Raw genomic sequence first — 69,284 nt, 5'->3', positions numbered from 1 at the left:
CAGAACTCAAAGTCAGCTCATCCCGGTTTCAAACTGTGCACATTCTCCAGCTCCACCTCCCACGTGTGTGCATTCTTGAAGGAATCTCTGTCTGAGGGAGAATTGCTTTGCTGCGTGGCATGTTTAATCCAAGGCAGTGGCACACACAGATGGGCCAGGCTGCAGCTGGAGCAGCCTTCTCCTGACCAAGGGCATCGAGCCTCATGTCTGCCCCGTTCGAGCCTGGTCAGGATCTGAGAGAACAGAAAATAACACACGATTGTCACCAGCAATTTTCCAGTCTTTGTCAAAGGACAGCTCACAGTGAGGAAGGCTGACTAGCTCTGCTCCCATTCCCAGTGGAGAACAAACTCAGGTAGCCAGGATGGTCATGGGGGGAAGAAGAAAGGAGATCCCTCACAATTCTTGTCTTCCCTATCACGTGTACAGAAATGCACATCCAGCTGTTCCCACTGGCGATATTCCCACTTAGAAGTGTTAGCTGGCAACAGCACTGGGGCCGTGCTAAAGAAATGATGGATTATTAAATTATACTGAAAGGATTACAGAGCTTTCTCCTCCTTACAGCCAGGAATGAATTAATGCCTGTAAGTTCTGGTAGCCAGGGATGATAAAGGTACAGAACCACAGATCTTCAGTAATGTTGCTGTACACAGAGGTTGCTATCTGAACTTGTGATACCCCAGCTGGTGTGTCCATACAGTTACAGAGAAGGGGCAAACAGAGTAAATTCTGTTCTGTGAAAGATGACCAGAACCTGAGGACAGTTTTCCAGATGAGCTGTGTTACAGACAGGCTTGAAAGACAGAGTTCTAGAAACACCAGGAAGGTGAGAAAACCTACTCCAGGGACTCAGTCCTGTGAGCTTCCACTGAAAACTGATTTTTCTCACTCTGGAAATTAACTCTGGGATGCTACTTCTGCATCTTAAGTGTCCAGTGAATGAGGTCCTGAGGTTTTGATTCAGCCCTTGTTCATGTCTGATTCAGTCAGATTCCCACTGAATTCTGTGAGAAAAGTGAGAGATAATCTGTCATAAAAATTCCTGTGGTGTGCATGCACCACAGATAGAGATCTGTTCTGTCTGAGCCGAGCTGCACAAGTCCTGCAACTTCTGAGACACTGGGACAGTGCAAAGGGATTTCAGGGAATATTGACCATTGGCTTACATTACTTTTATTCCTCACACACCAGGGCTTGAGACTCAGATGAAAGACAGGTAGAATCTGGCTTTGGAGGGGTCAGAAAGAGAGCTGAGTCTTACTTTCTGGTTGGTGCAGCAAATGTCTGTGGAAGAGAGGGATGACAATTCTGCCACCTGGCCTTGAGGCCCTCCTGCAGGTACCCATAAGGGCTGTGGGAGCGAATGCAGGGAGCTGGATGATGCTGTCCAGCCAGAGCATTTATGTCTGAATTGATTTCCTCATGGAAATTTGCCTGAGTTGGTTTTTGTCCAAGACCGTCCTTCTGGGAAAACTCCCTCCAGTGTCTGATCACGCTGACCTAACCTTCTGCAGCCTTCATCCTGCAGCCCCTCCTGTTGTGACAGCAGTGGGAAAGGCCTTTGAGACATCGTTTTCTCCTTAAGTGTCACTTTCCTGCTCTTTATCACTTCCCCTTTCTGAGGGCAGTGTAATATTGAGTTGCACCGGGCCATGCCCTCAGCGAGGAGGAGTTAAATGAGCCTGGAATGAGGGGTGTGCAGCTCCTCTCCCCCACATTCTGCCTCTGCTCTTTATTTCTGCCCGCAGGATTTATGCTCAGCAGCTTTACTGAGTCTCCTGTGCTGGGGTCAGCTCCAGCTGCTCCCATCTGCACGGGGGGATACAATTCTGTGCTGGGCTACTTCTCCTGAAACAGCAAAGTTTAGTGTAAATAAATTCCCACATGAGAAACACACAAGAGAGAAGGGCTTGGAGCAGACATGTAGGGAGGTTTTAAGTGTTCCCAAAAATTCCTGAAAGCTCTCAGGGACTGTCTTTTTGCAGCAAACACTGCTGGAAACTGGGAAATACTTGACAAGAACAACTCCACAGACCCGCTGGAAGTGCCCGCGAACCACTGATGCTTTACAAAGAATTCAGAGAACTTCACTGCCTGGTGGTTACTGCAAATGAGGAGGGATTACCTATTATCAGAGTTTGGGTGAACTTTAATCACTTAGCACAGAATGCACAGTTTAAAAGAGAATTTCTGGGAGATGCTTTCGATCTATACATTAACCTTGATCCAATTAGGGCATTTCATATATTTGACATTTAAGTTAGACTTAATTTAATAACACAGAGTATCATTTGAGATCAAAGATGCAGAGTCTTTGAATCTTTTATCATCCTTTTAAATCTCTTCAAGCCCATGTCTGTGCTTTAGCATTCTTTTAGGACTAGGTTGAAGCACATACAGAAATTTCCAGTGTTTTATTAGAAATGATTGCTTGTTTCTGTAATGTAATGTAAAGAAGGTAACACAGTGGCCTAAAAGTAGGTGAGAGACTGTAATATTCCCTATTAAAAATAATAAACACACTGAGTCATGAAGCTCGTCACGTGGAGATTAGACAAGGAAAATGCTGACTGAATTCCAGTGGCAGGTACTCCAGCCCCCCAGAGGGCAGAGGTATTTTAAAAAGAGGGGTTTATCTTTCTTATGAAGGTCTTTGTCTGTGTTACTGCTTCTGCTGAGTCCTTCCCATGCAGTATAAAACTATGATGTGAGCAAACAAAAAGCACACAGGAAATGTAGATTTTAAAGAAGTCTCTTCAACCCTCCAGGCTTATTTCAGTTCTTAATCATATGTGATTTTGCCACCAAACCCCCTCTGCTCCGGGTTCCCAAGAGCAGGGAAGAGCTTCTGGCAGTTGTGCCTAGGGAGACACCAGAGGGCTCAGAGGCATCTCTGGGACCCCTGGGTTTGGATGTCCATCCATCCCTGGGCACTCAGACCTGCCAGGAGAAGCTGCTGCCCCTGCTCAGAGCCCTTGGCCATGGGGAGGGAAGAGAGATCCTTCAGGACATTGTTCTCCCGAAACAAAGGGGAGTGCATTTAAAACAAACACTGGTTTATATGGCTAAACTCCCCCAACTGCCTCCAGACCTTGCACAATACAGGCATCTCTGACTTGCCTGAGAGGATTTTAAAAGAATTGACTGCACAAAATGGTTTTGTTTTGTTCTTGCTGTGGGGGATCAGCAGGAATGCCACACTGGAACAAAAGGAAACACTCCTCCAGCCAAACTTTGCCCTCCCAGCCCTGCAAACCCACTCAGGCCGATTCACAGGCAGAAGCAGAACTGAGATAAAATGGTTTAACTCCAGAGATCCCTGAAGTATTGATCTGTGGGGAGGGTTGGGGAGACAGAAAGTGGTTCACGGATGAAAGCACAGGTCTGTGCTCCACCTCAGGTGCTGCAGCTCAAAGTACACCTGAGTGAGCAGGTTCCCTGCAGTGTCACCCCATCCCACAGCCAGCCTGGCTCCCAAAACAAGGCAAGGGAAAACATCATGAGACCCATTACTAACAGAACCTGCAGCCCAAGGAAATGGGTCACAACAGGTGTGTCATAGTGTCACCCCTGATGCACAGGGGATGGGAGGTCACTCAACCCTTCCTCGATTCCCAGGGCTGAGCTGGAACTTCAGTCAATGATCTCCTTATCTGTGGAGGCAGAAAACAGGCTGAGTGTCACATTTTTACTGATAAAGGAACTGAAAGGGAAGGTATAGGCACTGCATCATCCAGTTACTCATCCTTCCTATAAGAACATAAAAAAAAAGACTTTGATTAGGCCCTTCAGCATCTGTGTGTAGCCTTTAATCTTCCCGTTCCATTCTCAGGGATTTTCCCTTTACAGAGTTTTGTATAATGAGGCTCCGAGGAATTAGATCGTTTGTTCACCCTATACCAATCTTGAATAAGTCTGATTTTTGTTGTTTTGAATGTTCAGCTACAGAAGACTTGGGGTAACATTCAGGTACTGCCTGAATGTCATCGGGGAAGACACCAAGTGTGCAGGATTGTGCAAACCCCAGTGGCGGTGGCAAAACACCTCCGGGTGACCCAGAGGAGAACAGCTGGAGGCAGGTTCAGAAAGGGGAGTACAAGTTCTTTCCTTTGCCACTCAATCACATGTTTGGAGATCACAGAAGTATCCCACAGGGTGAAGGAAGTGCACCCTTTAAGGCAGCTGCAGTAAAGCAGCAGCAGCAGCCCAGCGGAATTCCAGCTCTGTGCGTTGTGCTGTGTGTCTGTGTCTGTGAGTGACCCACTCCTGCCCGGTGTCACTGTCCCCTGCACGGTCCCCTGTGGGCTGAGCTGCTCCAGCCTTCTGGGCTACGAGAGGGAAGGCAGAAATCTGTCCCCAAAGGGTCAGCTACAGAAAGCCAGAAGAATTAGGAAGGTGTCACTGTGGATGTTTGGCAGTAAGTGGCTGATTACGTTTGGCCAGTGTGGTGTCCCCTGGCACCGGGCCCTGCCCTGAGGATACCCCCGGCCCACTGCCGGACTAACCTGACCGGGAGCCACATGAGGGAGGTCAAACGCGCGGCTTTTCCCGGCCTGGAGCCCGTTCCGGGTCACAGACACAAGGCTGTCCCTGGCCCGACTCCCGCCTGCGGGCTGTGCCGGGATGTCCCGCGGTCCCTGCCCGTCTGCCGGGGCTCTGCGGCTGCGACTGCGCTGAAATGCGGGGCTGCAGCTCCCTCTGCTGCGGGAAGCGTTCCCCCATGGCAGCAGTACATTTCTTCCTTTTTATTTCAAGCTCACATCAATGCGCTTGTAAGGAATGTGTAGGTTTCTGCTTTGGTGTTGTCATACCTTTTTTTTTTTTTTCCTGTTTGCTTGTGTTTTTCTGCTCTCAGTCATTGCATGAACTTAATTGTTAGAGAAAGCATATTCAGTACATGAAATTTCAAATTTACATGTACAGATGAAAATGATTTTATGAGAAACACCTGTGTGCTTCCAGGCCCTTTCTCTGGGTCCTGTTGGGGACACTGGTGGCATATCTGGAAACAATGGGTGCCTAAACCCCACAGGAGCTGGCCGTCCTTGGTGCAGTTTCTTTAGCTCAAAGCAGGTTTTTCCCACTGTGTGTATTTATTAGAAGTCCTTTAAAGCACCATTAGTCCTTGCTGTGATTGCTGCTCCCCTTCTGTGGCATTCCAGCTGCTGATTCACTGCTAAAGAGCAAGAAAACGTGCAGGGAAACCATGATCAAACACCAGCTGCGGAAAATCCACAGAGGAAATACTTGAACTGAGCAGACACCAAGAAAGAAGGTATTCCACTTTACACCGTGTCAAAATGTCATTCTTATTTCATTATATAAAGTTGAACATGAGAAGTGTGTGGTAAAATGACTGAAACCACTTGCCATTAGCCGTGCTGCTAACTGCACTAATTCCAGAGGAAGCACTTAAGTAGTTCCATGGAGTTTAATAGGCTGGTAATCAACAGTGATTGCAGCTCAGCCTGGAAAGGAGCGCACCTGATTTGTTACTGTAGTGAGATCTGTACAGCAACAAGAGGAAACATCCCCGTGCCCTGCCAGTCTGGGCAGTGTGTGGTAGTGGGTTAGTCACTGACTGAGCTGGGAGTGCGGCCTGGGGCTCTGCTGCCACCACTGCCTCCCTTTCTCCATCTCCAGCCATCCGCTGTGCTGCTTCTCACTGCTGAGAGGAGGGTCTGTGCTTTCCCAACAACAGCTTCCACAGTTCAGGTGACAGTCCCTGGTAGCCATGGCCCTGGATCTGTGTGTGTGGGAGGGGCTGATCACAGCAGCTCTTTTAGCTCAACTCCTACTTGTCATCCTTCAGTCATTCCTGCCCTGGGAATGATTTTGGGGTGAAGCTCCTTCATGGAACATCCATATTTTACCCCTTCATCATGAAAATGGTTGTGAACTCCATCGTATCCAGTGGAGGTGTGTGCCAAACTTAGCTGGCATTTCTCCACCCCTTTGAAGGGGTGACTGAAGGCAGACCTTGGCTCTTGTAGTGCAGGCATGTGAGCAAGAGCTGTGGTTTTTGTGACTCATATATATTTATTTTTCCTTGTACATGCAGTTATCTCGCATATTTCTGGTGCCAGGCTTTCTGCTCAAAGCAGCTGAGCAAGAACAGAGACATACAGAGTGGATAAGTTGTATCACCAGTATAAATTTACAGGTAATTAAGGGAGATGAAAAAAAAACCCCAACAAACCAGAAATGCAAGTTGGAAAAGGGGTCCCTATTCTGTGCCAGGAGTCCTGGCAATGCATAAAGACAAGGACAGATGTTGCAATAACCTGATGCTCAGGAGCCACCAAAGTGGGACAGGAATCCAAACAAAGGGGGAAATGGTTTGTGGTGGTTTCTGTCATACCGGATCCACTTTCCTGAATGTCCCTTCTCCTGTGTCCCTTCTCCCCCTGCTGGAAGAGAGCGCTCCACAGTGCCGGAGCCTGGGAACAGCTCATGCACTAAGGGACCTCCGCAGGAGCTCAGGCTGCCGTTTCATAAGGGAAAATCCTTCTCTATTCCCAATTACAACTTGCTTTGTCCTTTTGTCCTTAATTTTTGGGTGGTTGATTTATTATTTCCTAAGTAAATTCAGTTAAGTAGTAAGGATTTCCCTATTTTAGAGAATCTCATGGCCTCTTCGAAATTCTGTTATAATTAGTTCAAGACTATCTCCAACTGTTTTCCTGAGAGGAAATCTTTCCTTGGCTGCAGGAATGTTGGCTCCACTTTCCTGGAATCTTTTAGCAGTGTGATATCTCCTGACAGGATGCAGGTTTTGGAGTGATTGCTCCAGGCTTTAGCAGAGCAAGATACAGGTCTGGGATTTCTGGCATTGCTGCATGTCCTGGGAGCTTTGTCAGAGATTGGGTTCCTTGATTCCAATGAACTTTGGCTCCAGAAGTTGTTTTGATGTTCTCACTCTGCTTTTAGGGACATTATCCTATGTTTGAGGAGGTAAAAATAGAACAAAGGCTGCTCAGGATTGTCAAGGACTAAAGTCAATACATCAGGACTGAACGAGGCAGAAGTGCAGCACAGTCCTGTCTCCCCAGCCCTCACTGATCCCAGCTTCTGGCAGAGGTCACTGTATGTGATGGAGATTAATGTTTTCTTTAATTGTTCTGTTTTAACCTTTACTGAGAAGTGCAGGGCTGTCCTGAGCATGGGACACCAGCCTCACTGTCTGAACTCAGGGAAGTTTTACACGGGTGATAACGAGGAGCCATGAACTGGCCATCCCTGAACAGTCATAAAACCAACAAATGAGGTGCATATGAGCAGAATGGAAGTTCAGGTTCTTCAGTGTTGTCATGTGGGACACTGTAAAGCTTTGATTTTCTGCCTTTGATCATACCAGAACCTCCTCTCACACACTGCAAATTCTTCTGTAATTCTGTCTGAACAATCCCACTTGAAATCCCAACAAGCACAGATGTTCAGGCAGATTTCAGAGCAAGAATGAATAATGAAAGTTCATTATGTTCTACAATGTCCCATTTAGAGCAGTCAGCTTGTTCTGAGCGCTAGTTTGAGCTGTAGTGGGCTCTGGGGCTTTCTGAACGGCTTATGGGACAGAAGACAACCACGGGTGTGACTGACAGGGGAAGGTTTCCTGCTTGGGAAGGTGCTCTCTGCATTCAGCAGGAGGGTGTGACTGCCAGAGGTGACAGGAGGTCTTTAAAACTTCTCCTGCAGTGGCCTGAGGTGGCAATGCTGATTTCTGATGGCGGGCTCCTGTCGCAGGGGATTCCGTGCGGAAGCTGCCGTCAGTGTCTGTCCCCTGCTGGCAGTGCCCTCGTTGCCAACGGCAGCCCCGCCGCTGCCTGGCCTCGCCCTGAGTGCATCTTACCTGGAAACAGAGCAGAAAAAACCATCCTTTCTGGGAAAATGAGTGTGGAGGAAGTCAAGAAGAAGTGAAAATCTCCCCCTCTATTGTTCCTACCCCAATCCAAGCCCTCCTTGGGGCGTTATGGTGATGTAGGGAGAGACTCCCTTGCCTGCTCCCGTCCAGCAGGTGAGCAGCGAGGAAAGAAGGAAATGTCCATGGAAATGACTTCACTGTGTCCTATCCATGATGCAAGGGCAGTCATTTCATTCTCGAGCTTGGAGAAGGCAGTTTACGAAGGCACGGTGGGTTTTCTCCTGGGAACACAGTAAATGAGTGCAGGATCTTTCTGGCAGTTTTTCTTTGCTCACTGTGGAAAACTGAATTCTCCTGACGTGGGTTTATCTGGGCAGGGAGGTGCAGGGGAGCAGACTGAGGGCGGTGGGGAGCAGGGCAGTGCAGCAGCTCCTCAGTGTGTGCAGGTCCTGGGAGTGCAGCTCTGGGGGACGGTGAATTCCCCACCAGCCAGCCCTGGACGTCACGCTGACGCAGCTGTGGCCATTGACCACCCGGGAGGGAGCAGAGCTCTGCCAGCAGCAAAGTGTTCTGTCAGCCCTGAGCAGGAACACACGGGGCTGTTCATTTGCACTGCAGATGTTCCTTCTGTTGTTTCACCTGCAACTTGTTTTGCAACTTGCAGTTGTGTTGGGACAACGTGTGCCGTTTTCTGTGCCTTTGGGAAGCCACTGACTCCAGTTTTTCTGGATTGTGATATGATTTCCACAAGAATTTGGCTTAGTCGTTTTGTTTCCTTTTTCTACCTCAATGTCTTTTCTCTTAAATATCTTCTAAACATTTCTAGAGACCAATATTTATTGTCTGCTCGTGGCTGCAGTGCTGCACTCGCATTAAGTGCCCCAGGTGCCCCACAGGGAGTTGCTGCTCTGATCGTGATTTGCTGTTTGATTGAAATCTTTTCAGTGGAACATAAGTGGGCATTTAAGGTTCCTACTACATCTGTAAGTGGCCTTGGCAATGCTCAGTGCTAAATCCATCCTGTGCTTAAGCAGTTCACAGTTACCATTGTCATGGTGACCTTTGCTGTCATCCTCGTTCAAATCTGGCAGGAGACAAAGGGTGGAACAGTTCTGAGAAGCAGAGGAGAATAAAAAAAGCTCATTAATATTTCACTGAAGAGTGGTGAACGAAATCACAGCTACTCCCATGAATTCTCCTATCAGCAGGCAAAATGGAGTGGAGAGATCCTGGCACTGGCAGACGTTTTTCTGGTGGGAAGAATTCAGCAACACCTTCTGTCGGAAGAGATTTGGGGGGATTTAAGAGACGTGTTCTCATTGAACAAGGAGCTGTGCCAAACCTGACCATCCCCAGTTCTCCCAGTGCCTGTTGCTGAAGGTTAGAGACAGCCAGTGAGTGATACCAGAACATTGCCTTAAGATCTTTGTTCTGTTTTAGTTGAAATTGAGGACTGAAGGGAGGCTGGGCATTGTCAAAGAAATAGGAACTTTACTGTCTCAAAATAGGATAGCAGCTAGGACACTCTTAGGGGCTCAAAGACCAGTGATATCTTCACTGTGAAAAGGTTTCTGGCAGGTCTTTCAGAGGCAGTGATATATGAGACATTAAAATAATAACGGAATCTGATTCAGGAGCCAGCTCAATTTCAGAACGCTGTGCCACTGGATGTTGTCAGGCCCTGGTGGAGTGCCGGCACAGGAGTGAATAATACAAAATCTGCTATAAAAGCACTGGTAAAATGGCCAGGAAAACAAAATTACTGCACCTTTTCCTATGAAATAAATCTCCTTTCTGTCCCCTAAGGCTTGTTTCCTGCCATTTGTGAGAAAGAAAGACCCATTTTGCCATCTAATGCAGCTTACTCCAAACGAGTTTCAATTTTCTCTAGACAATGAATTTTTTTGCAGATCCTAACAACTTGAGGAGTTCCACCAGTAAAGGCTTTTGATGGGATACTGAAAATGGGGTTATCTAACTTAGGCTCAGGGTCTAACAGTAACCTACTTTTCCAATGCATGTGGCAGCATCTGGGCATGTAATCCTGGGCAAAAAGTGTTCCAGGTGATTGAAAATAATGCCAACACCCCAGCCCAAAAATAAAGCCATCATTTTGGCCTTGGACTTAACAGTTTATCTCTGAGGTTAATAACTGTAAACTAAAGAAAGTTGCATATTTGCATTCATTTTTGCACACATAGCAGTGAAGTTAAATTTAGTTTGTTAAAAAAACCCCACAAAAAATTCCATGTAAGCATACAAATCAGGCTGTTTTGTGAAGCTCAGTAAACATAAAGGAAGCAGCATTTTAATCGAAATGAGGAATTGCATCCTAATCACCTCTCAGCACATGCATATTTCATAAGTACATGTTCTGCAAAGCTAAGGCTGTGTAAGGGGCTGCTGATCCTCAGTTCTCATCTCCTCAGCTCTCCCAGCACAGACCAGTTTCTGTCCCTGCAGAAACCAGGATAATGGGAACCACACCTGCTAATGTATGTGGGAAATGTTGGATAAAATAAAATAGAGCAGCACCATGCCGTGGTGAGGAACACAGCCCACTCTGCTCCCAGGACAGCTGCTGCTCCCTGCCTCTGCAACCTGCAGGGCAGAAGCACTCGGGTCCCTCTTTGTCCCCAGATAAAGCTCACATGAGGGCCTGGGGCTCCCTTGGAGGAGCTGGGTGTGCCCAGGGGTCCCCAGTGATGGCTGTTTTACCAACAGTGACACTGATGGAGCCTCCACGTCCCTGTGAGGAGAGTCCAGTTTGTCATCAGCCCCAGGGAACGAGAGAAACACGTGAATTGAAAAGGTTCAGTGTTTGAAAATACTTGGGCTTCTTCTCAAGCATTAATTATCTCTTTTATCTTTCTCTGAAACCTTCATCTCTGAGGCATCGAGCCATGGTTTCCATCTAGGCTGATGGAGAAGATGTTTATGGCAAGGCTTTCCATCGTCCCTGTATCCTGCTGACACACTCTGACCAGCCTGTGCTGGCACTAAGCCTGGCTTCTGCAGTCTCTGTCACAGTCTGACTCTCAGAACCGCAGATCAGAGAGGCTGGAACTGTCCCTGCAGCTGAAAGGCTGCTTGCTAAGTGTGATTTTATGGTGTTTGGGAGGTTTCCCCTCACAATCTCATTAAAATATTAATGAGTTCTTTCTCTTGACTGGAATCATTAATAAATGCTTGATGTCAGTGGCATAGCTCTGCACCTCCTTTCTGGATGGATCTTTCAATATTCCACATTCCCAGTCTGAACCCTCCTAGCCAGGGTAGAGCCCCAGGGCAGAGCTTTGCCTTGTCAGGTGTTCATCCCCTGAGCATCCCTCCCTCGGGGATGTGGGGCTCTGTGCCCTGCAGAATGCAGAGTCTGACCCTGCCAGGGCTCTTCCCAAGGCACAGATTCCCAGGAATTACAGCTGGAGGCAGCCCTGGAGCCCTGGGCTGAAGGTTCCCCATCAAATGCAGGGTGTAGGTGAGAGCAGTGCTAACCAGCCCTGCTCTTACACAAGTTCCTGGTTCTCTAGAGGCAGAATTTGGTTCCAGAGCTTTCAACCTGCCATTAACACTCGATTTGATCGCAGCTCCTGGGGCTGAATTTCCCAGTCTGCTCCCTCTGCCTTCCTTGGAGCTGAGTGGGAGAGAAGGTGATGGGGAAGTAAAGATGGAGCAATGAAGGGCTGAGACGACCCACAGCTGAGCTCTTGGGAATACACAGTGGGCAAGGAAATGTACAGTTTTACACATGATTCTTGCAGCCATTACTTTTATCATTATTGAAGAAAGTTCCATGCACACAGCTGATTTTCTGCTACTTCCAGATGAGGTCACAGCTGGGTCACTCCAAGCATCTGCCATCTTCTTTTTCTATCCCCTCCCTTCAGAAAGGGATAACAGTTTCCTCAGCAGTCTGGTTTCCACGTTTTACCCTCCCTGTGCAGTTTTCCCCAGTGGTGTGGTGTCATTGTTTTCTTCTCCAACATGCCACAGACGTTCCAAAGCAGGAGTGGTTCCTGAGCAGTGTCCATGGCTGGGTTTGCTCAGTGTGGGTGTGACCTCACTGACACACTGGGTCACAGGTGTCCTACTGCTGCTACAGCGACACAGCAAACCCAAAATCAAACCCAAATTCTAGCCCTGCTCCTTTAGAAAATTCGGGACATGGGGGGCAGTGATAACTGGAGGAAACCTTCACTATATTGCAGTTATGATAAAAGCTGCCACAGAGAGTGCAGTTCAGATCACAGATACACTGTGTGAGAAGACAAACTGAATGTCACCTGCCTTGAATGGGCAAGGCAATAAAAAGTGCCTTTCCTCCCAAGAACACTGACGGACATTTCCCTCCAAACACAAACAGGAGGCACGGGACGGGCTGCTCTGCCCGCCGTGTCAGAAAGCTGCCGAGAGGCAGGGGAAGAAAGGAATCAGGGGCAGGGAAATGCGTGAGGAGGAAGATCCTGAGGGAACTTGCAGGAAGTCCGTGTTGCTCTCTGCCGTCGGGGCAGGGTGCCTGTGATGGCTGAGGGTACAGCAGAGCAGTTTTGCAGCCCCAGAGGAAGCTCGGGTTGGGGTGGTGCGAGGAATGGAAGTTTCCAGACCCCTGGCTGAGCTGAGCGGGCAGAGGGCAGATGCCAGCGGGCTGCCTGACACAGCTCCGTGCTGTTCCCGAGGGTGGCCCTGAGCGTGTCCCGAGCATCCGTGTGCCCATGGGACTGGCAGTGCCGGGGGGCAGAGCCCGTCCTGCACTCCCCGAGCCCCTGGGACTGGCAGTGCCGGGGGGCAGAGCCCGTCCTGCACCCCCCGAGCCCCTGGGACTGGCAGTGCCGGGGGGCAGAGCCCGTCCTGCACCCCCCGAGCCCCTGGGACTGGCAGTGCCGGGGGGCAGAGCCCGTCCTGCACCCCCCGAGCCCCTGGGACTGGCAGTGCCGGGGGGCAGAGCCCGTCCTGCACCCCCCGAGCCCCTGGGACTGGCAGTGCCGGGGGGCAGAGCCCGTCCTGCACCCCCCGAGCCCCTGGGACTGGCAGTGCCGGGGGGCAGAGCCCGTCCTGCACCCCCTGAGCCCGGAAGGGATGCGGGCACTGCAGCCCGTGTGCGAGCCCCGGAGCAGCTCGGGGCTCGGGGAGTGACATCCTCGGCTGACATCAGCTCGCCGTGTTTGCATTGGATTCCGGGGCCGGCTCGGAGGTGTGGCTTGGCGGGACCCTGCCCGGGCTGCCCATCCAGCCGGGGCTGGCGGCATCCTGCCTCCATCGGTGTCGGCTCTGCCGTCCTGCCGGCACCGGCTCCTCCCTGCCGCAGCCCCGGCAGCCTGTCCTGCCGTGTGTGTGCCCGAGCCACCGCTCGCCTCCAGCCGCGCTCCTGAGCGGGGCAGTGCCCGCCATCCCCAGGGGAACGGCATGGGGACACCTCGGCAGCCCCATTCCGCCGTCTGCCAGCACGGGAACCCTTCTGAAGAATTCCATTTTTTCAGCACCTTTGCTGCTTCATTGTTGCCTGGCTTTTTGAGAGCATGAGTTCTGGTCATTAGGGGTGCTGCCACCTGAATATTTCTTCATCAGATGCCACAAAGGAGAGTCTAGGAAAACAAAGAAACTTGGGATGTGGAGCTGACAGTTCTGGTTTCAGCTGATGAAAACTTGCAGAATCAGTGAGAAGGCAAAGAAAAAAATGCCCAGGACAATGTCGGTAACTCCTGGCAATTTGTCACTCAATGAGACGAGCTTCACTGAGAATCACAGCCTCATGGACAAACACAGTGAGCAGAGAACTTGGAATATCTTTTTGTTCTGCTTGACTTCTGCCATTGCACTCGCAGCCCTTCTGGGCAGCATTTATTCACTAGTTTCCCTGCTGAAACTGCAGAACAAAACCACGGTTTCGATGATTGTGACCTCTTTGGCAGCAGATGATCTGATCAGCATCGTGCCAGTGATTATTTTCATGCTCATGCAGTGGTCAAGCGAAGTCCTCCCCCAGCCTCTGTGCACCACCTCAGCGTTTATGTATTTATTCCAGGGCATTTCTAGCAACCTGAAAGGGTCTCTTATAGTTTCTTACAACTTCTACACCCTCAGGACGTCCGGGACCCTGAGCTGCAGCTCCTCCAAGCGCCGTGTGAGCGTGCTGTGGGCCATCCCCACCATCTGGACTGTCAGCCTGCTGCTGTGCATTTTGCCTCTCTGTGGCTGGGGCAGGTACATGCCCACGTCCTGGGGCTGCTTCGCCGACTGTGGCAGCTCCTACATCCTGTTTGTGGTGGTCGTGTACTCGCTGTGCCTCTCCCTCCTGGCGGTGCTGGCCGTTCCCCTCTCGCTGCGCCTGCTGTGCTCAGGTGAGCCGCGGCTGCTGCACACCGAGCACCCGCAGGGCTCTGCAGCCTTCACCTCCCCCGGGACGCCGTGGGGCTGCGGGGCTGCTGCCCCTCCGCTGGCCCTGCTGGACCCTGGGGACAAAACCCTGAAGCCTCTCCAAAGCTCGGAGGCGGTTTTTGGGAAGGGCGTGGCTGAGAGCAGCGCACACGGCAGGAGCTTCACGGTGGGCTTTGCCCAGAAACGATTCTCGCTGATCCTGGCACTGACCAAAGTCCTTCTCTGGCTCCCAATGATGGTAAATTCTCGGCTGGCTTCACTTTCCAATGCTCACTTACATTTCAGTGGGATGTCACCTGTGGGCCATGGATTGAAACAGATGAACTGTGGCCATTGCAGTTGTTCCTCGTAGTGTAGTTGTGCCAGCAGAAGTCCTCTCCAGCAGGTCCGTGTCACCGCATGCGTTTAACTGGTGCCCAGCGGCTTTGGCAGAGCCTGGGTGATCTCTCTGACGCTCTCTCATCACACATTCATGTCACACGAATACCTGGGGCAGTGAGGTCCCCCTTTGGCACCACCAGCTGTGGGACAGGGTTTGCTCAGCGTTCTGGGGCTGGGGACTGAGCTAAGGGCCCCTCTGTCCTGTCCTCTGAGACACATCCTTTGGGTTAAAAAATAGGAGTTTGGTAGAAAAATGCAGTTTGGTGGTGCCTTTGTAAACACGGTAGTGCTGGGGCGGGAGGGAGTGCTGTTGTGTGCATGTGTGTGTGTTTGGGAACAGGAACCTGAGAAAGGGATCCGTGGGGAACAGGGAATGACTGGGGCACTTACCCCTGCCCTCGGGTGTGTGAGGCTGGGGCTCCTCGGTTCCACATGGGACTGGCTGGCACTGGGAGCTGTTCAGTGGTGCTCACCATCTATATTTAGCTTCAGTAGGGACTTTTCTGAGAAATGCAGCATGAGAGGAGAGCAGTCAGCATGTTTCCTCTGCTGTCTGTTGGAGCCACAACTGTTGCCCTCAGCAAACACTAATGACAATCTGCGTCTTACAGTGGTGGCATATTCATAGCGAGATGTTCTCTTTGTTCCTGGAAGCATCTCATGTGCCCAGAGTGATTTAAATTTCAAAATGCTCTGCCTTTCAGACACAGGTGGCTGTCCAGTACATCACTGGGCTGCAGAGCCTTTCATTTGAGACCCTGAGCTTCCTGCTGACCGTGCTGGCTGCCACAGTCACGCCGGTGTTTGTCCTGTCACAGCACTGGCTCCACCTGCCCTGCGGCTGCATCATCAATTGCAGGAGGAGCTCCTATGCAGTGTCTTCACAAGATGCCACAGGTAAGGGTGGAAGGGTTGCCTTGGTGCAGCAGAGGTTGCCAGACCTTCCCTGTTCACCTTCTTGGCACCTTCCAGAGCCCTGTTTTATCTTGGGCATTATGTAAAAACAGCTAGAGGAACAGAGTGGGTCAGGTGGAAGGGACTCACGGGGATCATCTGGTCTCGGCTGCAAATGTTAAGGGCTAAACATTTCTGAGATGTGGGAGTTGTTTCCCATTCTCAGGAGTGAAAATCCTCTGCCTTCAGTGGATGAATTCCTGCCATTCCCTCCTTGTTCAGGGAGAAAGAACTACAGGATCTTAGAGAAAAGCCATCCTCAGTGCATGGCTTTCGCTTGCTTTAAACACATTATCCAGGTGCAGAATGGCCTGTGCTGCCCCTGCTGCCCTTTCAGCCACTTTCCCACAGAGAACAACTGCACTTCATCTAGAAGGCAGTTCCTTCTCAGAAGTCTTTCTTCTCAACAATTCATTTCTTTCATGGAGGGAAAATTGCCTATTTCCAGCAGGAGCTGGATAATTTATTCCGTGTTTTAGCACATCATTTGCATTGTGTTTGTAATCTCATTTTTCTTTTTGGTCTCAACCCCTAACACGGTTTCTTTCCTCCCTGCCCAGCCAAGCGCAGCGGGTTTGAGTTCAACCTGTCCTTCCAGCGAGGCTATGGAATGTACAGGATCTCCAGGGAGAGCCCTCCCCACCCCAGCAGTGATGGCAAATCCACATCCTACCACAGCCTGGTGAGTTCTGACTGCGAGGAGCCTGCCAGGGGCACTGACCCCGGGATGGTGCCCATGGCCCTGGGACACGGCTCCTGGGGCACCCCTGGGGACACTGGGCCCCCAAACCCCGCTGCTGCTGGGCCAGGGGCCTGCCAGGGCCACCAGAGCACAAAGTGTGACCCAGCAGCGTTCCCTGAGGGACCAGAGTGGAGGCTGTTCCACGAGGAGAGCCACACGCCAGAGCTCGCGGACTGGGAGTGGAGCCGGAGTAAATCCGAGAGGAACCCTCGGCAGGTAAAGGAGGAATTTATTCTTTTCTGATAATTCCTTTTAAAATAGGAATGATTTATGAAATAGGGATGATTTTTAGTGACATTGAGACTTCTATTAGTCCTGTCTTTTAGTAAAACTCACACACGGCATTGTATAAAGTTCAGTAACCACAGACTGGTTACTGTGTGCAGGGGCTGACCCTGCAATAATTTCTCACTTGTCTTCTTAATCATGGGGTCTTCTTATTTAGTGTGCACCTGCATGACTTGTATATGGTAAGAAGTAAGTATGAATTATGTTACTTTATCTGAATGAATAGGAAGTTTCTCTCCAAAAGATGACATTTTCCAGGGAATTCCACTGTGGAATTCAGTGGCCCTTGGGCATTCCAGTAGGTGGGAGTGGGGTAAGAGTCCTCATGAAGTCAGTGAGACAGGAGCTCAGGAAGGCTCCAGGGTGGAAGGGATCTCTGGAAGTCACCTAATCCAACCCCTGCTCCAAGCAGGGTGACTTCAGAGCCAGGTCAGCTCATGCTCAGCCTTTGCACACACACACAGGAGATGGAAAACATGTGTTTTGTATTAAAATACGGGAATCTCTCTCCAGCTGATAAACACAAGTTTATCATCTGAGTCACAGCAGCAATTTGGCTGATATTTCAAATCTGACTGATCATCCCTTTCATAAAAAACCCAATGCTCACTCTGTTGCAGTGTGCAGAGATGAATTCCTGCATTTAGGGGCAAGAGGAAGTGATGACTCAGCCTGGTTTTGATCTGCCAGTTTTTGCCAGGGCCTCATGTGCCATGTACAGCTGGCTTAATAAAATCACTGTATCAGGCTCATAACTGTGCCTCTCATTGCAGGAGTTTCCAGATGATGTTTTAAAAAACAAATTCCTTCCCCCATGTCCCCTGGTGCCAGCTGACTGCAGCCCCAGGACTGCAGCAGGTACGAGCAGCTCTTTGTGAGCAGCTGGCAGAGGCTGACTGGGGGTGTTTTATGTGCCCTGGGGCCTGCCATGGCACTTTTGGACATACTCTTCCCTTCCTGCATTACAAAGAATCACAACTCATCCACTTCTGACACCTTCCCAGGTATAACCCAGTGCCAGGCACCAAAGCTCCCGTGGGGTGAAAGTTCCAGGCTTTGGGGCCCCAGCTCTGCCTGGTTCTGACATTCAGCAGGAGCTGCCAGAGCCCCACAGCTGACATTTGCTTTGCAACTGGCAAAGGGCAGAGTGTGAAACCCCTGCAAGCTTTGTTAAAGTCACTTTAGTGCATTGCTCAGGTTTATGTTGGATGAAAGATCAGTTTGGGCCACACATTAATAAGCTGAAAACCGCCTCCTGCATTCATCCTGCCTGAAGTCCCAAAGTCCAGGAAAAGCCTCTCTGTTCTCATCACTCTGCATTTCCCACGTGTGTGAAAGAAGGAGACTCCCCGTGGCATTGACTGGCCACAACCTTCTGCAGGAAATACTGGGGTTCTTCTGAGAGCCCACAGATACAGGGGCTCTTACTGGAGTGCTGCTGATTTTCTCTCCAGGAGGAGAAGCTGGAAGAACTGGCAGTAGGAGGGAGAGCAGCCATCCCCGTGGATGTGGGATCAGAGTTTGATTGAGCTGTTTGAAGAGCAGGACAGGACTCAGGATGCCTTTGGTTTCCTCTGGAAGCTGTGGGCTTGGAGAGTGGCACTTCCTTGGGGTGGCAGTAAGGACTGTGGAGCTGCTTGTCTCTTCATTGTCTGTTCTGTGAGTAGAGCTGCTCCATCAAAGTGTTTTCTCTGGAATAAGAGCGGCATGAGAGAATGAGGCACCAGGGTTTATTGAATACATGAAAGGATGGCTGTAACGGAGAGGGAGAGAGAAAATTGTACTTGTCATTGCTAACTCCTGCTCGGCTGCATTTTTGAAAAATACCTTTAACATCTCATCAAATACCCATGTATCTCCCTTCCTAAAGAGATTGAGTGTAAATATGTCATGTCTGATTTTGTCTATGCTTCAGTGCCCTCAGGCAACAGAAATCTCCAAGGCTGGCAGTTGGTTCCAGGCTTGCTGATTATTTTTCTCTGCCTCATCTATGGGTTGCCTCAAGGAAGCTCTTTGAAGAGGCTCTGCACAGGCCCTGTTTATGTGCCCTGCAAGGAAAGAGAGGGGGAGGCTGTGCAAGTGACCTCACTGAGGCAGGACTGTTTTAACATGAGAAATACTCAGCATCTCACTCGCTGCAGGAAAGTTGTGAACATTCCCTTAAGCACCAGGCCCAGCACAGAAGCTGAGTTAGGGATGGCCTTGAAGGTTCTCATTGCCTCCCACTGTGGGAATCTGCACTGCCTGCAGCCTTGCTGATGTGCTGAGCTGTTCCCATCGGGGCTCTCTCTGCTCGGTGGCTGGAGCTTGTTCCTGATTTCCAGAGAGGTTCCTGTGGCTGGAAAATCGATGTAACATTTCATCTTCATCTCCTCACTTTGCTCCCACAGGCATGTGCGCTGTGTGATGCTTGCTGGCTCCCTGCTGCAGTTCTGCTGCCCTTGGCTCTTTCTGGAACTGCAGAGGAATAGCGAGGGTAGAAACATTTGCCCAGGAGCTCCGTCCAGCTCCTACAGCACTTCCCTCCAAGGTGTCCTCACCTTGGATGCTCTGTTGCACCTCCTGGTACTGACTGATACAAATCCAGGTCTGTCTGCACTGGCAGGCCAAAGGCAAGTGCTGGGCTCAGGCCATCTGAGGTGAGCTTGTCTCTTCCTGCCATCCCCCCTTGGCTCTGCATTTACTGCAGTCAGCCTCAGAAAAGGCAAATCATGGCAGTAATTAATTTCACTGCAGCTAATCTGCATATCTAGGGAAGTAGAAGACTAAGCCTCTATTTTAAAACAAACAGAAAACTCACTGTCTCTGGAAAGCAAAAGCTGGGATCCTTGCTGGAAATACTCTAAAAATAGCCCTTTTCATCTCAAGCTGTGTTTGACCAAAGTAATTAGCAATGCAAACTCCTCAGGGCTGTTTTAGATTGCTGGTTTTCTGTTTGGGAAGGCAGCATGGCCCAGGGGGAGCAACACGGACATGGCACAGCCTGTGTGTGCTCTTGGGGCTGCCCCTGTGCAGAGACTGTCTCAGCAGGAGGAGCAGATTCCAGTCCCTCTGGGATTCACTGGGACACTGCTGGCCTGTCCCAGGGCCTGTGGAACCAGCAATTGTGGGGGACAGTCTACGGAGTGCCTTGTGCTTGAGGCTGTCACCAGCCACTGTAGAACCAGCTGGGATGGAGTCCCAGTGTCCCACTCAGCCCCCAGACACTGCTCTGACCATTTCCAAATGGAAATCTGTCTGTCAGAGCCTGTTCAGCTGCTGTGGGGCTCAGATACATCCCAGCCTGTTCCCTATGGACAACATCCTCCTGGTGAATCCAGCCCAGACCCTGCTCAGGCACAGGGAACGGGACAGGGAACCCGGTCCTGACCCACGGGGATGGTGGGGAAGGTTCTGCCTCATGGCAACCACAGCTCCTCCCGTCTTCTGTGAACTCTGGAAGGGAGATGTATAATTAAACAATGAGGGGATCTTCTTGATCGATTCTGCAGGGGTTTCTCTGCTCAGAATGCATCAGCATTCCGGAAGGAATAAGGACATTTGCGATTTATTTCACCGGGATTTTTTTGTCTTTGCTGGTCCATGGAGCTCTGTGGTGAAATCCCTGTCCCAGATGCCGACAGGCAGAACATCCTCCAGGCATTGTGGGCAGGGGCTGCATGGGGGGTGCCCTGAGGTGGGGAATGCTCTCCACAAGGAGTGGAACTTGGTGAGGGAAGGGTGGGAGCTGAAGGCAAAGAGCTGAACTGCAGGGAACCGTGGGAGTGGGAGGCAAAATACTCCACAGGATGTACCAGTAGGGTCTGGTTTGCTGGTGGATTCCTATTTATTGCCACGGATGTGTCATGAGAAGCAAAAATGGGCATTTAACAATGGTGTCAAGGACATGATAAAGGTAATTTTCTGTTCTCATTAATAATAATTTATACTGAAAGTAATTCCAGTAACAATCAGTGTGACCTGGCTATACCTAAACCCAGGATAAATGCATTTATCCCTCCCTTTGGCCTCATAACCACGAGTTTAGTCCCAGCACTTGTATCCACAGTGCTCCCCAGAGCACAGCATTGTGATTTGCAGGGACAAATGGATTCTGTGCTTTAGAAACAGGTAGAAGTGTCTGGAATTGAACATTTCCACTGGAACTGTTCCAGTGGGAAATGACAGCATTCAGTGTCTGCCTGGTTAGTGACTGGGCAGTGACACAGGAGACTTGATGGATCTTTTTCACTTTGACAGTAAATACTGATTTCTCAAGAGAAAATTGAGAAGACTTTCAGGAAGAGGCACTAAGTGACTGGGAACTGTCTCATCCTCCAGACCTGGAGCGTTCATTCCAGCAAGTGGAGGTTGCTCATTCTCCCTCCAGGTGTCTCATGTCCAGTCTGACAAATCAATGAGTTTGATTAAACAGGACATAACCTTGCTCTGAAGGAATCAGCTTCTATTTAAACTCCGTTTTTCATATTCTATAGATTCCATAGTGAGTCACAGTCACTTGGGACCTCATACACTAAGGTGCATAATAACACAAAACCCCTCTTGGTACCCTTTCAAGTCATAACTAGCGAGTGTCTAAAATTGTGCAAGGAGCAGGCAGTATGAGGAGCTAACAGAGCACACCTGGCGGCTCGGTGATGGGGCTTCGGGCAGTGCCGAGCACTAACACGCTGTGCTTGTCCCCTGCAGCGAGCAGCCCTGGCCGTGCCCCTGTGCGCCTTCCAGGGCACCGTGTCCCTGCAGGCTCCCTCCGGGAAAACGCTCTCCTTGTCCACCTACGAGGTTAGCTCCGAGGGGCACAAAACAACCCCCACGGCCAAGAAAATCGAGGTGTACCGCTCCAAAAGCGTGGGGCACGAGCCCAGCCCGGGGGAGCCTCGGGACGCGTTTGCTGACACGAGCGTTAAGATTCACTTGGAGGTGCTGGAGATCTGCGCCAACGAGGAGGCGCTGGACACCGTGTCCATCGTCAGCAACATCAGCCAGTCCTCCGCGCAGGCACGGTCGCCCTCCCTGCGCTACTCCCGCAAGGAGAACAGGTTTGTGTGCTGTGAGCTGGGGGAAAGCGCCTCCTACTCCCTGCTCATCCCCTCGCACAGCCCCGGCAGCGACTTCAGCATCTCCATCCCCGACACCGTGGAGGCTCATCGGCAGAACAGCCAAAAGCAGCCCTCGGCCAGGGCTGGGTACCAGGAGGAGATCCAGCTGCTGAACAAAGCCTACAGAGAGCGGGAGGAGCAGGGCAGCGGCAGCTAAAGGGGTTTAATCTACACGCCTCGGCAGCTCCGACAGACAGTGCTCCCCGAGCAAAAACAGAATCAGCCGGTTGTTTCCTGTCATACCAATTTTATTTGGGTGCACTGTTTGAATCAATTCAAACTGTTAATGCTGTATCAAGGGGATAACAAATACTCAAGTGCTTTACAGCTTTCCATAGTGGATTTTAAGTTATTTATTTATATACCTATTTATTTGAGGAACACGTGTGTCTAAAGGGAATCAAATAAAGTCTCGAACTCCAGCTTTGGTGTTTGTTGGTACTGCGTGGAGTGCCTGCAGGAGCCTGTGGAAATGAGGGAGCAGCTCCACAGGTGGGAAGTTGCAGCAGTTTTGATTCACTTGCAGTCCTTGTCAACATCTAAATCGACATAATACTAGAAATACTTTTCTAACATCTGGACATCACTTCAAGCTTATTGTCTGCTCTTTGTCTCACGAATTAAACATCTCTTGTTGATTAGGCCTGAAAGTATACGCTGATCAAACATAGAGAAAACGATACAAATTCCCCATTCTGCAACACACCGGCCGGTCGGGGACTCGAACCCAGGTCCCCCGGGCCGGGTCAGTGTGACGACTCGAACCGGGACCGTCCGGGCGGGTCAGGGCGAGGACTCGAACCCGGGACCCTTCAGGCCGGGTCAGTGTGAGGACTCGAGCCCCCGGGCCGGGTCTGGGTGAGGACTCGAACCCGCGGTCTCCGGGCCGGGTTTGGCGGGGCCGGGACTCGAACCCGGGCCGCGCCGGGCGCGCTGCGGGCGGAAGTGCGGCGGCGGATGAGGCGGGCGCTGCCGGCGGATGAGGCGGGCCCGGGCCGGGCCGACTGAGCCGCGCCGGGCCGGGCTCTCCCGGCCGCTCCGCGCCGGCACCCGCGGCCATGAGCTACGAGCAGCGCCGAGACTGGGGCCGCGGCCGCGGGCGAGGCCGTGGCGGCGATGGCGGCTCCGCCTCCGCCCCCTCCTCGTCGGCTGGCGGGCCCGGCGGGCGGGGACGGCACCCCAGCCACCTGAAGGGCCGCGAGATCGGGCTGTGGTACGCCCGCAAGCAGGGCCAGAAGAACCGGGACGCCGACCGGCAGCAGGTGAGGGGCGCGGGGACGTGTTCTGGGGACGGGGGCTGCGCACCTTGGGGTTCTCCTGCCGAGGGGCTCGGGGCGCGGGGAGCGCCGTGCCGGTGTTGCTGAGGGGGTAGCTGTGTGTGGACAGCGGCCCCGCGCTGACCGAGCTGTGCTTTCGGCCCTAGAGAGCTGTGGTGCGCATGGACGAGCGCAGGGAAGAGCAAATCGTGCAGCTGCTCAATTCTGTCCAGACTAAAAACGACAAAGAGCAAGAAGCCATGTCCTGGTGGTCCGGCGATGAGGAAGGGTAAAGAGCTATAATTACCAGGTTTTTTTTTAATTTATTTTGAATTGCACAAACTTTCCATGAGCTGGCAAGAAGGCGTGTGAGAAGTTATTTACCTTTGTTGAATGTATTGGCTCCACAGTTATCCTCCAGTTTCCCCACATGTATTGTCACACTGAAACGGTTGTAGCCATTGCTGTAAAACTCTTTCATTATTGCTGAGTTTGGCACGTTAAATTTCTGCTTAAACTCATAACACTTATAACTCATCTCAAAGCCTACTACAGTAGATATATGGGATTTTTCAGCTCCCTTGGCCTCTGGAATGACTCTTCCAGAGGCAGCTTGTGGCTTCTGTTTTCAGTTATTGTGCAGCCTTGGAACATTTGCGCAGTGTCTGAAGCAGGGTCGGTTCTGGAGTCGTTAAGGATTTTTGGGAGTAACTGGAGTAGACCAGTGTGCTGAAATGGGGGATTGGGGCTCCAGTTTGCTGAGGGATCCAGTTACGGGACAGTGGATCAAGCAGTAATCCTCTGATGATGTTTTGGTGCTCTGTAGCTTCGTTTGGTACAAAAGGACGTGTTAATTGTTAGATCCTGATGTCAGGGCTTTGGTGGTTGGTAGTTTGAGGCTTTATGAGGTTTAACGACTTTGGCTGCAGTGACAGACCCAGATTTGCTGTGGCTGCCCCTGGATCCCTGGCAGTGCCCGAGGCCAGGCTGGACATTGGGGCTTGGGGCACTTGGGACAGTGGGAGGTGTCCCTGCACATGGCAGGGGACTTTAAGGTCCTTCCAACCCAGACCATTCCATAGTTCTCTATTCCCATGGACTGTTGGTTCATTAACCGCTGGATCTAATTACCTGCACTGCATGTGGCCAGCACAGCCAGGGGAATCTGAATTTCTTGTTGTGTGATTCCAGCCCTGCTCCAGAGCAGCCTGCCAAGGTGAAACCAGCGGCTGAAAAACCTCCTGTAAGGCAGAGATCAACCTGGGAAAAAACATCCCTGGATCTGGATGTGGAATATCTCTGTGAAAAAACCGAGCAGGATGCTAATTTAGATGAGCAACTTAAAGAGGAGTTAATGAAGAAGAGGTCTGATCCCAGATATATTGAAATGCAGGTACGTTGCCCTCTGTGAAGTTGAAAACCTTTCACTGGATTTTTTTGAATTAAGCTAACCTGAAAATGTAATATCTTCCAATTTACTGGAAAGTTGTCATGATGTTTCTTTTGCTAAAAAATTACCTTTAGAATTCATTAAATTCCTACCTATTGGTAGAGCAGTGATTAAAAATGGGAAATTACAAATTTCAGAAACAGTTGGAATCTGAAATTTGAAGCTGACACGTTGTTTCATTGGGTGGGTTTCTCATCCTTTTTCATGGATTGTGTCCCTGCAGTATTGTCTGAAACTGAAAGCACAACACTGGGATGGCCTCTGGAAAACAGAGGTTTTGTTTTGAACAGCCCCATGTAGAAAATTGTCTTACCCTGAACCAGGCCCTGCTCTTGCACTGTCTATGCCTGCCTTACCATGTACTCAGTTGTTGGGCTGACATAATTTTTCTAAAGTGAGCAAAACTGAAACCACACGTGGAATTAAAGTTATTTCACAAGGGCCTGTGTTTATACAAGTGTTGCTGAGCAGTTTGGCATTATTCTGCAGTTTAGCCCAGGTTACAGGTTAAATCTGTCCCATTGCTTCAGTGCTGAAATGGTCTTTAAAGAGAAACATTTTTTTTCTTTTTCCCCAGAGATTCCGAGAGAAGCTCCCCTCATACGGGATGAGGGAGGTGAGTGTGTGATTTCTTTCCAGACAGTTCCTGGGGCTCACTGATTGTTACACAGGGCTCAGTACAGTGTTCTCATGGGAATATAACTGGGAATACCATGGGAGTACATGGCTGCTGCATACATTTAATAATAGGGCTTTTTTTTCTGCCACTTCTAGGAACTTCCTGGTTACTCAGATTGTTATGCTTTCTTCTGTGTATAAAACTGTACCCTTTGTTGAACAATTAGGCAGATTAGAATTGAATATAATGCTACTTAAGCCTTTTTAGCTTTAACCATTTTTAATGGCTGCACTGCTGGTGCTCAGTGCCATTAGTTTCCCAGTCACAGGATAAGGTCAGTGACAGTATTGGCTGTTATTAATGGATGTTTATTCTGAGGCTGATATCCCTTGTGTGCAGTAGAAATGGAGAATTCTGATATGTTTGCTTTTGCAGGCTCAGTGGGTGATTAGTGAGGCTCCATCCTACAGTTCTTTATTTGCCATCATGTCCTTTCTGTTAGCATTTGTTCCTAAAAATAGTCATATTCCCTTTACAGTCCTTGGGGTGGGGAGGAGGAGGCTGGGAAACTGTTCCCGTTGGTACAAGAAATGTTAAAATGTTGTGCTGAAAACCTTTAGTTTGTGCAGGCTTGTAGTCCAACAGGGAAGACTCTTGTGTTCAGTCCAAAGATCTACAGGAGCCAAGCAGGAAGCAGAAAGGTTAAAAGTGTATTTCAGGCTTTCGTTTTAGTTCTTTTGTGTTGTTTTCATACGTGATCTAAAGTATTTAAAGCTAGTGTTGAGGTTGGGTATACTTTAAACCCTACACATGGGAAGTGCAAATGTGCAGAAATGACTTCTGTGAGGTTTAAAACTAAACTTCTTTTGTAGCATTACAAGAAGCAGTTGAGCGTTTCTTCAGCTGCTGACGCTCTGCTCAGAGTTCATCCCACAGGAGCAGAGAAGTCTCCAAACCCTCCGCAATCCGTTAGCAGCGACAACACGGTGAATTGTTTTGTCTTTGTCCGGGCCAGGAGCTGGTGAAGCTGATCAACAGCAACCGTGTGACGGTGATCAGCGGGGAGACGGGCTGCGGGAAGACCACGCAGGTGACACAGTTCATCCTGGACGACCACATCGAGCGCGGCCGCGGCTCCGCCTGCCGCATCGTGTGCACGCAGCCGCGCCGCATCAGCGCCATCTCCGTGAGTGCCCCCCCTTCCCCCTCCCCTCCCCAGGTTTGGCCATCAATGGAGTACTGACACTGCAGCCTCCTTCTTCCCTGACTTTGTTCATGGGTTGTATCTGTGATTTTAGTAGATTTGGCCAAGTGCAGATGCCACTTAAGATAAAAACTGAAGTTGTGTCAGGCCCTGTAGAGGTGGGTTAACGAGCAGGAAAGGATCTGGTGCTCAGTAGTTACTGTCCCTGATAGTTCAGTGTCAGATGGGCAAAGCTCACCCTGCTGGAAGGGGAGCGTGCTGCTGATGCCCCAGTGGGTGTGCTCCTCTAAAGTCCTGTCCCTGGGGTGCTGCTCTCAGGGGAGGAGAAAAGGTGCATTTCGGGGCATTTCTTTGTTGTTTCCAAACCGTCTCAGTTCCAGGTGTTCCTACTGATCTCAGTCACAGATCAGGCTTGTTTTCTTCCTCCTGCAGGTGGCTGAGAGAGTGGCTGCTGAGAGGGCCGAAGGCTGTGGCAATGGCAGGAGCACAGGCTACCAGATCCGCCTGCAGAGGTGAGCAGCTCCCTGCAAGGGCCTCGTGTTAGCCCAAGGAGACAAGCTGAAAAGTAGTTCTGAAAAGAAAGAACTGCTTTCCTGCTGATATTTTCTCTGAAGGAATTGCTGCGAGGAAGGCGTGAGGTTTTTGAATTTTAGGAAGAGGTTTCAGGGCAGCTACTGTGTTTTATGTCCCATGTGACAGTGACTAGCCCAAGTTAGGCTTTGTCTAGTAGGTCCTGTTTTCACCTCTTGTAACAGGTTCTGCTGTGGGCAGAAATAGAACTGATGTCCCTAATCAATGAATTTCAAAGAAAAGTGAAAATACTAAAGGGGAGAATGCTCCAAACCATATTTCTGTGGAAAGCTGTGTATCTGCTACACGTATTTATGAACTAATTCCCTGGGGCCATGTAATAGGTGCAGTGACAGGAGCTTGCAGAGCAAAAGCTTTCACAATTGTAGTCAGCTCTAGTTTAAAAATCTGAAGTGGTACCAGCACATAATGGAGCCCTATTGTTGCAGCAGAACTGCTGGTGAGAGAGGAGAGCTCAGCCCTCCCAGCATTTTAACTGGAGTTCACAGAGTCTCTCTGCTGTTTCTCTTTGCTCACAGTGCTGTGCATGTGGGTGCCCTCTGTGCTGAGCCTGCAGAGCTGCAGGAAGTGGGATCAGCGCCTCAGTGTGCAGCGGATGGCACAGGGTGCCTGGGAACCCGGAGGGTCTCCCTGGTCCCTTCCCCACCCACAGACCTGCTGCTACAGTGGCCTCATTCCTTGTTCCTGCCCTTGTGCTGTGAGTGAGGGAGGCAGAGTGAGGCACATCTGCATCGTGCCTGCAATGGCACCTGCAGCTGGGGTTCAAGGCTTTAAAGTCTTTTGTTAAGAACAGAACTGAGGAGTTCTTATTGTGTCTCTTTCAGTCGGTTGCCGAGGAAACAAGGCTCAATCTTGTACTGTACCACGGGAATTGTCCTGCAGTGGCTCCAGTCAGATAAGTAAGAGCTCCTGTTCAGTGAGACACTGACTGCAGTTATGGAATGAGTCCTGAGCTGTTCCAAACAGTCATGGCTCTGCTTTTTATTTTTTCTAAAAACAAAAGTTTAACTTCTTCCCCTTGTATTTTAGGCACTTGTCCAGCATCAGTCATGTAGTTCTTGATGAAATCCATGAAAGAAATCTTCAGTCAGATGTTTTAATGAGCATTATTAAAGATCTTCTGAATGTTCGGCTGGATCTGAAAGTCATACTGATGAGTGCTACTTTAAATGCAGAGAAGTTTTCTGAGTACTTTGGTAGGTGAAATGCTTCTTAGAAATGTTCCTCTTGAGTGATTTAGGCTTCTACAGTATAGTGCAGTTCTCCAATTATAGAACTGATTTGTATCAAAAGAAGAAATCACTTCAGTTTTCCAAATACCTGCCAGCTGCTGGAGATGCAGTTTCTCTCAATTTTATCTCATTGCAACCTGACATTGCTTCTGGTTTTGCTTTTCAGACATGTTACAGAAACAGAATCCACAGAGTGTTTTCCTAGTAAATATTTACCATGTTTTAGCATTCTTGCTGTGAGTGGGCAAGCAGATTGAACTTTGAGTTGTTCAATCTCTCAGCTTTTTGCAGTGGCTGGAACCAGTTGAACATCCTGGTGTGCAGAGTTCTGCCTGTTGCTGCCTGTGCTTTTGTTATTCAGCAGCCTTATTTGGGGGGGAATTTGACATCTTCCCTGACAGCTGGAAATGTCCTGTAGACATGGCAGCCAGATTGCAGAAATAGTGAGGAATGTTTATTGCTTCTGTTCTTTCAGTGCAGTATTTCCTGAGTAGTTTTAACACAGAGTTCTGCCTCCCTCCACAGACCATTGCCCAATGATTCACATCCCTGGCTTCACTTTCCCAGTGGTGGAGTATCTGCTCGAAGATGTCATTGAGAAGTTGAGGCAAGTGTTTTTTCTGAACATCATTTCAGAGAGTACTTGGGGGGGGGGTTTACCTTAGTGTATGTGTGCTCAAAGATTAACTTGGCATACAGAAGAATTGCCTGTGTTTTTCAACAGAAAACCTTCTAAGGGGGCCTTGTACAGTAATTACAGATGGCACACAGCTGCCTGGCAATGTTGGCGTGAGGGGGAGAACAGTTTCTCTGATGCTGTGGTGAATTTTCAGGTCTCTAAATCAAGCTAGTCTTTCTTGCTGTTCCCTTCTTTCCCCCCTATGTGTTCACATGCTTACTAAGGTTGGTCCCTGCTTGTGTAAGATTTCTATCAGAAGAGAAACTGCAGATTCTTGCACATGGTCTAGCTAAAGCACATGCCATTGTCCATGGTTTGGAAAACTGTGCAGCTGCTGTGATTTCTCTCAGTTTCAGATGGAACTGTGTTTGCTCCTCCCGTGTAAAGGTACTCCCCGGAGAAGATGGACCGTCGGCTGCACTGGAGGAAGGGCTTCATGCAGGGCCACGTCAGCAGGCCAGAGAAGGAGGAGAAGGAGGAGATCTACAGGCAGCAGTGGCCAGCCTACCTGAGGCAGCTGCAGGGCAGGTTGGGCACAAGTTTCTCTTTGGCTTTCTGTTTTCAGGCAGCTCTGAAGTGAGAACCATAAATTAGTGCTGTATTGTGTTGCTGGGCTTCAGTAACAGTGGGATAGTGGCTGATGGAATTGCCTGTACAGCTGGCTGGCAACCAGTGAAGTGCGTTAGACACAGCAGGATTGGCTCCCTTTGCCTCTGAATTGTGCAAGTTAAATTTCAGTTCATTACCTAAATACAAATCGTCGGTCCCTGGCTCATTGATGAGAAGGAGAGGGTTCATGTAGGTGCTTCAAACACAGTTCAGTCATGATATGGTAATTCTTAAATTGTTCTGGACTGACAGTAATCACACTGAACTAAATGCAGGGAGTACTGTGGAGGTGCAGGAATTGCTCAAAGAACTGAGCTCATGGGAGGTGGGTTCATGGCTGGGTGCAGCAGCAGCAGCAGCCCTGGCTGTGCACATTCCAAAGGAGCAGTGTCTGTGCTCTCCTGCTGCAGGTATTCAGCCAGTACAATCGATGCCCTGGAGGTGATGGATGATGACAAGGTGGACCTGGACCTTGTGGCAGCGCTGATCAGACACATCGTGCTGGAGGAGGAGGTACAGTGGGGCTGAGCTGGGGGCAGTGCCAGAGCTGGGGGTGACTCTGGCTGGTCACACAGAAAGAAATTTTGGTTTGGTCTTCTAAGTAATTGAACAGCTTTGAATTATTGCATTCAGATAAATACATGCAAGTGGGTCTTTAATAGAAAAATCCCTCTTGGTAGACTGTTCCAGACTGGGTCAGTGAGGTTTCAGGTCTCACATGTGTCAGTGTGCAAGGAGCTGGCTCTCGGTGCAGTGTGTGATGTGTTCTCACCTCTTTTCCCTGTAGGATGGTGCAATTCTGGTGTTCCTGCCAGGCTGGGATAACATCAGCACTTTGCATGAGATCTTGACGTCTCAAGTGATGTTTAAGTCAGGTAAAACCCCAACTCTGTGGGAGCTGTGGCAGTGGCACTGGGGGCAGGCTCCTTTTGCATGGGCTTGCTGCAATTCATGTTTTCCCTTGTCTCCTCTCCAAAGTGTTCAGCACTTCTGGTGTGTCCGTGGTATCTTTCCTCTGCTGACAACAACTCATTTTTCTGTGTGGGAGTGACAATCTGAAAACAACCTGACCTGCCTCTTGTTCCTCTTGTCCTTTCCTGTAGCTGGGAGAGCTCCCATCCAAAACTAAACTCCATTCTGTGTGCGTTTCATCCTTGAGCAGCTTCCCCTGCTTTGCTGATAGCTCCCCTAAATCCTGTGGATTTGAGAAGCTTTCTTACAGACTCTCAAGTACTCTGTGCCTGTCTGACGCACTTTCACCTGTCCTTTTGCATCTCTCATATTTCCATCTCAACTGTCTTAGCTGGGCTCTTGTCTGTTCAGATGGTGACTTGCAGTGTGGTTGTGGACATTCCATCGATGCAGAATTGCAGTTTATTGAAAGATAGAGTGTCAGTTTGTGTATTAACCTTGACCAGTTATTAAATAACTTCAGAATTTAAAAAGGAAGTCTAAATTACTTTACGTAACTTCATATATTTTCTTGAACTCATCATGTTATAGCATCACAAAAAAGGCCTTTATACCTTTTTACTTTGGAATTTGCTGTTATGATACACGTACCTGTGATCTCAGAGCAAGAGGCAGTAGCCTGACTTGCAGCCTATTTTCTCTGTTCTGCATAGTTGATTTAATAGATTTTCCTGTAAAATTGGAAGTTTCTGTGCTTACACCATATCTTTTACTGATTTTTAACTTTCAGATAGGTTTATTATCATACCTTTGCATTCACTGATGCCTACTGTTAACCAGACTCAGGTATGCTTCTCTTTTATTGCAATATTTCACAACTACAAAGAAAAAAACAATAATGAAGCAGGTGTTTGTTTTTGGCAAAGACATAAATGGACCCTGGATAATTACAGGTGTTCAAGAAGACCCCACCAGGAGTGAGGAAAATCGTGATTGCAACCAACATTGCAGAGACCAGGTAAGTGCCTGCCTGTCCAAGCCAGGAAAGGTGAGGTTAACAAAAGGACTGGAGTGATAATTTAAAGTATAAACCTCTGTGGTGTTCCTGAAAATACGTTCCTGTGTTTGTGCCATTCATTTAAAACACTTTGTCTTTAGAAATATTTATAGACTAAACAGAGTTTTCCTGTAATTGTTTTAAACAATTCAACCAACTACATTGTTTTGAACAACTAAACTACAGAAATACTGAACAATTGCTAGAATGACTTGTACAGCATAATCTGAGCTGCCTGTCCTCTCTTCAGAGCCCAAGTGGGGACTCCTGCCAGACCACAGAGAACAAATCAGCTGTTCCTTGAGCTGTTCAGTAACATAGTTCTTAATGAAATTCCAAAGATAGACTTTTTTAATTGCTGAGTCTGCTTGGGAGGGAATAAAGAGAGGCCAGAGCCAATCCTAGGTCACACTTGCAAAGATGAAAAGTTGCTTTTTTTTCCCTGTTTTGTTTTTTCCCCACAGCATCACGATCGATGATGTGGTGTTTGTTATAGACGGGGGGAAGATCAAGGAGACCCACTTTGACACCCAGAACAACATCAGCACCATGGCAGCAGAGTGGGTCAGCAAAGCCAATGCCAAGCAGAGGAAGGGCCGAGCAGGGAGGTAGGAGCAGGTTTGGGGGTGTTGAGTTTGCCGCAGTGCTGAAGGGTCTTTATTATTTGCGTGTGCTGGCGCTGCTGGCTGCTGTTCCTGGGCAAGGAATGATTTCCTTGTCTTCCTAAAAAACTGAATTGACTTGTGCTGTGTTTAGCTTGAGTTTCTTTCCTATAGAAGGATGCCCTGCATTTTATTTTAATTTTATTTTTGTCACTACCCTTACACCTAATTGATGAGGCTGACACAGTAAAGTGGAAGTGGCATAAATATTAATTTCTGTGTTCTCTGTGCCTCTTTCCTGCTGATGGGTCTGTGTTTCAGAAGACTGAAGTGGCTTTTACAGTTGGGTACACTTCAGTTCTGATTCCTTGAGGAATTTTGGGAAGCTCTTTGTAAGCAAACAGAACCATAATGTCCCAGTTTCAGAGGGGGAAAAAACCCACAAGAAGCGACCAAAGCTAAAAGAATTGTTTCTTTAAATCATTGCAGAGTTCAGCCAGGCCACTGTTACCATCTGTACAATGGGCTGCGTGCCAGCCTCCTGGATGATTATCAGTTACCAGAGATCCTCAGGACACCCTTGGAAGAGCTCTGCTTACAAATCAAGGTGAATGGAGGAATCCTCAAATATATTTGTTACCTGCTTTTCCATTGGGATAAATGGTTGAGAGAATAAATTAATGCAGCTGTGAGCCTAGGGTTGTTAAACCAAAATTCTGTCACACCAGAAATGCAGTAATTTAGCCAAAAATTGCAGCAGCTTTTGTAAATGCACACTTGTGTCTGGGTACATCAAACCCAGGGGAAACAGAATTGTCTGGTATCAGTAAAAGGTGAAGTCCACTAACTAAAATTTGGGCTGTGCTGTCCCCCAAATATCACATGCCATTGAATCAGAGAAGCTTCAGTGAGAATGCCAGTGAGTCAATTTATATGATTTTCAGTACAAAGTAGTTTTAGAACTGGTGTGAATTTCCCTTTTTGGCAGTTTGCATTGAATTCCTTATGCAGGCAGAAGGAATGCCACGTGTATGTGAGCTGAATGAAGAATAGATCCTTCTGCTACTAATTTCACCACTAATACATTTTTTTTTGTCCTTAGTTCTTAACTAAAGACATTCTAACTCGAGCTGTGAATTACTCCCACTGTTTCAAAGATTGTGATTACTGCTACCCAAGTTAAGGCAATGTCTTTCTCCAGTTGCTGTAGGCTTTTGTTGTGATTTTTCTTTCAGATCCTGAAGCTGGGTGGAATTGCCTCTTTTCTGAGCAAACTGATGGACCCCCCGTCTCGTGATGCAGTGATGTTGGCCATAAATCACCTCATGGAGCTGGTAAAGTGTCGCTTCCCGTGCAGGGTTGGTGTGTTCAGGGCTGTGGCAGTGTGCGTGTCACCAGGCAGGTCTGACTGCACGGCCCTGGGCACTGCGGCCCCTGGGCCTTTGTGCAGAGGGGCACTTCACACAGTGCATGGGGCTTCTGGGCTCTGCACAGTCATTCTGAGGGACTTGGATGGCTCCAAACAGACACCTGGCCTGCATTTAGGTTCCCTGCAGGTTGATGAACTCCCTCTGCACCCCCTGCTGCCTGCCAGCCTGGCTGTTCCGGGTGGGTCAGAGGAGTCAGAGACAAATGAGGTGTGTGGGAGAAGCACCCTGTGTGTCACTGCTCCCTTGGGTGCAAGGAGACATCGGGGGCACCTTTGTTCTGCTGACTCCTTGCTCTGGTGATATATTTGTACCAAAGGGTTGTAGCCATGAACAGAAGCGCCTGGTTTGGATATTAATGGGTGATATTCAGTGCCAGTGGCTTTCCAAGGAAATCCTCCCCATCTGACATGACGTGTGTGTTCTCTCCTTGGTGCCCTTGTGGGGGCAGAACGCTCTGGACAGGCAGGAGGAGCTGACTCCCCTGGGTGTCCACCTGGCACGGCTGCCCGTGGAGCCACACATCGGGAAGATGATCCTCTTTGGAGCCTTGTTCTGCTGCCTGGACCCCGTGCTGACCATTGCAGCCAGCCTCAGCTTCAAGGACCCTTTTGTCATCCCTCTGGTACAGTCTCACAGCTGGCAGTTACGTGTGGGGGTTTGAGAATCTCAGGAGGATGCTGGGACTTAGTGAGGTGTTACAGTCTAAGAGCACTTCCATTAATGTCATGGTAGTTACATTTTTATTAGTGAGATTGCCTTTGCATGCTATGAATTATCATTTTTTCCTGTGGAATATTGGAAATAACTGTAATTTCCATGGGTTACATACAAAGCACTGCTGTACAGATGTCCCTGAACTTGGAAAAGAGAACTGTCATGTCAGCCTGGGTTTTAAATGGGTTCTCATTTTTAGGGCAAGGAGAAAATCGCAGATGCAAGAAGAAAGGAGCTCTCAAAGAACTCGAAAAGCGACCATCTGACTGTGGTGAATGCTTTCACTGTAAGCATGTTTTCCTGTGGCCTTTTTCTTCTAGAATTTTATTTTGAGGAATACAGATGATCCTAAGGAAAAAGCTGATTAGTTTATGCTCTGTAGGCTTCTACAGAAACATAAAACCAGACTGATTTTCACCCTTCTAGTGTTGCACAATCTTGTCTCCAGGCTCAGTAACCTGATTTCTGGTGGACAAGTCTGAAAAAGACAAAAGAACCACAGTATTATAATTACCTTACTGAAGTTGTTAATTCTTGTCCTTCTGGCCTCGACAAGAGGCTGCAGCCAACTTCAGAAGTGTTGGACATTGTTGGGGCAAGGAGAGGAGGAAATAAACGGCCTGGAAAACGCAGTTACTGCCCAGAACTGCTCTGGCAGACACAGCCCGGTGTCAGGGCCTGCCAGGGAAAAAGGAAGGCTGTGATGCAGCATATTGAGAAGTTGTGTTTTTCTGCACTGTGCTGTGTGCACAAACACAGAGAGATCAAAGGATTTACTTTCTCCCTGGTAGGGAACATGTGACTGTTGTTTGTTGACCTCCAGTTTTCGCTGTCCTGACGTTTGTAGTGTGTGTTCACTTACAAACACCTTGGAACTCTGGTTTTCATTTCTAGGGCTGGGAAGAGGCTCGGAGCTGTGGTTTCAGGAATGAGAAGGACTATTGCTGGGAATATTTCCTGTCCTCAAATACCATGCAGGTAACAGCATCCTGCCAGGCTCCAGCAGGATCCTGTGTGTGGGGAAGAGGAGGAGCCTTTGGCACAGCAGCATTCTGGGGCAATTCTCATTGTTTCCTAGATGCTGCATAGCATGAAAGGGCAGTTTGCTGAGCACCTCCTTGCAGCTGGATTTGTGAATAGCAGAAACCCCAAGGATCCCAAATCTAACACCAACTCAGGTAACCGTGGAGGAAAAGGCAGAATTTCTCCTAGCTGAAATGTCAGCTTGCAGAACTGCCTCACTCACTGTGCTGTCTCCTGCAGGTAATGAGAAGCTGCTCAAAGCAGTCATCTGTGCTGGCCTCTATCCCAAAGTGGCAAAGATCCGGCCCAGCTTCAGCAAAAAGAGAAAAATGTGAGGGTTTGGTTTAATGGTGTTTGTTTTCAAGGTGTTTTCTACATGGCGGAATTTGGCAAGGTGAAGCAGTGGCTTGAGTGCATGAATGAATCTCACTTGAGAGTTTGAGCCATGGTTGTGCCTTACTTCCTCTGAGCAGGGTGGGATTGTTGATTTTTTTAACATCTGGATTCCTGCTAACGCCTGAAATAATTTGTGTGACCTTAGCACGCCGTGGGTAATGTTACAACATCTCAGTAGCACTGCTCCAAAGGGGCTCTACAGCAGCAATTCAAACACTCTCACTTCTGGTTATTTGGGAAAGAGAGACCCCAGGGATCCTGGTCTGTTGATTTATCACTTCTTGTATTATCAGACTCTTGTTGTTGTTTTTCCTTTGAAGGGTGAAAGTTTGCACCAAGACAGATGGATCAGTTAATATCCATCCCAAATCAGTGAACGTGGAGGAAACAGAGTTCCATTATAACTGGCTCGTGTACCATTTGAAGATGAGGACCAGCAGTGTGAGTTGGTTTATTTGTGCTTGAGGGGTTTATTTGGTTCATTTTCCCTTTTTGAATGAGGTGGATCAGGGTTCCGAGGGGATGTGAACAGCCTTTGTTCTGGGCCATTCCTTGTACCACCATCAGATTATGTCCTTTGTGATACTGGGGGTGTTGTACTGATGAACTTAGGTGGTTTAGTTCTTGGGGGTTTTTTTGGAGGATTTGGGGTTTTTTAAGGTCTGGCAATACAGGTGTAAATTCTTTTATTTTAGTTAATTTTTTTTTCATTTTGATCCAGTCTTAACACTTCTGAATATGCTGACATTTTTTTCCTCTCATTGTTATGGAACATCTGGTTTGATGTGTGAAAGACTGAAAGACTTGAGACCATTTTTGCCCTTGTTCAATCTGATTTCATGTAACTTTTTGAACTGAGTTGCTTCATGCATCTTCAGAATTTGTGAGTAAGTGAGTAAGGATCTTGTGGAATTCTGTAGCAGTCCCATTGAGGATTACTGATGGCACTAGAGATGCTTTGAGGGTGATCAGACAATTCTGTTGTTGTGCAGATTTACCTGTACGATTGCACAGAGGTGTCTCCATACTGCCTGTTGTTCTTTGGAGGGGATATATCCATTCAGAAGGACAAGGACCAGGACACCATCGCTGTGGATGAGTGGATTGTTTTCCAGTCTCCAGAAAAAATAGCCAACTTGGTCAAGGTGACTGTTTCAAAATAATGTCCCTGGAAGGCTCAGTGTAACACTGGTTCTGCTTGGGGAATTCTGGATTTGATATTCCTGTGTGCCTACTGATCCATCACTCAGGGAGATGATGTTTGAAATGCACTGGCTGGGAGTGCACACAAAGTAAACAAAAGAGATTAATTTTGCCCAGAGCTGTAGGATGACTCGGTCAGTCCAGGCAATATCCACATGGATATAAAAACATGAGAGTGGGGCTCCTCAGTTAACACGACTGGGTTCCATAGAACTGTTTAATATTAGATCCCAGAAAGCATACCTGACTCTTTTTTTAAAAATTTTTATTTTTAACCAGTCTTTTTAATTCTGAAATAGTCAGCCAAGTGCTGGGTGGGCTGTTAGAGGCATCACATCTGGAGATGGTCGTCTCTCATCGAAGAGACTGGGTTTTGAAGAGGCAGTGTTTGATCCTGAGAACAGCAATGTGGCAGTGAACTGATGGGAGAAGAGAGGTGTGAAGGTCAGGAGAACAGAGAGCCTGAGGCACAGGAACCTTTCTGCGGATGCTGTGTGTACCTCTAACTGCTCCTCTCTTTCCTTTTCCCTTTTTTCCCTTTATTACAACACTTCCCAGAAACTGAGACAAGAACTGGATGACCTTCTGCAAGAGAAGATAGAAAATCCCCACCCTGTGGACTGGAATGACATTAAGTGCAGGGACACGGCCGTGCTGACAGCAATCATAGACTTGATCACCACGCAGGAGAACGAGGCCGTCAGGAACTTCGCGCCGCGCTTCCAGGGCGAGCGCTACAGCTGACAGCCCTCGCCTCCTTCGCAGCATTTCCTTAGCTAGAGGAACAACTTCCGTAGGGTAAGCTGGTGCTGCCTCCTCCCGAGGAGCAGTTACTGGAGCTAGTTGGCAGTGTGTGTACGTGCATGTGTTCTGTGCTCGCTGTAGCTTTGTGAGGGAGAGAAAGGCAAGTGTTGGATGGCGTCAGGTTCTTGTCCTGCTGGAGCTGTTTTCTTTGGGATTTTTACCCATCAGGTAACAGATATTTAAGAAACCTGCTAAAATACTGCTTAGTAATACCTAAACTTTTTTATTTTAGTGGGGTGTGGTGAGTAATTATGCTTGCTGTGTTGTTGCAGCTGTGCAGCAGTCTGCTCACCAATACCTCCACAGAAGGTAATTACAGCTTAATTAAACTCAACTTAGAAACACATGTTGAATTTGTAAGGTGGGAGGAAACAATCTTCAGAAATTCTTCTCCTTTTTTGCATTTTATCCCATATAATTAATCTCCCTTTGCTTTCTGTCCCACATCCATCATCACTACCGACTGAAACTGCAGATTACAGAAAGAATGGTTAGATAAAAGTCATGTTGGGTTATGTGTTAAGGTTTCATTGCATTCGAGTTGTTTTTTGGGGTTTTTTTTAAGAAGTTCACGTATGGGTTATATTATTTCATTAAGAGTCTTTTTTTTTTTTTTTTTCAAGTCTCATTTCAACTGTCCTGAATGTTTTGAATGTTTCTCTGTTTTAAATGATCTCCAGCTATGGAAGAGCATTTGAATAACAAAGTTTGTTAAGGATTTTGAGGTTTATCCTTAAGAAAAAAAAAGCCTGGAAATATAACTTTTCTCCCTTCTTTGGTGTTTTGTTGGTTTTTTTTATCTTTGCAAAAATGACCTTAATCATCAAATTCAGGAGGATTTATGCGCTTTATCCTGAAGAAAGCAGAGCAGCTCAGGTGAAACCTGTAAGTTGAAGTTAGCGGCTAGACAGCGTTAACCATTGGGCTAACGAGGGCCGGAGGGGGCCGAGCTCCTCACGCCGCCGCCAGCTGCACCAAACGCATCGTTTAACGTTTAACCTCCGCAGCACCAAGGGACGGGTTCTCCCTCAGCTGTTTAAAATGACGAGGCGGAGGAGCAGAGTCACCGTGTCCCGGCGGCTGGGGATGCCCGAGGGAGTGTGAGGAAGGGGAAAAGGGACCCCGGCGGCTGCGGGGAGGGAGGAGCCGGGCCCGGAGCGTTCTCTGGGGCCAGCCGGGCCGTGAGGGCCGCAGTGACTGCGGGAGAGCCGGGATGGAATGGCCGCGGTGACTGCGGGATAACCGGGATGGAATGGCCGCAGTGACTGCGGGATAACAGGGATGGAATGGCTGCGGTGACTGCGGGAGAACCGGGATGGAATGGCCGCAGTGACTGCGGGATAACAGGGATGGAATGGCCGCGGTGACTGCGGGATAACAGGGATGGAATGGCCGCGGTGACTGCGGGATAACAGGGATGGAATGGCCGCGGTGACTGCGGGATAACAGGGATGGAATGGCCGCGGTGACTGCGGGATAACAGGGATGGAATGGCCGCGGTGACTGCGGGATAACAGGGATGGAATGGCCGCGGTGACTGCGGGATAACAGGGATGGAATGGCCGCGGTGACTGCGGGATAACAGGGATGGAATGGCCGCGGTGACTGCGGGATAACAGGGATGGAATGGCCGCGGTGACTGCGGGATAACAGGGATGGAATGGCCGCGGTGACTGCGGGATAACCGGGATGGAATGGCTGCGGTGACTGCGGGATAACCGGGATGGAATGGCTGCGGTGACTGCGGGATAACCGGGATGGAATGGCTGCGGTGACTGCGGGATAACCGGGATGGAATGGCTGCGGTGGCTGCGGGATAACCGGGATGGAATGGCCGCGGTGACTGCGGGATAACAGGGATGGAATGGCTGCGGTGGCTGCGGGAGAACCGGGATGGAATGGCCGTGGTGACTGCAGGACCCGCCGGGGCTCGGCTGAGCGCGGGCCACAGCCGCTCCGAGGAGGCTGCAGGTAAGCCCCGGACTCAAAGGGGAGAGAAAAGGGGACTAAATTAGTGGTAAATCTCTGGAAATGGGAACGAAATAATTTGTAGTGGGGGCATTTCTGTGCTGGAAACAAAGGGCGTCGCTGGGGCAGGAGGGAACAAAATGGCGGCCGGGCCTGAGGGGCTGCGCGGGGCCGGGCTGCTCTGCCTCACAGAGCGGTACTTTACTGAGGAAAAGCCGGCAATAGTGCTGTTTTATTTTCAGCAAATTAGCTTTGCATAGTGCCAACAAATGTACTCTTTGCCATGGAAGTCAAGAACGAGGCTGCATTACAGCATTTGTTAAAGGGCAGCAGATCCAGATGCTGGACTCGTTGTGTTGCAGGGATGGTGTGCAGCAGAAAAAGTACCAAAACCTGCTCTCCGGTGTGCCAGGACTGAGGCGAGGCTGGGCCACGTTCAGCTCAGGTGGGCACTGAACAGGAGCCCCTGTGCAGGCACCAGACTCACCTCACCTGGAGATCCCACGTGGGCAACTTGCTTCCTGATGAGGGAACTTAGAGCAGGAAGGGGACACACAGTCCCTGCCCTGCAAAAATGAGAGCTGATTTTACAGTAACAAACTCCCAGCTGCCTTCTGTCCCTGCTGGGCTTCCAATGACAAAGGAGGTACTGAGTTAAAAAGGAGTGTGTGTGTGTCCAGAGTGCGCAGGGGTTGACAGAGGATGGTGCTAGTCATCTCTGCAGAACAGGAAAATCTAAAATGCCAGTGGTTACTGAAGAGATTTAATTTCTCTGACAAAAATGATATGAGCAACTGGCAGCTTTATGGCATTAAAAAAAACCCCAAAACTTTTTTTAGTGAAGATTTAAAAGCATTTTATTGATTGTTGTCCTATAAAATCATAGAAGTCTTTTAATTCCTGAAGAACTGTGTCCGACAATAGGAAAAATGAAAAATGTCTTTACAAAACATTACAGCATTTTTGGAAAAACTAGGTATGAAAAATATATACAGTGTATTAAAAAATCTGAATAAAATTAATGCCTGGATTTATACATTCAGTTATGTGTTAAACATCCACATGTATACAACAAAATTTGTTAAAACAGTAGCAGTATTTTTACTATGTTAAATAAGTCTTTCAATTTACACTTTCTCTCATTACTATTTTATCAGTCCACTTATAAATTAATTGGCAAGGCTGTGTAACCACTGTCACACTGTCCAGGTAAGTATTTCTGTACAAACTTACTGCCTTCCTAAAGTAATTTAAATTATTAGAGTGCCACATCTTTACAAACACTCAAACCAGCATCTTGCAGGATAAAAACCAGCATTCATCCCCTGTGCCGAGGCTGGGGAAGGCAACAAGAAGAAAGCCTTGGTGCTACAAGCTGTCCCCTCGTTTCTAGAGCCCATTTCTACACTGCTGAGGCAGCAGCTCGTCCTTATCAGGGAGGGTTTTATCTCACAGACTCGCCTCTCTCCAGACACCTGCCCTGAACTCTGCTCACCCTGGAGTGCATTTCGTGTTCTCATCCCCACCCCGCTGCTCTGAGGCACGAAGAGAAGTGCAAGACCTCACCAGACACCTGAGGAAAGCACAAGCAGCTGCCGCAGCTCAGCAGTTCTCTGCAGTAAGCACAGGTGCATCGGCAGCACCTGCCCTGCAGCGTGGCACCAGCAGTCCTGTGCCCACAGCAGCCTTGGAGGCAGTGTGAGCAGCCCCCGGGAGGCAGAGCTGCGGGTTCCTGCCTGCGCTGGAGAGGTCGGACAGCCTCCACAGAGGGCACGGCTGGTCACCACAGCTCCGGGCCCGTGCCCTGCAGAGTGCTGCTGCTGACAATGAGTTCAGGTGCTCGCAGGCAGCCGGGGCAGGAGCTGCACGGAGTGCGGACACGGCTGCAGGTGCTGCTGCGGCGCCAGTACAGGGCAGGGCCGGGCCCCTGCGTGCTGTGGCTCCGCCCTGCCGGGGCAGCCCAGGCTACACGTTGGTCTCCAGCCCCAGCAGGCGCCCCATGCGCTCCATGTTCTTGTCCAGGGTGGCCCTGCAGGTGATCTCCTTGGCACACTCGCGGGGGAACCAGCCCCGCTGGCAGTCCCGCAGCCGCTCCCCCTCGTACCAGCCTGGGGAGGGGACAGCAGTGACACCTCTGCACGTGCGCCACCCACCCCTGCCTGCTGCCAAGGGGTGACCCAGCTGACTGCCATCACACGTTCTGCACTTGCCTTCACTGGCAATCAAGTACCACTTTAGGGCAGCTTTGGCAGATGGTCTCAACAGAGCCAGACTAAAATGAAATAGAGTGTGTGCAAAGTATTGCACAATTTCACACAATCTTTTCTGTCATTCAAATAGAGTTTAAAGTAATGCTACAGTACCACAGTAATCTGATAAGAGCAGTGCAGCATAAGGGACAGGATCTCTGATTTCACAACTAATTGAGCAACAGCAAGTTAGAATTTAGTCCCTCAAGTACTGACAGTGTCCTGCATCCCTGTGCCAGCACTTGGTGCTATCAGTCTGTTGTGGGCAGGCCCAGGCAAGAATCACTCTGATCTTGGGATACCTGATTCTGTGGGAAACCTCAGCACCCTGTGCCAGAGCTGTAGCAGGGAAGCCCAGGCCAGGGCACAACAGACTGAGGATGTTTCTCTTGGACAACCCTGGCACTCACTGGAATGTCTGAGCTCCGTGGTTTTATACAAATTCAATTTCCTGTTTGTGGACACCTCCCATGCCAAATCTGGCCAGCAGCCACGATCTACAGCTGGTTTTGTCTGCTACTTCCTTTAGAAACCTGAACCCAAATGCTGACGTTTCCCCTTGAAGCTGAACTTTTACTCACTGCAGCCCTGTGCTAATAGGAAACAAGTTTTTGTAGCTGGATCCCCCTGCAGAGGTGACAAATGGTACAGACAGCAAAATCCTCACTCACCATCACTGACTTTTTGATAAACCAAAACGACATCAGCGACTTGGAGGGAAAGCTCATCGGCCTGCTTGGCTGTGTACGTCCTGATGATCTCCACCTGAGCCAGAGCTGCGGGAGTGAGGAGTGAGCCAGGCTCAGTTAAACTATCCCAGGGCAGGGGCTTTTATCACACCACCATTTATTTAAGGAATGTCCACTTGACACTCCCCACCATGGCTTAGGGCAGCTGCAGCCCAGCCCAGCCCCACCGAGGGCAGAGCTGTTCCTGCAGAGCCCCCACGAGTGCCAGCAGCTGTGACTTACTGGTCCTGTCCGTGTGGGGCCCGTCGCTGTCCTGGCGCAGCGCTGTGATCCAGCGGGCTCTGTCACTCCTGCAAAGCAGAACCAGCGTCCTGACTCGTGTCCTGGGTACTGGTCAGCACTGAGACTGCATGCCCTGCTGCCAGTGCCAGCATCCCCCTCTTCAGCACCTGTGAGTAACCCCTGTGTGCCATCACGCTCCACTCTCTGAACTGTCTGACCTTGGAAATTCCCTTCCCATCCTCCTCAAAGGATAAGACCATAAAAATAGGTAACTTAAAATACAGGAGATCTTTTCAGACTCTTGCTCTGAGTGATGATCAGCTGGACTGCTATTTATACTGCAAACAGCACAGAACAAATCAATAATAAGTCTACAGAACAAAATGTCTTTTCATAGAAAGCCCAGACAACTAAATATGTCCTGCATTTTCTCCCCAATAAAACTTCATTTCCAAACAAGTCTGAATCATCTCCTGCCTTCATAATGAGATCTTTAATAGAAAGCACTGATGATCTTCAGTTCCTTTCATGGTTATTCTAAACTTTGAAAGCCAACCTAAAACTATCGATTTTTCCAGGCAGGGACATGTCTGGAGCTCCTCCCTTTCATGTCTGTGTCCCACTTCCAGCTTCCCCCAGAACAAATGAACTCTTTCAGTGCTGGGGGGGTGTGTGGAAGTTGATGGAACTTGTACACCCAGAGCAGGCACTGGCTGCTGCTGGTTTCCAAGGCAGGACACTGCCCAGGGTGCCCGGGAGAGCGAGGAGCAGGGCTGCTCCTGCATTAACCCTGCTCTGCTGTACCATCCAGCCACCACCACAACCATCACAGCCCCTGCTCAGGGCCCAGGGTGCTCTGGCTGTGCCGGGGACACTCCTGTGCCACATCCTGGTGCTGTGACACCCGCCTGGCAGCACTGACCCCGGGCGAGGGACCCTGCACAGGAACCCGCCCCATCTCTGCATGCAGGGTACTCGAGGCCTCACCCAGCACCTTAAATTAATAAACCAGAGTAAGTAATAAAAATAAAGAAATAATTACTGCTGTGGGCAGGGCGGGAGGAGCAGCCCGTGGAGACAATCAGGTGAAGCAATCCCTTAAGTAACTACTCACTGAGTGTCTGCTCCCAGGAGCATCTCCACCCTGTCCCCGGCGTGGTTGCTGAGAAGCACGAGCCTGAAGAGGTGGGAGGCAGAATTCCGTCCGGAGTGGAGCATCCCGGCCGTGTTCTTCCCGGGAGAGGGCCAGGGCTCCTCCCCGTCACCGGGCAGCACCAGCAGCTGCTCCCGCAGCGAGTACTCGGTGACATTGTAACTCTCCTCACTGCAGGGCACCGCCAGAGGGGACAAAACACCGGTCAAGGGTCAGGTCCCCACTCAGTTTGTGTGGGAAGAGGCACAGACACATCTAACAGCACTGTCAGGACAGCTCTTGCAGCACCTCCAGCTCCACACGGGGTAACCAACCTCTGCCACTGGGTTTGGTGACACACAAAGCCCTAGTTCAGCTCTCGGGGTGGATTTTCACCAGTGAAATAAACACCGAGATGGCTTTGGGCTCTTTCTGCAGGACAGCTTTGGGCACTCCCAAACCACGGACACAGAACGTGCTTCTGATGCAACCAATCCTGCCCAGATGCTCTGGGGCTTGGTTTTTTGAGAGAGGTGGGTTTGGGTTTTTTTGGGTAAGTTTGGGGATTTGGGGGAGTGTTTGTTTTGTTTTTTTTTTTTCTTGGTCTGAATAACTCCTTAGCCAAGGGAAGAACTGGCAATCCCAACTGGGAGTGCTGCCATCACCACCTGGGAATTTGTTTCTGAAAAAGAAATGTGTCTGTGCATTTGTGCAATGAATAATAAATGCATTTCTTGTGAATTAATCAGCTAGTCTGTACATGTGCACAGCTAATCATAACAGCATTTCATACTAATAAATCAACTGATAAACCTCTACAAATCCTTCCCACTCCTCACTTTCATCCCACAAACCCGCTGGATGAGACTGCTGCTGAAGGGAATCCAAACCCATGTAAAAGCTGTCAGTGCGTTTCCCACGGGCCCTGTGGGTCAATACCGCTCTGATTTCCCCCACCCAGCCCACAGGCAGCTCTGTGTGGGCAGCACTGGGCTGACCCTGCCCCAGCACCGGCCACATCCCCCCAGGGCCCAGCAGCCCCACACCTGCTGCCACTGACTGCTCCTCTCAGGGCACTGCATTAGTGCTTGGCAATACTATGCCATTTTTAATGATTTTTAAAAAAATCAGATTGTGTCTACACACAGCAGGGGCTACAAGGACAACTGGCAGAAGAAACATTCCCAATAAACTAAAAACTGGGCAGTGGGGAAAAGCAGATTTTTATCCCTCTTCAAAGTCTTGTGCACATCCCAAGTTGCTGTGTCCGTCATGCCCAGCCCTGGGGAGCAGCCCTGCCACTGCAGAGCCCTTTGGCTCATCTGCAGCACCTCCAGCAGGTCAGAGCCACTGGAGATGCCACAGGGATGGAGCAGTTCCAGCACAAGGAACTGGGGCAGGGCTGGGGATGAGCTCTGGGTAAAGCCCCAGAAATGGCCATTTTTAGCACTCAGTGAGGAGAGATGTCTTAGTGCAATGTGAAGAATTTTCTGAGATTCAGCTGCTCAAGGAAAACCACAAACACTCAAGCCCAAGTAGCAACGAACACTTGTGTCCAGTGCTGTGGTGCCATGGCAACACTGTGGGTGGGAGCTCCAGCACTGCTGAGGAGCTTTGGCACTTGGGCACAGGGAGCTTCATGCTCCTGAACTGTGGGAAGTGTGAGGGGAAAGGACATTCCCAATATTTTATCCTTCCCAAACTTCTGTCTTTGCTAGGGCATTAGGAATCGCCTTTTTAATTCATCTGGCAATTTGGAATCTTGGTTGTGTTTGCCAAAAGTAAATCCTGTTCAACAAGCAGTTGCCTGTTATTTGTAACCCATGATAGAGGCTCAAATAACTCCTGAACTCCTTCCACAGCCAGGATCACATTAAGAGTCACTGTGATTCAAGGACTGAACACCAAAGCAGTTTTATACTGGTGAAGCTCTTACCTCTTCTTCTTGGTGATGATGAGGACATCGTTGAAGAGGAAGAAGTAAACCTGCTGCTTGGAGGTTCTTTTGGAAAAAAGTCCAGTGTCTTCTACATATGCTGTTAATTCACCCCTTTTCAGTAACCACCGTGAAGAGGAAACCAATGGAAATGGCTGCAAGGCAAGAAAATCACATTGCAATCCTGCCAAATTAGAGAATTCTTTAAAAATAAACAACCGAGTACAATCCATTTGTGAAAAATGCTTGGATAAACTCAAAGCTCAGAGATTACGAACACAAAGAGGTTTCCAAAGTTTAAGGGGCTCCACCATTGCTACAACACACAGGTAGCAGCTGCAAATACCTGGGAATCACTGGGGCACCTGTCATCACTGCTCATGGGAAACAGAAATGAACAGACCTGACTGATCACCCTGAGGGCACAGAGCAAAGCCAGGAATGCATCTGCAGGGTGAGACCAGCTCCTGTGCACGTGGGGACATGGCAGTGTCCTTGGTACCTCACAGAGGTGACATTCCCTGTGCCAGTGTCACCCAGGAAAGGTGGGCAGGGCTGCACAAACCTTCCTCACCCCGGGGGTGGAGGTACAGCCTCCTTCCTTCACACCTCTGCCCATGGCCCTGCTGTTCTCATTGGGCTCCTGAGGTGTCAGAGTTACCTGTCAGCCTTTGCTGAAAATGGGTAACTAGGGATCCTAGAGCTCCTCTCTTTACCCAGCCCACGTGGATGGAGCAGGAGCTCCCTTTCTCCCTGGTGAGGGCCAACACCTGCAGCAGCTGCACCAGAGCCCCAGAGCATCTGAGCTGCCTGATGTGCACACTCACCTTTATTAACCCAAATTATCCTCAGCTGCAGGAGACACAGAGCCCACGGGAGGACCTTTTGTTTCTCTGGGCCAGGAGGATGGAGGGAGATGCGCGACTGTCCTGGTCACACAGATCCCCCGGAGGCCGTAGGCAGACCGAGGTCCACACGAATGAACACAACTGCCCGTTTTCCCCTCATTTAAGCACCCTTCACATGCTTTTAAAAAACATTCCTTCATGCAGTTTGCCAGCTGCCTTCCCCACTCTGCATGAGTTGCCTTTTTGTACCCGTTAATCCCCTGGCCCAGCCAAGTGCAGCCTGCCTGTACCCGCCTGGCCGAACCCCCACCCCACTGCTGCAGCCACAAACGCTGCCTCCCAAAACAAACCCCACTACTTCTCTCCTGAAAAAGATGCAAAATTTAAGAACAAAAACTGCTGAAACCTAATTAAAAGTTAAGTTCTAACGCTGAGCCATGCCCACAAGCAGCACAAGATTTGAGTCACTTCCCTTGGGCTCCCATGAAGTTCTCCACAGTTACATCTAACAAAATAATAAACAAATCTCCAAAACTCTGTGAGGCTGGGCAAGAACAGAAATACTTTAACTAATTTATAATGGCTATAAAACAGAATTACAGTCCCATGATGATTAGTTTACAAGCAAAAAATAGCTTTAAAAGTTCTATTTGAGGAGGAACAAAAAATTCTTCTAATCTGTACTCCAAATGAGTTCATTCCATTTTTCTAATTGACTCTCTTCCAAAGGCAGCTTGGTTTTACTTTAATTTTTCCTTAATTGCCAAAAGAGCAAATCACGTGCACCATGTCCCTGCTGCAGAAAAGAGGCTCTCAGGAGTGAAAAATGCACTTAACCAGAGCGGGGCTGCAGGGCTGGGGCTTGGATGCACAAAGGGAAATGCCACACAAAAGGACGGATAGACAAAGTCCCCAAGCTGCGGCTGCTGCTGCCACAGCACTGGAGGGATGGACAGGGACAGGGAGGGATGGACAGGGAGACACAGGGACAGAGAGGGACACGCAGGGATGGACATGGGAGGGACAGCCAGCACATCCCATCCCAGGGGAAGGTGAGGGCCTGCAGACCCTGCAGCCCAGATCCTGAGGGACTCCTGGGGTCTGAGTGGAGCCACAGAGCAGCTCAGCCCTGACACTGGGCTGGACTCGCTGCAGACTTCAGTCTGTGACCACCCGTCAGGAAACGCTCTGGTGTCACTCGCCCAGAAGTGTTTTATTTGTTGTTGCTGTTGCTATAAGCAAATATTATTACTTTCAATTATTAGACAAAGTTTGAGAATAAAAATACTTCAGGCAAGTTGAAAATGTCTTTTTGGAGGCAGCATTTGCCCCAAGCCTGATCCAGAGCCTTTCAAGAGCTGTGCTTCTAAAACCAAGAACCAACCTCCACTCACTACATGCCTGATAATGAAATAATCTTCTCCCAAAAGAATCCTCACTGTGTAAGGGTGTCAGACACCAATTACAGAAACAGGATTGTAGCAAATGTTGAATGGAAATATTAAATGTACTTAAAAGCCCAATAAACCTCTCTTACCTATGACTGGGCCTGCTGTTGTTTCCTACAAAAGACTGATTGTACAGGAGGTTTTTAACAGACCCCTGTGATATCCCACCCTTAAGGGGAAGGACAAACATCCCTGGATCATTCCCTGGCCTGGAAGTGTTTTCCCAGGCACACCTTTCCCATCAGGTACAGCAGCAAATCTCAGCACTGGGCAGCAGCCTTTGGCCTCTCTCTTAATGCCAAAATCTTCACAGCAGCTTTACCTTTACAACAAAGAATACTCTTCACTCAGTATTTATTCACAATCCCTTGTGCTGTAGCATCACCTTCTACTGAAATTAAAATACCCGACCAAAAAAGGTTTAATTTCTGCTGTGCCGCAAGAGGTCACTTTGCAAGATTCACTGCAGGATGTGACCATGCTGGGCAAGTTCCCCTGTTCAGTGTCCCTCTGGCCAGGAGCGTGACGCTCATCCTACCTTGATTTTGAATTCCAGCTGGGAGTTGATGGTGTACATCATCTCCGTCCTCTCCATCTTGCGGGCGCCCTCGTTGCACAGACGCACGAGCTGCAAACAGAGAGGGGCTGAGCAGGGCCGTGGGCTCCAGCCTCCCCACAGACTGCTGCTGCCTGGGACAGGCTCTGCTGGGGGCACAGACCCCCACCAGGGGCAGGGACACCTCAGCGTGAGGTTAGCAGCACCGCAGGGACCAGGGCAGGCACCAGGGCTGGCCCCACAGCTCCCAGATCCCCTCACCCCAGCGATCCCACAATCTGTGATTCCCAGGGGGAGCAAAGGTTCAGCCCCAGTTCTGGCTGAGCAGGGCCTCTGCTCTGATCCAAGCTGCTGATCAGCTCCAAACACACACCCTCCTCCCAGCTGGATTAACTTCCCACACTGCTCCCACACGCAAACCCAGAACCACCACGGTCTCATCCAGCCTGAGATCCTTGCCCAAGTAGGAAGCAGCAAATCTGCACAAACCAAATCCCATTGCCCTTCCTCAAATACAACCACGTAGAGCTTCTATGCTTCACTGCTCTTCCTGCCTGCGTTATTTCTGCATGGAAAACATCCATTTTCCCCTGGAAGTACACAGGAATAACCTGAGAATGTACCTTGCTGACTTCTTTCAGAGCCTGCTTGCAGTTCTCATATTTTGCTGAATCCTTGGGGGTTTTCTGGCAAATAGTCTGAAACAAAACATCAGTTACTTCAGAGGACCAAGCAGCACAATTTACAACCCGGAGAAATTTCACATCTTAACTGAAATCCAGGAGCTGAATCGTGGCTGTGGACTGAGATAAAGAGGGAACACCGGGCACTTGGTCACACTAAGGAATGCCCCCCTGGAAAGGTCTGGGAACAAAGTGATGCTTTGCACCTCTCTAGACAAGGTTTATACAATCATCTCCAAACAAAAAGCAAAACTGGAAGAGTGGCAAATAAAATGCTTGATTTGGTTGTTTAGAGTGTTTCAGCCAAAGAGGGGAAGGAGGCATAGGAAAGAAGAACCCAAGAAGGGGAAGGCACTCCCAGTGACTCACTGCAGGAATACTGGATTATTATTCCATTTTTTACCTAGCAAGGTACTGCAGAGAAGAGAGAATTCAATGTCTGTGAATGAACTAACTGTCCAGGTGATCAAATTCATCAGTGCACAATTTAAAAATACACAGAACAAAATGATCAGTTCTGTTTCTGGCTCCTACCAGTGCTGGAATCTGAGCCTGATCACAATCTGCACTCCTGCTGCTTCAGTTCCTCACTTAGTCCTGGCCCCTTAACTGAAATCCCCCAACTCCTGGTGTGAATTCTGCCTGACAAACACCCCCCGGCACTTCCATCACTCTCTCCGAGTCCCTGGTCACTGCACAGGGAGGGACAGCTCAGTGCCCCTCACACACCCTGGGTGTGCCACAGCTCCCCTGGGAACGAAGTGCATCCTTCAGGCTCCCAAGAGCATTCCCTGCCGAAGGGCCCTCACCAACCTACACAACAGCAGGTCTTGTTTTTCAGCTGCAGGGCTCATTTCAATCCTAGCACCACAAACAATCCCTGTGCTGGCTCCTTCTGAGTTTCAGAACCACTCTGACCCTTTACTGTACACTTTTCCCATTAGAACATCCAGGTATTTAACTTGTGAGTGGGGGAGCAGGAGGGCCCAATCCCCGTCAGCAAACAAATGCAGCAGGAATCCACAATGCACAGCCCAGGACTGGTGTAAGGGACAAGGCATGAAGAGACTGGAGAGAACCAGAACGGAATATGAGAGGATGTTAACAGTGCAAGGACAAGCAGCAAGGAGAGGGAAGGAGGCGTCTCACATCCATCAGCAAGGGCAGACGAGTGACTCTCTGCATGGGGAGGATGAGGAAGGAGATCATGGGCAAATTCCGGCAATCCTCGTGGGACTCGATGCGGGACAGCACCTCCTTAAACGCTGGGTTGGTGGCTCTGGGAGAAAGAGGATGAAAGAATTCAACAGTATGCTTCACCAAACGACTGTGCAAGTTGCTAAATTTTAAATCAATCATTATTTTATAAAAAAGGAAGTGCCATTTGCAGCAGTCAGACCACCCCAGCCTTCAGCTTTATTCCCTCAGCCCCAGCACTGACATCAAACCCCGGGAGCTGCCTCCCCTGACTGCGAGGGCAGACCCAGGAGTGGCACACAGGGCACACCGTGACACTGAACCGGTGAATGTGAGCCATGAGCTCTGGCAGGAGGGGCTGTGCAGCCCCCAGAGAGGAAGGTGCCCACGAGGGCAAGCCCAGGCTGGCTGGGAGCCCCAGGTCCAGCCCCCATTGCAGACCCAGCCGCAGGCAGGGATCACACAGCCCCGGGCAGGGATCACACAGCCCCGGGCAGGGATCACACAGCCCCGGGCAGGGATCACACAGCCCCACTGCAGACCCAGCCCCGGGCAGGGATCACACAGCCCCGGGCAGGGATCACACAGCCCCGGGCAGGGATCACACAGCCCCGGGCAGGGATCACACAGCCCCGGGCAGGGATCACACAGCCCCGGGCAGGGATCACAGCCCCCATTGCAGACCCAGCCCCGGGCAGGGATCACACAGCCCCGGGCAGGGATCACACAGCCCCGGGCAGGGATCACACAGCCCCGGGCAGGGATCACACAGCCCCGGGCAGGGATCACAGCCCCCATTGCAGACCCAGCCCCGGGCAGGGAGGCCGTGCCGCGCTCACAGCAGTCTCTGCAGGGTGCGCTGCTGATACACCTCGTTGGTGCAGTACTTCACGTAGGGGTCGAAGGTGGAGCCCGCGTGCCTCGCCACGATGTCACTGATGTCATCGATGAAAATGTTGTTCTGGTGCCTCGCCTCGAGCTCTTCAAAGAACCTGGGGGGTTGAAATCAATTGCTCGCTTTCACATGCAAACAGCATCTTTCCCTCCCAGCACTGATTCACCTGACACGATCACAGCACCGGTGGCCCGGGTGAGGCCACCCCTCCTGGGGCAGTGCTGGCAGGACACAGCCCAGGCCGCTGCTCCCCCGGCAGCTCAGCAGCAGCGCTGGCACGGCCACTTCCCACCCCCACTGCCGCAGCCAAGCAGCAGCACTGAGCTGGTCAGACCAGAATTTCCAGAACTGGGGCTGGAAAAGAAATGAAACTGCTTCAGACACAAATTAACACATTTCCTCTTGCAATTAAAGGCAGCACAGCACCCGAAGCGCTCGCTGGAACACAGGTATGTGTGGCTGCTGAGCCACGTGGAGCAGGGCACGGTGCTCCCCATCCTGCAACCCTCCACTGGAACCAAACACGGACTGGAAACACTGAAAGTGGGCACGGAACCCAAAATCCTGAACTGCCTCTTGCTTGTTCTGACAACTTCCCTGTTGTCTGTGCTCTGTCCCACATGTGAGTCTCTTTGGGCACTGGAAGCCTCCCTGTGCTTTCTGCCCTCCCAGTGTTCCCAAAGCTGATTTCCCAGTGCTGATTTCCATGATGCTCACTGGCAGGCCCCCACAGATCAGCTCTGTGGGTCACCCCTCACACATGAAAAGCTGTTCCTGGCTGCAGCCTTAGTACATCAGCACTCACTGCAAAATCCTCAACTCCCTGGAGTCAACAAGTTCATAAAACAATTCTCATATAGCACACCAAACATACTTAAAACACATGAGCTCACATTAAGTTCCAGTATTTTGAAATCTGATTTAATTTTAGCCCTTTATTCCATTTGTTCATCACTTCGAATCTGCCACCTTTTTTCAAGGGATGTTTTCCACAGTTTGCTTTGCAAACATGCCTCAGACATGTGAGAGGAGCAGAACAGGATGAACAGCAACAGGGCTTAACTAAATTCAGGCACGCTCCAGGTGTGTTTAGAAGCAGCTGCTGTACTGAGTGGCCGCCAGGCTCTCACTGGGTCAGCCAGAACCACCACAGCCAAGTGGATTTTGGTCAGGTTTTGGGTTTTTGTGAAGGTCTGACACAGTAAGTGCAGATGGAGTGGCTGATAAACAGGGCTCTGCCTGCAGGTGCTGAGCAGAATTTGTTACAGCCCTGTGTACAGAGTTTGTTACAGCCAGTGCTGAAGGCAGAGTCCTCCAGCACCTTCTGCCCCCCACACAGCCCCTTCCAAGGCACAATACACTGGGAGTTGTCACAGACTTGTCCTGTGCATTTGGGGTTTAGTGTCAGGAGCAGCCCCAAGGGGCACATAAATATTAAAATGACATTAAAAAGAGCCTCTAAGTGTGGAGTCTGCAGTGTCTCAGGAGCCAGAGCAGAGCCCCATCCCACACTGGATTTGTTTCTCTCTGCTCAGACATGTTTATGGCTGGGAGAACCTCCCCCTGCTGCCAATTCACTTTGCTCAGGAAATGAGGAAATCCAACATTTCCTGCTGGCTTATGGCACACTGACAAGGTGTTGGACCCTGCTGGGCCACAACTTCCACCTTTAGAATTTATCTGGTGCTTCATCAGTGACATCATCAGGGACAGTCACTGTAAGAACAGTGAAGATCTGGGAGAGTAGAAGACAAAGAGAAGAAAAGAAAAAAAGGAAAAGAGGGGCAAAGAGGAGCAGTATATCACAGTCCCATCTCCCAGTATGTCCCACGAGGAAATCCTGCATCAAAGTTGTAGTTTTCCACATCTAATCTGCTAATTATTAGATGCAATCAATGAACCAGACACATAATCAATCCTTCCTCTTACAGTTTTAGGACAGATTCTGCCATAAAGCTCAGGACTGAGGGATGGAATGAGTTCATTCAATTTAACCAACAGGGAACTGGCTCTGATGTGAGGTTTAGCTCCAGGGACAGAAACCACTGCAGTGGCACAAGCAGAATTCAGCTTCTTCCCCCTAGAGACAGGGGCAACAGAGTAACAACTGCCAACTTGAGATAACTTCAGCTAGAAATGACAGAGATTTCTGATTAACCTCTCCAAGTCTGACCCTACTCATCAGGAACAGAATCTGAACATCTGCAACACTACTGTTATTTAGGGAAGGGGAAGGAGATTTAAAACAGTAAAAATGGGAAAACAGTCTTATTTCTGCAGAATTTTTATGCTGAATCAAAATCAGTTTTTACCACAAAAACCGGCTGATTAACGTGCCGAACTGGAATCAGTTTGTTTGGTGAGTTCCCACAGTGTCAGTAATGGAAACCAACACACAGCTCCACACACGAATGTAACACCAAACCCTGCAAACTCACAGCCCACAAAACACCTTTTACTGGGCAGGATCCAGGGAGCAGCTGCAGAGCCCCAGGAGGAGCTGCCCCTGCCCCTGTTTGCTCCCTCTGTGAGCAGCTCTGGGCCAGCCCTGGCCCCAGGGCCTGTCCCACTGGGCAGCTACTGCCTCTGCAGCTATTTCTGGTGCTCGGGCAGAAATCCAGGGCCATGGAAGGCCACAGCAGCCCAGCCCAGAGCTCCTGTTCCACTGAGATTCCCCAGACTGCAGCAAGGTGCCCACAGCACCTGGCCGGAGGTGGGACCTGCAGGACAATAAATGTCCATTCAGGCACCCAGGGACACTGGGACAAGGAAATGGGAACGTCCTGGGTAAGTCCTGACCCCATCACAACCAGGGTGTTTGTGTTCTGTGATTCTGTGATTGAGACACAGAGTTGAAAACCAGACAGAATCTGTTCAAGTGGTTTTGTTAGGATCTCGTTCTGCTAATGCTGCTCTGGTATCACAAAAGCATTTGCCCCTTGCTGGCCTAATGGCAGGGAAGGCACAAATGCCAAAGCTTTCCTTCCTGCTGTAAACTTGGAGATTGGACCCTGCACTGCTCCTGAAGACATTTCCCCATTTCCCTGTGACTCCTCTTTCCCCAGAGAGGCTCCTGGGGAGCTGTGCCCCACTTGCCTGCCTGACCCTGATGTCTCAGCATTCCTGACTCCCTCCTGGCTCAGGGGCTCCCTGGCACCCCCAGCCCAGTCCAACAGTTCCTGACTGGGGCTGGAGCAGGGAGAGTTTGGGTCCCAGCACTACTGACCCGCTCATCACACCAGGACCATCAGCTCCAGCTCTCTAAAACCACCTTCCAGGAGGTTTCCATCACCACACACGGCCAGGGCTGCACAGATGATCCATCCCCACTCCCCTCTGCCAGAAACATTCCACGGAGCTCCCAGAAGCAGAGACAGTCTCTGCTCTCTGCATTCTGCTTCCAACAAAGGCAGCTTTGTTCCCGCAGGAATGGCCCTGTCAGGCACTGCAGGCCTGTCCTGCCCTTGCTGGAGAGTCTCCACTAAACATGTTCCAAGCCAAAGTTCCTAGACAGAGCCTTTAAACACGTTTGACTGAAGGTTTTTCTGAAGTATTTTTATCAGCTCAGGTTCTTCAGCTCAGCGAACTTTTGTCCAAGCAACCAAAACCACTGGTAGTTACACTCATACTCAGGTTTTGGAGTAAGCAAAGGCTGCTTCAAATCCAGCAGAGTGGGACAGACGCTCCATTTTATAACAAAAGGGGGGATTTTGCTACTTTGAAACACCTTGAAAATGGAAAGCAACAGTCTGGAGATACCGAGCTGGTATCTGGTTTAAAATCCTTCCATTACTTACACAAATGACATTGCTCAAAGGCAGCACCAAGTTTTGTCTTAGTTTAACAGTATTGCAAAACTTGGGAAAGAAATTATGTTTCAAGTTTAAAAAAGAGTTATGACTTCTGATTTTACCCCGAGTCATAAAAAACCAAGTTCTTAAACCCTGAGGCTTCACAGACAAGAAAGAATAAGATTATAATTCTAGGCTAGTGTGGTATTTTTCCACTCTTTTTTTCCCCTCTCCCTCCCACTTCCTTTGAAGACTATTAATCAAAAGGGATGTAAGAGTTGCCCTAAGAGCACTGCTCTCCCCACCCCATTGTCCTTTACTTCTACACCTCACACTTTGTAAGGGGTTCCTGTATTGAAAATCAAGGCTGGGATGAGCTGCCCTCGCTGGCAGCAGTGCTGTCCCTGGGGTGGCTCTGGGGCCACACAACCCCAACCTCCACTGCAAGAGACAAAGCAAGGGCAGTGGGAGGGAGAAGGGAAGGGTCCCCAGGCAAACCCAAATGTTCTCCTGCTCTGCAGCTCCTGAGCTGGGTTTGCACTTGGCACAGCACAGCAGCCTCCAAAAAAAACAAGATCTTGTTGCTGCATGAACTTCAGAAGACAAAAGTCAAGCTGCTGCACAGCAGATGTCAAATTCCACAGACTTTGTGGTGTCTCAGAGAAAAAAAGCCAAGAAATGACTTTACTGTGACTGGGAACATGGAACTTCACAAGTTCCACCAAGGTAAATGGGAGTTTAATGGTAAAGAATTCACAACTTTGCAATTTCTACAACGGGGACAAAAGAAGGGGGAACAAAACAAAAACCCATTCAGAGTCCTTCGTCAACCTTCAGCCCCCTTCTGAAAGGAGGCCAATATTCGTCTGCTCCACAGGTAAAGAGACCCATGTGAAGCTGCACAGAGCCGCAGCTGAGACCTCTCAGAACCCTGAGGGGCCACGAGCATCCTTCAGCCACTGTGCTCACTTCAGACTGGGAATCAGGGATAAGAAAAGCAACACAGACATTTGGATGCTTTAGTTATGTGGAACACATAATCCACCTGCTGCTGTGAATGCAGAACAAATTGCAAGGAAGCAAAGCCCATTCAGCAACTTCTCGAAAGAGTGAGAAGTACTCTGAGAGCACATGCATATGCATGTCCTGGATTAAATTCCACTGGCAGTAATTACCAGTCAGGAACAAGGCTTTTCTGCATTTCTATCGTGTCAGATCTGCCATTTCCTCCTCTTTGGGCACTGTCGGTGGTGTCTGTTTCCCTAGTTGCCTGCAGACTGAGGGAAGGTGCCCGAAAGCAGCAGCAGCAGCTGCTCATGCCCGTGGCAGCAGAGCCAGGCCCCGGTGCTCACACAGGGGGGACAGTCCCAGAGCACAGCCAGGACAGCCCCTGGCACCAGCCAGGGCAAGTGTGGAACTCCAGCCCCAATTGAACAGCTCAGCAAGGCAGACTAAGCTTTGTTTGATGCGCTGAAAGGAGTAGCTCAGGTGCTTGGTCAGCACTCAACTCATATCTGCTTAGGTTCGAAGGATGCTGATTTCCACCACGATTCACTCTGGGCTTTCCTTCCCTCCCCATTTTCACAGACACAAACCCCAGGCCAGCCCTGCTCACACTCCAGTGCACATCTCTGCTGCCTGTACTTTCCACCTTCAAACCAGCAGGATTTTGGAAGAAATGGTCACCACTGAAATGGTTAACTCAGCTGCCAAAAAGGAACCTGCTGCTAGGTTTAAGGATGTACAGCTCTGTTAAATACAGAAGTGCCATGCTTACTTTTTGCTTGCTTCATAAACATCCGTGATGTTGGAGAAGAGGTGGTGGCTCTCTGTTTTGGTCATTGTGAGGCTCAGTTCCCTGGAATTTTTAAACATCCGGATCAGAATCTCCAGGCTCAGCAAATAGGAGTGCTCAGAAGATATCACCTCAAATATTGCCTACAAAGTAGAGGGGGAAGAGAAGAGAATTAATAGTGACTGGGCTTTTTTCCTTAAAAACAAAAAGCAAACGTTGAGCAGGGGTGCAAAGCAAAGTTTTGGATGTAAGGTAGAGATTATGATTTAAATATTGGTTCCTACAATAGCTCCATCATTAATTAGAAATAAGTGATTTAATACTAGAAAAAAAAGGTCTTTTTAAAGAAGTCTGTATTCAGAGTTTTTAATGCAACTGCAAACCAGGAGTCTGAAGACAACAATTCCAGGTGTGACCTCAAGAGGAGGCTGAGGGCCCTGGTGGAGCTCTCCCAGACTGGGATCAGAGCCACCAGCACAGGCAGGATTGGGGCACACACTTTGCTTCTGATGTGCAAGGAAGGGAGAGAGAATCACCTCAGTATGAGCCAAACACATCCTGGAGAATAAAAACCAGGGAAGGGCGGCTGACACACAGCCAGGGCTGGGGCAGCTCCCTGGATGGCACCTGGAGCCACGCTGGGCTTCATCTGCCCCACATCAGGTCAGTGCCTGTGTGACCCTGAGGACAGGGACACTCTCAGGGCCAGGAGCACTCTGCAGCTGGCACACACACACACACACAGACACACAGATACAGAGGTATTTCAGGCTTGCAAGGAAAGACCTACTGAAAATAATCTGAGTTCAAATCAGTCTGTGACACATTTTCTTTAGCCAAAATATGCACAGAGATCCATGTCACTAACAGATTTTGGAAGATGGGATGTGTATGAAGACAGGACATGGACATTAATCAAGGCAGAAGACAAACAAATATGTTTTTCTGCACTGACAATGTATATAATATACTATAAAATAATCTAATAGGCTCTAAAAAGCAATTTAAAAAACAGATAAAGAATAAAGAATAAAAGGCAGTTTAAAAGAAATATAGCAAAAGCGTGAATTGGTAATGTAACTACAGCTTAAAATATTTATTTAGGCTCCCACCGAAAGAACTGGCCTCTAAAATTCAAATAAAAAGCCCTCAGGCATGAAAACATTTTTGGCAACATAAAGACTTTACATTTAAAAGGCATCCAAAGAACTTGTTCTTTCTGAAAGGATGCAAGTATGGCTCCAGGAAACACAGACTAAAGGCTCCTGAAGGATATGACTGAAATAAATGCCTTGTCCCAAAAGCTTCCCAGCAGGAGGAGGCTGAGGAGTGTCCTGGAGAGGAATGAAGATGCTGAGGCAGTGCCATGGCAGTGATGCTGCAGGGCTCCCTGGGGAAGGACATTCCTGGGGAGGGGCTGCAGGGACATAGACCCGGCCAGGCTGCACCTCCCACTCCCCTGGACAGACCCTGCAGGGGGGAAGGACGGGACAGCACAAGAGGGGACACGAGGGGCAAAGGGGAAAGGAAAGTGGATGAAGAGGACACGAGGAAAGTGGTTGAAGGGGACACGAGGAAAGGGGAGAAGGGAAGTGGATGAAGGGGACATGAGGAGCAAAGGGGACAGAGAGGGAACAGACAAGCACCCTGTGCTGCTGCTGCCAGCAGGGAGCCCCTGCCCTGGGCACAGGGAGCAGCTGGGTGCCAGCAGGCACAGGATGCCCAGCGCTGTCACAGGGGTAGGTACAGCCCAGGGGCTCTGTAGAAGCTGCTCTCTGCTCCTCACTGCTATCAAAACTCCTGTGCCACCTCCCCTCTCTGTGAGCTGCAGGTTAATGTCACCCCTTCCCCGGTGCTGCACCCCAGGAGCCCCTGGCATGGACACAGGCACCTCAGCACTCTCTGGGTTCATTTTTGCTCCCTGAGGAGAGAGGACACTTCACTGGAGGGCAGGAAGCCAAGCAATGAAGTCTTATCAACAAGCAGAGTGCTGCCCCAGGCGTGCAGTGAGCCCTGGGCAGCCAGCCCCAAAGCACAGGGTACCTCCTGTCTTTTCCTTTCCTCCTGGCTGATGGCTTCTGACAGTCCATTCTTCTTCACCTAAAAAAACAAATCCATTGGTATGTTTAGTACCTTTTGTGGAAGAATGTCATTAAGAAGAGATACAGGAGCGTCAAACCTAGAGAGCAAAGCAGCAAGGAAGGCCTGGCTCTAAGGAGCTCTGAACACAGGACCCAGATCAGGAGGAACACCAGGGCCAGGGAGGGAAAGGGCCACATGTGGAAAGCCCTGCTCTCTCCAGAGGCACATCACAGACACAAGAGCTCACACCCATTTGTGTCAGTGTTCTCCAAAAGCTCCTAACGTGCTGTCACCAACAGCTTTCTCTTCTTGCTCCACCTGTTCCCTGGAATTTTAAAGGATATATTACAATGCTGGACAGCAGGAATGAGGAGGTGCCACACTTTGTACACCAAAGTACAGATCTCAGGTAAATGCCTATGAAAGTAACACCAACATTCCACTGTGCTTCCACACACGTCCCAGATTCCCACAGCACCATAAGCAGACACTTCTGGAAGCTGAGCAAGAGCTAATTAGTTGTCTTTCTATTAAACAATTGAAGTACATTTTAATCAGCAGCCTGGAAGCTTCAGAGCACTCCTGAGGAAGTGCAATGGCACTGAAAGGTGCAAGGTCGCTGTTTTCTGGATGCAGTGGCAGAGCTTTCTAAAAACACACCAACACAGGAAACACCTACAGACACATCCCCCAGACCGCAGTGCTCCTGTGAACACTGCCCGTGCCCAGGGAGGTCCATGGGGAACGCTGAATCCACGCTCCAAACCGCAGCTGTGCTTTGTGGTCACTGCTGTCGCACAGGGGTGTACACGTGAATTCAGGGTACGTGGACTCACAGGCCAAGGGCCCAGCCTCACCCTCCCCATCAACAGCAACACCCCCAAAAGACAGAGGCCCAGACACGGAGGCTGCTTTGGCCATTTCTGCCAAAGAAAATTCAGCACCTAATTTTGACGTGTCCAAAATGTTTAAGCTGAAATAACCTAAAAAATGTCACACGTGTGATACCAAGCAAACAAAAACTTCATTTAAGCCAAGAACATGAGCAGAAGGAATGGAAGAGGCCAAACACCACTGCTGTCATCACTGGACTGGCTTTTCCCCAGCAATGACTGGTTCAACCATGGAGGTGAGAAGCAAAGGATGAAAGGAGGACAGGAACTCTGGTTAGGGACAAAACTCCCTTCGAAACAAGGAGGTGCTGAAGGAGAGGAACTCAGCAGAAACCTATTAAGTGGCTGCACCACACCCAAAGTGACCGTAAGCCCTTTGCTACCGGGAGAGAAAGGGGAGCCAGTGCAGACACCAGCCCTGACAGCGCACACAGTGACACCAGGGGCTGGGCTGGTACCACGGAGGGGAGGTGGCCCTGGACAGTGACCCGGGAGTGACCCTGGAGTGACCCTGGGAGTGACCCTGGGAGGAGGCAGCCCTGGACAGTGACCCGGGAGTGACCCTGGACAGTGACCCTGGACAGTGACCCTGGGAGGAGACAGCCCTGGACAGTGAGACAGGAGTGACCCTGGAGTGACCCTGGGAGGAGGCAGCCCTGGACAGTGACCCGGGAGTGACCCTGGACAGTGACCCTGGACAGTGACCCTGGGAGGAGACAGCCCTGGACAGTGAGCCGGGAGTGACCCAGGAGTGACCCTGGACAGTGACCCTGGGAGTGACCCTGGACAGTGACCATTGGAGTGCTCCATGAATCACTGACAGTAGCTGATTTTTACATGAATGAGAAACCAGTCACAACCAAGATCAACACGTGTGAAAACACTTCAGGAAGACAGAAACACCCTATTTTATTACTGTTCTTGTAAAAAATCTGACAACTCCATACCCGAAGGGCACTACCCCTCAGCCACAGGTGGCTGGAGCTGCAGCAGCCCAGGAAATCTCCTGCAGAGAGAGGGGATCCCTCTGCATCTGCCCTGGTTTTCCCAGCACAGGCACTGCACAAACACCAGAGCCATTCTCCTCCTCCTTTCCCAGCATATGCTGAGACCCAGGACTGACATTTTCCAGCTGACTTCCTGCGACAACTCCAGACTCACTTCTTAAGTTTTTAATACACATTGACAGCATGGAATTTTTCCAGAGTTATAAACACAGTCACTACAAGTCTCGGATTCCCAGATTTTGTTTTCTGCATGCACCACCTTTTCCCATGTACTCCCCACTTCCAACCTTGTAAATCAAATACAGACAGTGCACAAGTCTCTGCGTGAGGAGCAGTAAAGAGTGAGTTGATTTCTGTAAGTGAAGCACAGCACAGAACAGTTCTCCTCCTGAGATGGTCTTCATGTTATTTTTCACTCAAAGTAAATTAGTGTTTTGAAATTACCTTTATTATTAATAAATAGCATTCCTTCCAAAATACCTCAGCTGTTGAACATTTAACTGCTAGTTTGCCCAGAAGGCAGTGAAAACCAATTTGACCTCATTATAAACACTTTTTTTCTTGCAACATTAAGCAAATGAACTATATTTTAAGTATTTGATTGTTGGAAAAAGAAAATAAAAGCACATCTTTTCAAAACCACATTGTCTTGCCTTCTTTATAATTACTGAATCAGCGAGATTCATCTTTCAATACTTGAAACTGCAAAAGGTCATCAGCATCTGTAAGACAGCTCTGCTAATGAGACCATCTAACCAGCCTTTGGGGATCTCCTTGAGGCTTAATCCCTCATTTATTGGGATATCCAGAGCTGATGGTCAAATACTGCAGGTGATCTTGTCGTGGCGTGTCTCTAATGCCAGAGATGAGCACCTACAACACTCTGCAAGTTACAAACAACCCCAAACCCTTCATTTTAGGGATATCCCTCCAGAAGCCACGGAAAGGATCAAAGAATAGCCATGTAAACACAGAATTTTTATGGTTCCTTCAGTCCCAAAATCACAGGCACTGAGAAAGAGCTGTGGCAGTCTCAGCTGCTATCAGTAACTGTCAGGTTATCAGCAGGGAAGGCAGTGGGACTGCAGCCCTGATGAGAACAGCTGAATTCACTTCGTTCAACGATGCTGCTCTGCCAAAGCCCTGCAGACACTTCCCAGCCTGTGCAAGGGACAGCACAGCACCACCAGCTCCGCTCCTCAAAGTGCTTCCCATTAAACATCTGCACTCCAGTCAGCTTAAGAGCTGCTGTGCAGTGATTCAGAACAATTCAGCAGCAACTTGTTTGTAACTAACTGAAGCCTTTCTTTAGTGTAATTTGCCCTTTTAGTGAACTCACACAACGCTTTTTCTAATCAATCAGTGAAGTTGTGTCTTTGCCAAATACAGGACTCTAAAATGAACTTGGGTTCATTGTTTTTTATGTGAAACAAAGACCAGTAACTGACGGGGACTTCCATGTTGTTCTTATGAGATGAAAAAGACGATGACAAATTTCAGCCAAGAACTCCAGCAGACAGTAAGAGAAGCCTTTGCTTCAGCCCACCCAGAGATCCTGTCCCTCCTGTCCCTGGCCATACAAGGATCACAACTCACCACCGAGAGCTGGCTCCACGTCGACCTCAGGGGCTTATAGCGAAAGACAACCTTGTCATCCAACTTCTGCTCCTGGGGCTCAGACTCCTCATCAGAATCTATGTCCAGAGCTTTCTCCTTATAGTTCTGATATAAGACAGCATTTTCTGTCAAATAACAACAGTATGTCAGTCATTGCTAGAAAGTTAGTTTAGCTGCTGTCATAAAAATTTAAAGTAGCATTTAAACAATGAAAGAAACCAAAGTGTCACTGTGCTGCTCACACTCCAGGAGACAAAGATAGCAACTGATTTGGGCTGGACAATGGTGCAGTACAGTGACAATGGATCACTGTACCCAAAGATCCTCCCAGACCGAATTAAAGAACAGATGTGGCCTTTGTCAAGAAAAAAAAAATAGCAAACAATTTTTTCTTCCTTGGTTTGCTGTACCCAGTTCTGTAATTAAGCAGCAATTAGAAAACGGGATTGTGTGTCAGTGGAGCAGCGATCTGCAGGTCTCACTATTATCATGTCCAGGAAAAGCACCAACCCCTCTTCTGTCAACTCTAAATACTGTCTTCACATCTGACTGTCTCTGAGTTTCAGAGATCTGAGGTCAGAACTATTCCAAATACAAAGTGAAAAGCCTGTCTGAGTAAGCCTGAGACCTATGAACCTTAGGACCAGATAGACTCGTGTGTATTTGGGCTGTGCCATCACTGATTCAGCACTATCAGTGCAAAGGAACACAGGTGGAGCACTCCTGCTGCCTCCCAACCTCCCTGGCACACACCCCTGGCACAGCAGTGAGCAAGGCCACGAACCCAACACCACCGAAACACACAGAGGAACGAAGCCATTAGCAGGCAGGCTCTGAAAGGTACTTTTAGTTGGGCCAGGCCTTGGATAACATCCAACCTGCCCTACCAGAGGAAGGGGAACTGGAGTGGAAGTGTGGCTGCTCCAGGCAGAACCCCAACTCCTGCAGTCCCACACCTGGCTGGGTGTGTCCCACCAGCTCACACCTACAGCCCTGCTCCAGTGCTGGGCAGGTGTGGCCTTTGGAGCAGCTCTTGGGGAAGGGGCTGTAGAGTTTACCCACTTCTAACAGAGGAACCTGTTACAGCAACTGACTTGAGGGAGGCATTACAGAGAAAGTGCTTGGCTGGGATCATCCAAGACAGAAAGGAGTCATTGGAAGAGAATCTAAAAAACATCATCAGGAGATAGTGTGAGAAGACAAAAAGAAAAAAAAAAGAAAAAAAAAAGTAGGAAAGGGGATGATGCAAAGAGAACACAGTGAGAAGCTTTGAAAACAGAAGTAAGAGGAAGGTAACACAGCAGCTGACATGACCTCAGAGAGACCTCAGAGAAAAGCCAAGAGAGCAGCAGTTATTATAACAGAACTTCTGTGGACTCATCATAGATGTTTTCTTGTTGGAATATTGGAAAAAGCAGCAAACTTGGCAAAACCCAGAACCAAAGAGTAGCACAAAAATACAGCTCCATAGACAGTGCTTTTCTGACACCTGAATTTGAAGCCTAGGCAGCAAAAAAAGAAAATGTTTACAGAGTCGAAACATTCAGCCCAGCAGCCTGAGCTGACAACGAGGCAGAAGCAGCTGCGTGAACCCCCAGCCCAGAGTGAGGACTCAGGTGTGTGCTGCAGGGATGGTCCCAAAGCCATAAAGGATCAAATGTCCTGCAGCTGGGCAGAGTCCCAGGAACAGGCAGGAGGGCAGAACCACACGGAGGAGCCCAGGATGAACTGTCAGTGCTGAGGCAAACACAGCCAGCAGCTCACTCTCTGGGAGGGACAGGAGTTTCAGTGGAAAAGAAGCCCTTGACAAACCTTTTTATCTGCCACTTCATACTCTTTAAAATATCCCTAAGGTACGTCTAGTGCCAAAATTACAATCCCACATCTCAGGGACATTACTGAAAAACAAGGTACTGGGTCTTGGGCTCCATACAAAGGAAGTGTGCAAAACGATCCTGAGGTTCATTTCCCTTGGGAGTTAATAACAAGTCTGGACAGAGCAGGGCTCACCTTCCCCATCGAACGTCCCTTGTCCTTTCAGCATCTTCTGCAGTCAATTTTAACAGAAAAGAGAGATGTTAGAAGGAGGAGAATGCAAAACTATCACAGTAACAAGAATGTCTGTTTTATTCTAGACTTGGGCACCAAATCAACAGGCCCTAATCTGTAAACTTGGATGTTGGACAGGAGTTCAGTAAAAACAGCTCTGTCACCAGAGAAAGTGAAAAGCTACTCTAGTTTCACTTCTCTCATGCCTTGTTTAGATGTATTTTCCCTGTGTTTCAAAAGCACATTACACTGCCTTGAGAGGGTTCAGTGAACCTACAACTCATCCCTGTGTCCCAGGGCTTTCTGTGGAGGCGCAGCACTGAGGCTGCCCTTGCACTCTGCAAACAAAACCACTCTGAGCACTTGGTGAAGGAGCCTCCTGAGAGCACAACAAACCTCTGAAATGAAGCAGCTGCTCTGGTGCTACAAGTCCCAGGGCCCAAGTATTTAATAAAACACGACTTGCAGGGAACTCTAAGGACAGTGTCATGTCCTCCTATCTTAAACATAACTCACTGTTTTAAGTGCACTACCAAACCAAACCACCCCAGGCTCTGCAGCTGTTCACAGTGTCATCGATTCCTATTTCACCACTTGCCGTGTTTCCACAGAAGCATCCACTACCATAACTTCAAATTGGCTGAAAACTGCCGTAAAGCTGCTAATTATTCTAAAAGCTACAGCATCACCTCTTGGCCTGGTGTACTTCATTACACAGAAATCTATGACAACATTTCATACAGTAACAAGTTATATTGACAACAAGGAAATACAATATTACGCTATGATAAGTAAAAGAACACTATCAGTATGTCTTTATAATTGAATACAGTAACATTCAATGTGAGTCTTCTACGGGATTCTAAGGGATTACAACCAAGATTTAAAAACAGGCATGCTGCTTTTACTTTCAGGCATTCAAATTAGAATACCTGAAGTGATTTCTATCGGTTTAAAAGTTACTCTGTGATTTAAAAAAATATTTCAAAAGTTATGTCTCAGAAAAGTGAGGGAGGAAGTTCATTTTTCTGTCTCTATTCTAGCCTGCAAACTCTATTAAGACAATGTCTCTTCTTTTTTTTTTCCTGTTTACTCCTTTCTGGGACACAGGTTTTAAGCCCGTGGTTCGGTTGTCAAAGCTGGAGAATCCAACAGGAAAAGCAAACAGGAGGCAGCCAGAAAAGGCTCTGATCCGCCTGGATTTCAACAGAGCCTGCCATCTCCAACACCTCACTTGAAAAACAGCACTTTTAAAACTCACAGTAACTAAGTTTTGTGGTAGCGAAGAAACAAACTGAAAACTCCCAGCATTCATAGAAAGCGCACAATCAGCAGGCCACGCTCCCACGGAGCCAACACCTTCACCCACCAGCACACCTTACCTTTATCCTCCCCAGGCTCGAGAACTTCTCCTTATCTTCCACCACGGCTTTCAGGACGGGCTGGGACATTCTGTTTTTCTTGTTGCAGTTGGCGGAGCCGTCCAGCTCCACGCCGCTGACCACGGCCCGGCGGTAGGACGTGGAGCGCAGCCCGCGCCGCAGCGCGCCCGGGCCGCCCTCGGGCTCGTCCTCGGGGTCGCTGCCCGGGCCCAGCCGGGGGGTCTCCACCAGGCTGCGCACCTTGAGGCCTCGCTCGTGGCCCTGGGCGCGGCCCGCGGGCCGGCTCTCGGCCAGGCTGCGGGGGATCAGCTGCTGCGAGCCCACCCTGCGCGCCGCGGGGCTGGCCGTGCTCAGCAGCGCGGGGGGCTCCGCGCACCGCCCCGCCGGGGCTCCGCCGGCCCTGCCGCTGCCCGGGGATCCCGCCGGCACCTCCGGGGCTCCGCCGGCCCTGCCGCTGCCCGGGGATCCCGCCGGCACCTCCGGGGCTCCGCCGGCCCTGCCGCTGCCCGGGGATCCCGCCGGCACCTCCGGGGCTCCGCCGGCCCTCCCCCTGCCCGGGGATCCCCCCGGCACCTCCAGGGCTCCGCCGGCTCTGCCGCTGCCCGGGGATCCCGCCGGCACCTCCGGGGGCTCGGCAGTCCGGGGACACGGTGCGGGCTGAGCGCCGGCTCCGAACACGATCCGCTCCTGCTGCGGGGCCAGCGCGGGCAGCCCCGCAGTCCTGGGCGGCCGGCGGCCCTGCCCGCTGCCCGGCGGGGAGATGGTGCCGTTGGCGGTGGAACCGACGGGGCTGTCCGGAGCCAGGGCGAGCACCCGGGAGCGCCGCTCCGGGGCCAGCGCGGGGGAGCCCGGCGGCCGCACGGTGCCGTTGGACACCGATCCCATGGCGGGGCTGCCGGGCGAGGGGCCGCTGGTGCCGGCGGGCCGGGACACGGAGAAGGCGCACCTGTCCTCCACGGGGAAGTCGGTGACGAGCACTCCGCTGGGGCTCTGGTACGACTGCGGCCGCGGCTTGCTCCAGGCGAGGGGCTGCGGCCGGGGGGTCGCTCGGCGCCTCCAGCGCGGCGCGGCGGGGCCCGCCGGGGGCTGCCCGTCCATCGCCGCCCGCCCGGCGCCGCTCCAGGGAGGCGGGCGCGGAGCGCGGCTCGGCCGCCGCCACAGCCCCGCCGGGCGCGGGGCCAGCGCGGGGAGGGCCGGGCACGGCCGCCCGCTCGCACCGCCCGCTCCGGGGCCGCTCTCGCCCCACCTGCGGCCCGGCTGGGGGCGGGCGCAGCGGCGCTTCCGCCGCCGGCACAGCCCTGCCCCGCCCGAGCCGGCCCCGCTCCCTCCCTGCCCCGCGCAGGTAGCGGGGCCCGGGCGGGGCCGCGGGCTGAGCTCTGGGCGGGGGCCGGGGTCGGGGTGCGGTACGGCGGGGCGGGCTGAGGAGAGCCGCGGGCAGCACGGGCGGTGGTTCCCGGCCCCGCGGTTCCCAGCAGGGATACCAGGGACCCGCAGGTGTCCTGCCGGGGAAGGGTTTGTGTCACTGTCCGCTCGGCACACGGCCGAGCCGGCAGTGCCGTCCCCCCGTACCTCGGCAGTGCCACCGGCGGGCCCCGGCTGTGCCCCACGCCTGCCCGTTCGTTAGCGGCACCTGGCCGGCTGGGCTGCCTCGCTGCCCGGGAGAGAGCCGGGAAAGGAACAGCTCTGTGGTAAAAAACCGGGACGTAGACAATGTATCTGCTGGGAATTCTGACCAACTACAGCACCCTGAAAAACCCGCGTCTGTAAAAATGGTGAAACTAGGCTGTGACTTTGGGACAACATATAGCTTCAACACCCATCAAAGAAGAACAGAGTAGGTTTTAAAAAGCAAAACAAAATACATGCTCGTTTCTGTGCCAGGCCACGAGCTCTGCCCCCTCCAGCAGCCCAGCCGAGGGTCCCTGCACTCCCAGGAGGGAAGAGCTTCAGCACAGAGCCCTGAAATAAAGTGACACGGGCGTGTTTTCTGCTCTGTTACATTTAGCAACAATTACAACATGCCCTTGTTTTGCTATCTGCTCCTCTACAGTTAAAGTCTGCTTCTGCTTCCACTGGAAAAAGGTATCCCTATGTTTTAAAAGCCACCCTGTCGCAGCACGGGGAGCATTTACATGAGAAATTAGCTCCACTATTAAATGGCACATCGGCTAGGAATGTAAAATGCAATATTGAATGTTTCCCTGGTACTGAATGGTGAAGCTGAATTGTTTGTCTGGGTTCCCTCAAACGCATGAAAGGCAGAATCTAGGTGTGATCGTGTTCCTGGAATGCTTGGAGGTGCTGGAGGCATAGCCAGGACTCTGCTGTACACAGGGTGCTCAACAAAACCACTTGCTTATTTACACATGGGCACCCACTTAGGCTGAACTTGAAGGGAGAGGGGACAGAAAAAAGATTGTTAGATTTGTAATTATCCTCTCCATAATTGGAAGACTTGAATTTGCCAGATTTCGTATATCACTGAGTCAGAAAAAAAAAAAATTGGAGTGGGTTGATAGTGCTTTCTTATCTTTTAAAAATATGAAAAATTTAATTTATACTGGATCTGTTTAACAATCAGAAAAAAAACACAGAGGAAAATGTAAGGACCAGACAACCCTGTGTGCATGCACTTAAACTTCAGATGTATTATTAATTCTTCTGCCAGGACAACCCAGTAAAACAAAAAATCTTGCTAATAATCAAATGAAGCAATGCATAAAGAAGTTAAAATGAACAAATGTTTATGTCCATAAATGAGACAAGACTGCAAATTGGCACTCCAGCTTCAAATAGCCAGAGCTGAAGGGAGAAGCCACAGGCAGAATTTAAGATGCTGGTTTAGTTGTCACTTGGGATTTCCCAATGGATTATTTCTGAAATTATCGCTCAGCTTTCCACATGAAATTGCCAAGAAATTGGATATAGTGGAAGCATATTACTTAACTCATAAATCCTAATTATTAATGACGGAGGTAATTAACTTTTACAAGATTATTCTCTTGCAAATACTTATTCACTGTGCTACAATTACAGGAGTCATTTTAATTCCTGAACAGCCACCTCAGTGTTCCATTTCATGCACAGTAAAAGAGAAATAAAACCTTACAATAAAATTGCCATCTTAAGAAAAGTAAACTCAACTCCGTAATTTAAGAGAAGAAAGAAGTGTAAATGTGGTTGTTAAGCCTTCCTACCAAGGCAGGTCACAGTGAAGTCGCTGAGGCTGTTGTGCAGCAGTGCCCAAAGCTGAGCTGCTCCCAGCCCAGGAGGGGCGATGTGTCCTTACCCTGGGGCCACA

The 69,284-nt window shown here is 49.8% G+C and overlaps 3 protein-coding genes across 3 annotated transcripts; 2 read left to right on the top strand and 1 right to left on the bottom strand.

Annotated features, from left to right (window-relative positions):
• The first annotated feature begins 13,538 nt into the window (after positions 1–13,538).
• Positions 13,539–22,125, top strand: GPR149 (G protein-coupled receptor 149). The gene is made up of 4 exons (XM_066193900.1): positions 13,539–14,477; positions 15,325–15,517; positions 16,135–16,532; positions 21,294–22,125. The coding sequence occupies exons 1-4, from the start codon at positions 13,539–13,541 to the stop codon at positions 21,858–21,860; spliced, it is 2,097 nt and encodes a 698-aa protein (XP_066049997.1). The 3' UTR covers positions 21,861–22,125.
• Positions 22,126–22,688: 563 nt separating this feature from the next.
• DHX36 (DEAH-box helicase 36) lies at positions 22,689–38,258 on the top strand. Its single transcript, XM_066193627.1, has 25 exons — positions 22,689–22,965; positions 23,127–23,248; positions 24,151–24,352; positions 24,987–25,025; positions 26,044–26,214; positions 26,665–26,744; positions 27,648–27,722; positions 27,853–28,019; positions 28,581–28,662; positions 29,122–29,262; positions 29,754–29,856; positions 30,131–30,218; positions 31,046–31,101; positions 31,209–31,273; positions 31,777–31,920; positions 32,404–32,521; positions 33,150–33,248; positions 33,793–33,966; positions 34,258–34,344; positions 34,953–35,036; positions 35,137–35,236; positions 35,322–35,412; positions 35,798–35,918; positions 36,470–36,622; positions 37,239–38,258. The coding sequence occupies exons 1-25, from the start codon at positions 22,762–22,764 to the stop codon at positions 37,422–37,424; spliced, it is 2,952 nt and encodes a 983-aa protein (XP_066049724.1). The 5' UTR covers positions 22,689–22,761; the 3' UTR covers positions 37,425–38,258.
• A 2,028-nt stretch (positions 38,259–40,286) lies between these two features.
• On the bottom strand, positions 40,287–67,096 carry ARHGEF26 (Rho guanine nucleotide exchange factor 26). The gene is made up of 14 exons (XM_066193626.1): positions 65,984–67,096; positions 64,563–64,599; positions 62,532–62,677; positions 58,997–59,053; positions 56,936–57,096; positions 51,312–51,464; positions 50,425–50,554; positions 49,216–49,290; positions 48,575–48,664; positions 45,741–45,895; positions 43,787–43,996; positions 42,673–42,740; positions 42,373–42,477; positions 40,287–41,560 (listed from the first exon to the last, which is right to left on the bottom strand). The coding sequence occupies exons 1-14, from the start codon at positions 67,079–67,081 to the stop codon at positions 41,418–41,420; spliced, it is 2,628 nt and encodes an 875-aa protein (XP_066049723.1). The 5' UTR covers positions 67,082–67,096; the 3' UTR covers positions 40,287–41,417.
• Positions 67,097–69,284: the final 2,188 nt, after the last annotated feature.

This window comes from Chamaea fasciata, unplaced genomic scaffold, assembly GCF_029207755.1.
Source record: "Chamaea fasciata isolate MVZ Bird 193981 ecotype frontalis unplaced genomic scaffold, bChaFas1.0.hap1 SCAF_11, whole genome shotgun sequence".
Taxonomy (NCBI): Eukaryota; Metazoa; Chordata; class Aves; order Passeriformes; family Sylviidae; genus Chamaea; species Chamaea fasciata.
Note: the sequence above shows the minus strand (reverse complement) of the source record. Positions and strands in the feature narration are given on the sequence as shown.

Excerpts from the sequence above, each read along its gene's own strand:
- ARHGEF26 (XM_066193626.1), bottom strand. The coding sequence starts at position 67,081 with ATGGACGGGCAGCCCCCGGCGGGCCCCGCCGCGCCGCGCTGGAGGCGC. Across the intron at positions 57,097-58,996 it reads AGGAAAGGAAAAGACAGGAG|GCAATATTTGAGGTGATATC; the intron begins GTACCCTGTGCT and ends TCTACTTTGTAG. Across the intron at positions 42,741-43,786 it reads CTCCTGGGAGCAGACACTCA|GAGTGACAGAGCCCGCTGGA; the intron begins GTGAGTAGTTAC and ends TCTGCTTTGCAG.
- DHX36 (XM_066193627.1), top strand. The coding sequence starts at position 22,762 with ATGAGCTACGAGCAGCGCCGAGACTGGGGCCGCGGCCGCGGGCGAGGC. Across the intron at positions 32,522-33,149 it reads AGCTCTGCTTACAAATCAAG|ATCCTGAAGCTGGGTGGAAT; the intron begins GTGAATGGAGGA and ends TTTTTCTTTCAG. Across the intron at positions 34,345-34,952 it reads CTGTGGTGAATGCTTTCACT|GGCTGGGAAGAGGCTCGGAG; the intron begins GTAAGCATGTTT and ends TTTCATTTCTAG.
- GPR149 (XM_066193900.1), top strand. The coding sequence starts at position 13,539 with ATGCCCAGGACAATGTCGGTAACTCCTGGCAATTTGTCACTCAATGAG. Across the intron at positions 15,518-16,134 it reads GTCTTCACAAGATGCCACAG|CCAAGCGCAGCGGGTTTGAG; the intron begins GTAAGGGTGGAA and ends CTCCCTGCCCAG. Across the intron at positions 16,533-21,293 it reads CCGAGAGGAACCCTCGGCAG|CGAGCAGCCCTGGCCGTGCC; the intron begins GTAAAGGAGGAA and ends TGTCCCCTGCAG.